Here is a 72089-nt window from a genome sequence, read left to right as displayed (position 1 = left end):
TCGCTCACACACACACACAAAGACACAGTCAAACACAGAAACACATACACTCTCTCACACACACGCACAGAAACACATACACTTTCACACACACACACACACACACACAGACACAGGACACACGCATACAGAAACACATACACTCACATACACACACACAGACACAAAGACACACGCATACAGAAACGCATACACTCACATACAAACACACAGACACAAAGACACACACACGCACAGAAACAAAGACACACACACTGACACACACACACAGACACATACACACTCTCTCACACACACAGACACTAAGACACACATGCATACAGAAACACATACACTCTCACACACACACACAGACACAGGACACACACACAGAAACACATACACTCACAGACACACACACACATACACAAAGACACACACACGCACAGAAACAAAGACACACATGCATACAGAAACACATACACTCTCACAGACACACAGACACAAAGACACACACACACAGAAATACATACACTCTCAAACACACACACACACACACACACACACACACAGGCACAAAGACACACACACACAGAAACACATACACTCACACACACACACAGACACAAAGACACACACACACAGAGAAACACATACACTCTCTCTCTCACACGCATGCACACACACACACACAAACACACAAAGACACACACACACACAGAAACACATACACTCTCTCACACACACGCACAGAAACACATACACTTTCACACACACACACACACACAGACACAGGACACACGCATACAGAAACACATACACTCACATACACACAGACAGACACAAAGACACACGCATACAGAAACACATACACTCACATACACACACACAGACACAAAGGCACACACACACACAGAAACAAATACACTCTCACACACACGCACAGAAACACATACACTTTCACACACACACAGACACAGACACAGGACACACGCATACAGAAACACATACACTCACATACACACACACAGACACAAAGACACACGCATACATAAACACAGACACTCACATACACACACACAGACACAAAGACACACACACACAGAGAAACAAAGACACACACACAGGCACACACACAGACACATACACACTCTCAAACACACACAGGCACAAATACACACACACACAGAAACACATACACTCTCACACACACACAGGCACAAAGACACACACACACAGAAACATATACACGCACACACACACACAGACACAAAGACACGCACACACAGAGAAACACATACACTCTCTCCCTCGCACACACACACAAACACACAAAGACACACACACACACACAGAAACATATACCCTCTCACACTCTCACACACACACACACACACACACACACACAAAGACACACACACACACAGAAACACATGCACTCTCCCACACACACGCAAAGAAACACATACACTTTCACACACACACACACACACAAAGACACAGGACACACACATACAGAAACACATACACTCACATACACACACACAGACACAAAGACACACACACACACAGAAACACATACACTCTCTCTCACACACACACACGCACACACATACACACACACAAAGACACGCACACACAGAAACACATACCCTCTCCCACACACACACAGGCACAAAGACACACATGCATACAGAAACACATACAGTCTCACAGACACGCACAGAAACACATACACTTTCACACACACACACACACACAGACACAGGACACACGCATACAGAAACACATACACTCACATACACACACACAGACACAAAGACACACATGCATACAGAAACACATACACTCACATACACACACAGACACAAAGACACACACACACACAGAAACAAAGACACACGCACTGACACACACACACAGACACATACACACTCTCTCACACAAACAGACACAAAGACACACATGCATACAGAAACACATACACTCTCACACACACACACACAGACACAAAGACACACACACACACAGAAACACATACACTCTCACACACACACACACACAGACACAAACACACACACACACACAGAAACGCATACACTCACAGACACAAACACACATACACAAAGACACACACACACAGAGAAACAAAGACACACATGCATACAGAAACACATACACTCTCACAGATACACAGACACAAAGACACACACACACAGAAACACATACACTCTCAAACACACACACACACACAGGCACAAAGACACACACACATAGAAATACATACACTCACACAGACATAAAAACACACACACACAGAGAAACACATACACTCTCTCTCTCTCACACACACACACACACAAACACACAAAGTTACACACACACACACACAAATATATACCCTCTCACACACACACACACACACACAAAGACACACACATACAGAGAAACACTTACACTCTCTCCCTCACACACACACACACACACACAGAAACATATAGCCTCTCACACACGCACACAGACACAAAGACACACACAGAAACACATACACTCTCACACACACACACACACACACACATACAAAGACACACACGCACACATAAACACATACAGTCTCTCACACACACACACAAAGACACACACACACACAGAAACACATACACTCTCTCACACACACGCACAGAAACACATACACTTTCACACACACACACACACACAGACACAGGACACACGCATACAGAAACACATACACTCACATACACACACACAGACACAAAGACACACGCATACAGAAACACATATACTCACATACACACACACAGACACAAAGACACACACACGCACAGAAACAAAGACACACACACTGACACACACACACAGACACATACACACTCTCTCACACACACATACACTAAGACACACATGCATACAGAAACACATACAGTTTCACACACACGCACAGAAACACATACACTTTCACACACACACACACACAGACACAGGACACACGCATACAGAAACACATACACTCACATACACACACACAGACACAAAGACACACATGCATACAGAAACACATACACTCACATACACACACAGACACAAAGACACACACACACACAGAAACAAAGACACACGCACTGACACACACACACAGACACATACACACTCTCTCACACAAACAGACACAAAGACACACATGCATACAGAAACACATACACTCTCACACACACACACAGACACAAAGACACACACACACAGAAACACATACACTCTCACACACACACACACAGACACAAATACACACACACACACAGAAACGCATACACTCACAGACACAAACACACATACACAAAGACACACACACACACAGAAACAAAGACACACATGCATACAGAAACACATACACTCTCACAGACACACAGACACAAAGACACACACACACAGAAACACATACACTCTCAAACACACACACACACACAGGCACAAAGACACGCACACATAGAAATACATACACTCACACAGACATAAAAACACACACACACAGAGAAACACATACACTCTCTCTCACACACACACACACACAAACACACAAAGTTACACACACACACACACACACAAAGACACACACAGACAGAGAAACACATACACTCTCTCCCTCACACACACACACACACAGAAACATATAGCCTCTCACACACGCACACAGACACAAAGACACATACACACAGAAACACATACACTCTCACACACACACACACACACACATACAAAGACACACACGCACACATAAACACATACAGTCTCTCTCACACACACACAAAGACACACACACACACAGAAACACATACACTCTCTCACACACACGCACAGAAACACATACACTTTCACACACACACACACAGACACAGGACACACGCATACAGAAACACATACACTCACATACACACACACAGACACAAAGACACACGCATACAGAAACACAAACACACACATACACACACACAGACACAAAGACACACACACGCACAGAAACAAAGACACACACACTGACACACACACACAGACACATACACACTCTCTCACACACACAGACACTAAGACACACATGCATACAGAAACACATACACTCTCACACACACACACAGACACAGGAGACACACACAGAAACACATACACTCACAGACACACACACACATACACAAAGACACACACACGCACAGAAACAAAAACACACATGCGTACAGAAACACATACACTCTCACAGACACACAGACACAAAGACACACACACACAGAAATACATACACTCTCAAACACACACACACACAGGCACAAAGACACACACACACAGAAACACATACACTCACACACACACACAGACACAAAGACACACACACAGAGAAACACATACACTCTCTCTCTCACACGTATGCACACACACACACACAAACACACAAAGATACACACACACACAGAAACACATGCACTCTCTCACACACGCACACACACAGGACTCAAGCACACAGAAACACATACACTCACATACACACACACAGACACAAAGACACACAAACACAGAAACACATACACTCTCATCAACACACACAGACACAAAGACACACACACAGAAACATATACCCTCTCTCAAACACACGCACAGACACAAAGACACACACACACAGAAACAAAGACACACACACAGACACACACACACAGACACAAAGACACACACACACACAGAAACACATACACTCACACACACACACACACACAGACACAGGAGACACGCACAGAAACACATACACTCACAGTCACACACACACATACAGAAACACACACACACACACACAGAACAAAGACACACATACATACAGAAACACATACACTCTCACACACACACACACACACAGGCACAAAGACACACACACAAAGAAACACATACACTCACATACACACACAGACACAAAGACACACACACACAGAGAAACACGTACACTCTCTCTCTCACACGCATGCACACACACACACACAAACACACAAAGACACACACACACACAGAAACACATACACTCTCTCACACACACGCACAGAAACACATACACTTTCACACACACACACACACACAGACACAGGACACACGCATACAGAAACACATACACTCACATACACACAGACAGACACAAAGACACACGCATACAGAAACACATACACTCACATACACACACACAGACACAAAGGCACACACACACACAGAAACAAATACACTCTCACACACACGCACAGAAACACATACACTTTCACACACACACAGACACAGACACAGGACACACGCATACAGAAACACATACACTCACATACACACACACAGACACAAAGACACACGCATACATAAACACAGACACTCACATACACACACACAGACACAAAGACACACACACACAGAGAAACAAAGACACACACACAGACACACACACAGACACATACACACTCTCAAACACACACAGGCACAAATACACACACACACAGAAACACATACACTCTCACACACACACAGGCACAAAGACACACACACACAGAAACATATACACGCACACACACACACAGACACAAAGACACGCACACACAGAGAAACACATACACTCTCTCCCTCGCACACACACACAAACACACAAAGACACACACACACACACAGAAACATATACCCTCTCACACTCTCACACACACACACACACACACACACACACAAAGACACACACACACACAGAAACACATGCACTCTCCCACACACACGCAAAGAAACACATACACTTTCACACACACACACACACACAAAGACACAGGACACACACATACAGAAACACATACACTCACATACACACACACAGACACAAAGACACACACACACACAGAAACACATACACTCTCTCTCACACACACACACGCACACACATACACACACACAAAGACACGCACACACAGAAACACATACCCTCTCCCACACACACACAGGCACAAAGACACACATGCATACAGAAACACATACAGTCTCACAGACACGCACAGAAACACATACACTTTCACACACACACACACACACAGACACAGGACACACGCATACAGAAACACATACACTCACATACACACACACAGACACAAAGACACACATGCATACAGAAACACATACACTCACATACACACACAGACACAAAGACACACACACACACAGAAACAAAGACACACGCACTGACACACACACACAGACACATACACACTCTCTCACACAAACAGACACAAAGACACACATGCATACAGAAACACATACACTCTCACACACACACACACAGACACAAAGACACACACACACACAGAAACACATACACTCTCACACACACACACACACAGACACAAACACACACACACACACAGAAACGCATACACTCACAGACACAAACACACATACACAAAGACACACACACACAGAGAAACAAAGACACACATGCATACAGAAACACATACACTCTCACAGATACACAGACACAAAGACACACACACACAGAAACACATACACTCTCAAACACACACACACACACAGGCACAAAGACACACACACATAGAAATACATACACTCACACAGACATAAAAACACACACACACAGAGAAACACATACACTCTCTCTCTCTCACACACACACACACACAAACACACAAAGTTACACACACACACACACAAATATATACCCTCTCACACACACACACACACACACAAAGACACACACATACAGAGAAACACTTACACTCTCTCCCTCACACACACACACACACACACACAGAAACATATAGCCTCTCACACACGCACACAGACACAAAGACACACACAGAAACACATACACTCTCACACACACACACACACACACACATACAAAGACACACACGCACACATAAACACATACAGTCTCTCACACACACACACAAAGACACACACACACACAGAAACACATACACTCTCTCACACACACGCACAGAAACACATACACTTTCACACACACACACACACACAGACACAGGACACACGCATACAGAAACACATACACTCACATACACACACACAGACACAAAGACACACGCATACAGAAACACATATACTCACATACACACACACAGACACAAAGACACACACACGCACAGAAACAAAGACACACACACTGACACACACACACAGACACATACACACTCTCTCACACACACATACACTAAGACACACATGCATACAGAAACACATACAGTTTCACACACACGCACAGAAACACATACACTTTCACACACACACACACACAGACACAGGACACACGCATACAGAAACACATACACTCACATACACACACACAGACACAAAGACACACATGCATACAGAAACACATACACTCACATACACACACAGACACAAAGACACACACACACACAGAAACAAAGACACACGCACTGACACACACACACAGACACATACACACTCTCTCACACAAACAGACACAAAGACACACATGCATACAGAAACACATACACTCTCACACACACACACAGACACAAAGACACACACACACAGAAACACATACACTCTCACACACACACACACAGACACAAATACACACACACACACAGAAACGCATACACTCACAGACACAAACACACATACACAAAGACACACACACACACAGAAACAAAGACACACATGCATACAGAAACACATACACTCTCACAGACACACAGACACAAAGACACACACACACAGAAACACATACACTCTCAAACACACACACACACACAGGCACAAAGACACGCACACATAGAAATACATACACTCACACAGACATAAAAACACACACACACAGAGAAACACATACACTCTCTCTCACACACACACACACACAAACACACAAAGTTACACACACACACACACACACAAAGACACACACAGACAGAGAAACACATACACTCTCTCCCTCACACACACACACACACAGAAACATATAGCCTCTCACACACGCACACAGACACAAAGACACATACACACAGAAACACATACACTCTCACACACACACACACACACACACATACAAAGACACACACGCACACATAAACACATACAGTCTCTCTCACACACACACAAAGACACACACACACACAGAAACACATACACTCTCTCACACACACGCACAGAAACACATACACTTTCACACACACACACACAGACACAGGACACACGCATACAGAAACACATACACTCACATACACACACACAGACACAAAGACACACGCATACAGAAACACAAACACACACATACACACACACAGACACAAAGACACACACACGCACAGAAACAAAGACACACACACTGACACACACACACAGACACATACACACTCTCTCACACACACAGACACTAAGACACACATGCATACAGAAACACATACACTCTCACACACACACACAGACACAGGAGACACACACAGAAACACATACACTCACAGACACACACACACATACACAAAGACACACACACGCACAGAAACAAAAACACACATGCGTACAGAAACACATACACTCTCACAGACACACAGACACAAAGACACACACACACAGAAATACATACACTCTCAAACACACACACACACAGGCACAAAGACACACACACACAGAAACACATACACTCACACACACACACAGACACAAAGACACACACACAGAGAAACACATACACTCTCTCTCTCACACGTATGCACACACACACACACAAACACACAAAGATACACACACACACAGAAACACATGCACTCTCTCACACACGCACACACACAGGACTCAAGCACACAGAAACACATACACTCACATACACACACACAGACACAAAGACACACAAACACAGAAACACATACACTCTCATCAACACACACAGACACAAAGACACACACACAGAAACATATACCCTCTCTCAAACACACGCACAGACACAAAGACACACACACACAGAAACAAAGACACACACACAGACACACACACACAGACACAAAGACACACACACACACAGAAACACATACACTCACACACACACACACACACAGACACAGGAGACACGCACAGAAACACATACACTCACAGTCACACACACACATACAGAAACACACACACACACACACAGAACAAAGACACACATACATACAGAAACACATACACTCTCACACACACACACACACAGGCACAAAGACACACACACAAAGAAACACATACACTCACATACACACACAGACACAAAGACACACACACACAGAGAAACACGTACACTCTCTCTCTCACACACATACACACACAAACACACAAAGATACACACACAGACACACAGAAACATACACTCTCTCTCACACACACAGACACAAAGACACACGCACTGACACACACACACAGACACATACACACTCTCTCACACAAACAGACACAAAGACACACATGCATACAGAAACACATACACTCTCACACACACACACAGACACAAAGACACGCACACACAGAAACACATACACACTCTCACACACACACAGACACAAAGTCACACATGCATACAGAAACACATACACTCTCACACACACACACAGACACAAAGACACACACACACACAGAAACACATACACTCACACACACACACACACAGACACAGGAGACACGCACAGAAACACATACACTCACAGTCACACACACACATACAGAAACACACACACACACACACAGAACAAAGACACACATACATACAGAAACACATACACTCTCACACACACACACACACAGGCACAAAGACACACACACAAAGAAACACATACACTCACATACACACACAGACACAAAGACACACACACACAGAGAAACACGTACACTCTCTCTCTCACACACATACACACACAAACACACAAAGATACACACACAGACACACAGAAACATACACTCTCTCTCACACACACAGACACAAAGACACACGCACTGACACACACACACAGACACATACACACTCTCTCACACAAACAGACACAAAGACACACATGCATACAGAAACACATACACTCTCACACACACACACAGACACAAAGACACGCACACACAGAAACACATACCCTCTCCCACACACACACAGGCACAAAGACACACATGCATACAGAAACACATACAGTCTCACACACAAGCACAGAAACACATACACTTTCACACACACACACACACAGACACAGGACACAAGCATACAGAAACACATACACTCACATACACACACACAGACACAAAGACACACACACGCACAGAAACAAAGACACACACACTGACACACACACACAGACACATACACACTCTCTCACACACACATACACAAAGACACACATGCATACAGAAACACATACAGTTTCACACACACGCACAGAAACACATACACTTTCACACACACACACACACAGACACAGGACACACGCATACAGAAACACATACACTCACATACACACACAAAGACACAAAGACACACATGCATACAGAAACACATACACTCACATACACACACAGACACAAAGACACACACACACACACACAAACAAAGACACACGCACTGACACACACACACAGACACATACACACTCACTCACACAAACAGACACAAAGACACACATGCATACAGAAACACATACACTCTCACACACACACAAAGACACACACACACAGAAACACATACACTCTCACACACACACACACAGACACAAAGACACACACACACACAGAAACGCATACACTCACAGACACAAACACACATACACAAAGACACACACACACACAGAAACAAAGGCACACATGCATACAGAAACACATACACTCTCACAGACACACAGACACAAAGACACACACACACAGAAACACATACACTCTCAAACACACACACACACACAGGCACAAAGACACGCACACATAGAAATACATACACTCACACAGACATAAAAACACACACACACAGAGAAACACATACACTCTCTCTCTCACACACACACACACACAAACACACAAAGTTACACACACACACACACAAATATATACCCTCTCACACACACACACACACACACACAAAGACACACACATACAGAGAAACACATACACTCGCTCCCTCACACACACACACACACACACAGAAACATATAGCCTCTCACACACGCACACAGACACAAAGACACATACACACAGAAACACATATACTCTCACACACACACACACACACACACACATACAAAGACACACACGCACACATAAACACATACAGTCTCTCTCACACACACACAAAGACACACACACACACAGAAACATATACACTCTCTCACACACACGCACAGAAACACATACACTTTCACACACACACACACACACAGACACAGGACACACGCATACAGAAACACATACACTCACATACACACACACAGACACAAAGACACACGCATACAGAAACACAAACACACACATACACACACACAGACACAAAGACACACACACGCACAGAAACAAAGACACACACACTGACACACACACACAGACACATACACACTCTCTCACACACACAAACACTAAGACACACATGCATACAGAAACACATACACTCTCACACACACACACAAACACAGGACACACACACAGAAACACATACACTCACAGACACACACACACATACACAAAGGCACACACACGCACAGAAACAAAAACACACATGCGTACAGAAACACATACACTCTCACAGACACACAGACACAAAGACACACACACACAGAAATACATACACTCTCAAACACACACACACACACACAGGCACAAAGACACACACACACAGAAACACATACACTCACACACACACACAGACACAAAGACACACACACACAGAGAAACACATACACTCTCTCTCTCACACGTATGCACACACACACACACAAACACACAAAGATACACACACACACAGAAACACATGCACTCTCTCACACACGCACACACACAGGACTCAAGCACACAGAAACACATACACTCACATACACACACACAGACACAAAGACACACAAACACAGAAACACATACACTCTCAGACACACACACAGACACAAAGACACACACACAGAAACATATACCCTCTCTCAAACACACGCACAGACACAAAGACACACACACACAGAAACAAAGACACACACACAGACACACACACACTCTCACACACACACAGACACAAAGTCACACATGCATACAGAAACACATACACTCTCACACACACACACAGACACAAAGACACACACACACACAGAAACACATACACTCACACACACACACACACAGACACAGGAGACACGCACAGAAACACATACACTCACAGTCACACACACACATACAAAAACACACACACACACACACAGAACAAAGACACACATACATACAGAAACACATACACTCTCACACACACACACACACAGGCACAAAGACACACACACACAGAAACACATACACTCACATACACACACAGACACAAAGACACACACACACAGAGAAACACGTACACTCTCTCTCTCACACACATACACACACAAACACACAAAGATACACACACAGACACACAGAAACATACACTCTCTCTCACACACACAGACACAAAGACACACACACACACAGAAACATATACCCTCTCTCAAACACACACACAGGCACAAAGACACACACACACGGAAGCTAATGCACTCTCTCTTACATGCACAGACTCAAACGAAGACACATACACACACAGAAACACATGCACTCTCTCACACACATGCACACACAGGACACAAGCACACAGAAACACATACATTCACATACACACACAGATACAAAGACACACACACACTGCAACACATACACTCTCTCTCACACACACGCACACACACAAAGACACACACACACACAGAACCATATACCCTTTCTCAAACACACACACACAGACACAAAGACACACACGAAAACAGAAACACATACACTCTCTCACACACACACACACACACATAGACACAAAGACACACACACACAGAAACATATAACCTCTCTCATACACACACATACAGACACAAAGGCACACATGCACACATAAACACATACACTCTCACACATACACACACACACAAAGGCTCTCACACACACAGAAACACATACACTCACACACACCCACACACAAAGACACACACACAGAAACACATGCACTCTCTCACACACACACACAAAGACACACACACACAGAAATATATACCCTCTCTCAAACACACACACACAGACACAAAGAAACACACGCACACAGAAACACATGCACGCTCTCTCACACACACAGACACACACACAGACACAGGACACAAGCACACAGAAACATATACACTCTCTCTCACACACACACACACACACACACACACAGAAACACATACACGCTCTCATACATACACACACAGACACAAAGACACACACACACAGAAACACATGCACTCTCTCTCTCACACAGAAACACACACACAGAAACACATACACTCTCTTATATACACACGCAGACACAAAGACTACTCACACACAGAAACACATACCCTCTCCCACACACACACAGGCACAAAGACACACATGCATACAGAAACAAATACACTCTCACACACACGCACAGAAACACATACACTTTCACACACACACAGACACAGACACAGGACACACGCATACAGAAACACATACACTCACATACACACACACAGACACAAAGACACACATGCATACAGAAACACATACACTCACATACACACACACAGACACAAAGACACACACACACAGAGAAACAAAGACACACACACAGACACACACACACAGACACATACACACTCTCAAACACACACAGACACAAATACACACACACACACAGAAACACATACACTCTCACACACACACACACAGGCACAAAGACACACAGACACAGAAACATATACACTCACACACACACACAGACACAAAGACACACACACACAGAGAAACACATACACTCTCTCCCTCACACACACATACACGCAAACACACAAAGATACACACACACACACAGAAACATATACCCTCTCACACTCACACACACACACACACACACACACACACACACACAAAGACACACAGACACACAGAAACACATGCACTCTCACACACACACACACACACACAAAGACACACACACACACACACAGAAACACATGCACTCTCTCACACACACGCACAGAAACACATACACTTTCACACACACACACACACACACACACACAGGACACACACATACAGAAACACATACACTCACATATACACACACAGACACAAAGACACACACACAGAAACACATACACTCTCTCTCACACACACACACACACATACACACACACAAAGACACGCACACACAGAAACACATACCCTCTCCCACACACACACAGGCACAAAGACACACATGCATACAGAAACACATACAGTCTCACACACAAGCACAGAAACACATACACTTTCACACACACACACACACAGACACAGGACACACGCATACAGAAACACATACACTCACATACACACACACAGACACAAAGACACACACACGCACAGAAACAAAGACACACACACTGACACACACACACAGACACATACACACTCTCTCACACACACAGACACTAAGACACACATGCATACAGAAACACATACACTGACACACACACACACAGACACAGGACACACACACAGAAACACATACACTCACAGACACACACACACATACACAAAGACACACACACGCACAGAAACAAAGACACACATGCATACAGTAACACATACACTCTCACAGACACACAGACACAAAGACACACACACACAGAAATACATACACTCTCAAACACACACACACACACACACACACACACAGGCACAAAGACACACACACACAGAAACACATACACTCACACACACACACAGACACAAAGACACACACACACAGAGAAACACATACACACTCTCTCTCACACGCATGCACACACACACACAAACACACAAAGATACACACACACACAGAAACACATGCACTCTCTCACACACGCACACACACAGGACTCAAGCACACAGAAACACATACACTCACATACACACACACAGACACAAAGACACACAAACACAGAAACACATACACTCTCTCAGACACACACACAGACACAAAGACACACACACAGAAACATATACCCTCTCTCAAACACACACACAGACACAAAGACACACACACACAGAGAAACAAAGACACACACACAGACACACACACACAGACACAAAGTCACACATGCATACAGAAACACATACACTCTCACACACACACACACACACAGACACAGGAGACACGCACAGAAACACATACACTCACAGTCACACACACACATACAGAAACACACACACACACACACAGAACAAAGACACACATACATACAGAAACACATACACTCTCACACACACACACACACAGGCACAAAGACACACACACACAGAAACACATACACTCACACACACACACAGACACAAAGACACACACACACAGAGAAACACGTACACTCTCTCTCTCACACACATACACACACAAACACACAAAGATACACACACAGACACACAGAAACATACACTCTCTCTCACACACACAGACACAAAGACACACACACACACAGAAACATATACCCTCTCTCAAACACACACACACAGGCACAAAGACACACACACACGGAAGCTAATGCACTCTCTCTTACATGCACAGACTCAAACGAAGACACATACACACACAGAAACACATGCACTCTCTCACACACATGCACACACAGGACACAAGCACGCAGAAACACATACATTCACATACACACACAGATACAAAGACGCACACACACAGCAACACATACAATCTCTCTCACACACACGCACACACACAAAGACACACACACAGAATCATATACCCTTTCTCAAACACACACACACAGACACAAAGACACACACGAAAACAGAAACACATACACTCTCTCTCACACACACACACACACATAGACACAAAGACACACACACACAGAAACATATAACCTCTCTCAAGCACACACATACAGACACAAAGGCACACATGCACACATAAACACATACACTCTCACACATACACACACACACAAAGGCTCTCACACACACAGAAACACATACACTCACACACACCCACACACAAAGACACACACACAGAAACACATGCACTCTCTCACACACACACACAAAGACACACACACACAGAAATATATACCCTCTCTCAAACACACACACACAGACACAAAGAAACACACGCACACAGAAACACATGCACGCTCTCTCAACACACAGACACACACACAGACACAGGACACAAGCACACAGAAAAATATACACTCTCTCACACACACACACACACACAGAAACACATACACGCTCTCATACACACACACACAGACACAAAGACACACACACACAGAAACACATACACTCTCTTATACACACACGCAGACACAAAGACACACACACACAGAAACACATATACTCTCACACACACACAGACACAAAGATACACACACACACACAGAAACACGTGCACTCTCTCTCACACACACACACACAGACAGAGACGCACACACACAGAAACACATACACTCTCTCACACACACACACAGACACAAAGACTACACACACAGAGAAACACATACACTCACACACACACACACACACAGACAGACTCAGGACACACGCACACAGAAACACATACACTCTCACACATACACACAGACACAAAGACACACGCACAGAAACACATACACTCTCTCTCCACACACACACACAGACACAATGTCACACACACACAGAAACACATACACTCTCTCGTACACACACACACACAGAAACGCATGCACTCTCTCATACACACACACTTTTCAAGTATTTATACAATTCCCCTTTTGAAAGTTACTATTTAATCTGCTCCCTTTCAGGCAGCGCGTTCGATATCACAACAACTTGCTGCATTAAAAAAATTCTCATCTACACTTTGGTACTTTTAACAATTATTTAAAATCTGTCTCCCCTAGTTACCATCCCTCCCGTCAGTGGAAACAGTTTCTCCCTAACTACTCTATCAAATCCATTCAACAATTTGAACACTGCTATTAAATCCTCCCTTAACCTTCCCTACTCTAAGGAGATCAACCCCAGTATCTCCAGCCTCTCCGCTGATCTGAAGTCCCTCATCCCTGGTATATTCTCGTAAATCTCTTCTGCACCCTCTCCAAGGCCTCGATATCCTTCCTACAGTGTAGTGCCCAGAGCTATACACAATGCAGGGAGAGTAATATTTGCATCAAATTATTGTAACTGCATCAATTCGTGACATCGGCAGGATATTTGCCAGCACCTTATCTCATCCCAAGGGTGTCCCAAAGTGTTTCACTGCCCAAGTAGGGTTATTCTGTGGGCAAACCTGGCCTTTATCAATTTTCTGCTTGTGGGATCTTGCTGTATGCAAATTGACTGATGCAGTTCCAAAAACTACAACAGTATCTACTCATTAAAAGTATTTCATTGGCGGTCAAATGCCTGGGGACGTCTTGAGGTTGTGAAAGGTGCTATATAAATGCAAGTCTTTCTGTCTTCTCTTCCCATCAGTGATTGTCATGGCCGAGGATCAAATTGTGAAATAGATAGAGATAAATAGTTGGAGATGTGGCTGCATTTCCTGCCCAACCCCATCTACCTTGAGAAAATGATGGCAAGACAGTGATTGGATTTTCATAATTGGATTTTTTAGTGGTTTGCTGGGCCGCTTCAGAGAGCATTGAGTGCTGCACTGTCGGAGGGGCAATACTGAGGGAGCGCTGCACTGTCGGAGGGGCAATACTGAGGGAGCACCGCACTGCCAGAGGGGCAATACTGAGGGAGCACCGCACTCTCGGAGGGGCAGTACTGAGGAAGCACCACACTGTCGGAGGGGCAGTACTGAGGGAGTGCTGCACTGTTGGAGGGGCAATACTGAGGGAGTGCTGCACTGTTGGAGGTGCTATCTTTCGGATGAGACTCTAAACTGAGGCCACTACTGCCCTCACAGGTGAGCGTGAAAGATCGCATGATAATATTCTGAAGAAGAGCAGGGCAGTTATCCCCGATGTCCTGGAGCTGATATTTATTGCTCAGCCAATGCCACTAAAAAAAGATAGCTGGTCATTATCACATTGCTGTTTGTGCGCAAATTGGCTGCCGCGTTTTCTACATTACAACAGTGACAGCACTTTAAAATAAACTTATTGGCATAAATACAAATCAGTCTTTTCTATTAACTGAATTGAGAATTGGACGGGATGTATAATGAGCATCCGGTTCGATATCACCCAACGTTACAAATCAGCCCCCGCCATTCTCTCCTCAGATTGTGGTGTGGAATTTAAATCTAAAATGTTGTTTATTCTCATAAATAAATCTGTTTAAAACCAAGCTGAGCCTGGGAGTAATTGTGTGACACCTGGCGATGGTGGGACCCAACCCGCGTGGAGAATTGGTCCTCTGATTTACCTTTGGTTGTTCACCCATCCTGATTTTCGCACGGGATGGAGGGGGTCTCAATTTAGTTGGCTGGAGATCCCACAGGAATTTGGATTATTAGAGCAAAGCAGATTAGTAGCTTTCTCAAAAGCTCTATCTTGACATGCACCCCAAAACCAGCTGGCACCTTTTCTTAGCAGCATGTGCAGTGGCTCTAATAAGGTGCTCAATCTCGGTAAGAAATTACAGAAGTAGTTAAGTAGACCAAGGAACGAACGCAGCTCCGTCATATTCTGAGGCTTAGGAGCATTTTTGGTGGCCTTGGTTTTCGGTCCGTAGGCCTGATACCGTCAGCAGCAATTTTCCTCCCCAGGAATTCGACTTCTGGTGCCATGAAGATGCACTTCGAGCGTTTCAGTCTGAGTCCCACTTTGTGCAGATGATGTAGTATCGCTTCCAGGTTTTTCAGTTGTTTGGCAGAGTCACGACCTGTGACTATAGAAACAGAGAAACATAGAAAAGAGGTGAAGGAATAGGCCATTCGGACCTTCGAGCCTGCACCACCATTCAATATGATCATAACTGATCATGCACTTCAGTACCCCATTCCTGCTTTCTCTCCATACCCCTTTATCCCTTTTGCCATAAGGGCCACATCTAACTCCCTTTTGAATATATCTAACGAACTGGCCTCAACAACTTTTTGTGGCAGAGAATTCCACATGCTCACAACTCTCTGAGTGAAGAAGTTTCTCCTCATCTCGGTCCTACATGGCTTATCTCTTATCCTTAGACTGTGACCCCTGGTTCTGGACTTCCCCAATATCGGGAACATTCTTCCTGCATCTAACCTGTCCAATCCCATCAGAATTTTATATGTTTCTATGCGATCCCCTCTCATTCTTCTAAATTCCATTAAATATAAGCCTAGTCGATCCAGTCTTTCTTCATATGTCAATTCTCTCATCCCGGGACCAATATGTCATCTTGGAACATGATGGTTCTGTGGACGGACTTCAGTAGACTCTCTATGTTCCTCTGCAAAATGCCTGCAGCCGAGCGAATTGCAAAAGGGCACCTGTTGTAGATAAACAGTCCTTTATGAGTGTTAATACACGTAAGTTTCTTCGATGTGTTGAAAAGCTCCTGTGTCATGTAGACCGACGTCAGATCCAGTTTTAAGAACGACTTCACCCGCAACCAGGTCATCAGCCTTCGGTAACGGGTATTGCTCCTGTTTCAAAACTCGATTGATCGTAACCTTGTAGTCTACACAAATCCTGACATAGAAACATAGAAAATAGGTGCAGGAGTAGGCCATTCGGCCCTTCTAGCCTGCACCGCCATTCAATGATTTCATGGCTGACAGTGACTTCTCTTTTCAAAACGGGAATAATGGGATGGCCCAGTCGTTAAATTTGACCGGTGATATGATCCCTTCATGCTGGAGCCTGTCCAGCTCGATTTCGACCTTCTCCCTCATCATGTACGGAATTGCCCGAGCTTTATGATGGAGATGGGTTTTGCATCCAAGTCCATGTGGATCTGTACCTTGGCTCCCATGAAATTGCCGACGCCTGGTTCAAACAGCGAGGGGAGTTTGCTCAGCACTTGAGCACATGGAGTATCCTCCTCCGACGACAACGCTTTGATCTGGTTCCAGTTCCATTTGATTTTTTCTAACCAGTTCCTGCCGAACAGCATTGTACCATTGCCTGGAACAATCCAGAACGGTACATCGAGAACCACACCATCAAACGACACCTTGATTACTACACTGCCAATCACTGTTATGAGTTCTTTAGTGTATGTACACAACTTGACATTGATTGGCATTGACTCAGCTTAGGCCTCACAGCCTTAGTATCTCACAGCCTGTCGAATGTCCTCTGGCTCATTATTGATTGACTTGCACCTGTGTCCAATTTCACTGATACCGGCATACCATTAAGTTTTACATTAATCATTATCGCTTGGCTCTTTGTTAGGAATGAATACAGTCCATACACTTACTCCTCTGATATCTCGGATTGCATATCTGTATCCACGCTAGACTGGTCGTCATCCTCCATGTGGTGTGTCGCAGCACACTTGCTCAGTTGAGGACACATGTGCTGGAGATGCCCCACTCTCGAACAGCCTTTATAAATGCACTGTTTAATCCGACACTGATGATACCGATGATTTCTCCCACAATGCCAACATGGTGATATCGGATGCATTCCTGTTGGCGGACTTTGAGCAGCTGCAGGTTTCACATATGCAATCAGGTAGGCCGTGACATATGGAGCTCTGCCAAACGACGATACTATCTTGTTTACAGTACTTGCCGAGTTCCGATTTTTCAATGATATCTGCTTTAAGCTTTTGTCTGTCATCATGCATGATTGGGCATTCGTGATGGTTTTGCTCAAATCCATTGTCTCTGCCACCAGTAGCTTACACAGGATCATCTCGTGGTTGATGCCGATTACAAAGAAGTCCCGCAGCATGTCTGCCAACGCAGTTTCAAACTTACATGGTTCAGCCAGACGTCATAGGTCGGCAACAAATCCCGATACATCCTGGCCTCCGAACGAAGGTGCGTGTAGAATCGATATCATGAGATGATTGTTTTGTATGAAAATTTATTCTGACTGGATACTGTGAGCTCAAAGTAAAGTGTGACCTTAGCCCTTTATTACAGGTCCCTAGATTGCCTCTCCAACCTGTGAGGCCTCCTTAAATAGCTTTGCTCTCAAGGGATTATGGGATCCCTTGGGATTCAGGGGATGAGCCCTCTGGTTGCTGTACAGAGTATATGCAAGTTTACATAAATAACAACACTCCCCGCCAAAGTCAACAGTGTAACTATTTACAAGGTGAGTCGATCTGGGACACTTCTTGCCCTGGTTGATCGGCTAGGGGCAAATGCTGGTATTGATGAGTCGTCTGTTGGTCCCTCGCTGGGCTGCTGTGCAGCTGGCCTTGCTGGGCAGCCTGTTGAGGTAAGTTCTGCTGGGTAGCTTTGGATGATGGGTTCTGCTTCTTGGCCAACCGCGGTGTCAGTTGCCACTGGTGTGTATGTTGGGGGGTCAAAGAAGGTAAGGTCCAAAGTGGGTTGCTCAGGATAGTCCGTGAATCTGAGTTTGATTTGGTCCAAGTGTTTCCGGTGAATAAGTCCATTTGACAGTTTGACCCGAAACACCCTGCTCCCCTCTTTGGCCACGACAGTGCCGGAAGCCATTTGGGACCTTGTCCATAATTCAATACAAATACAAGATCATTGATTTCAATCTCGCTGACATATTTGCGCTATCATGATACTGACTGTGTTGAGGCCACCTGCCCTCTACGTGTTCATGTAGATCGGGGTGAAATAACGAGTGCCTTGTCTTAAGTGCCCTTTTCATGAGCAGTTCAGCAGGTGGGATCCCGGTGAGCGAGAGGGGTCTCGTGCAGTACCTGAGCAGGACTCGGGATAGGCGAGTCTGCAGTGAGCCTTCCATTACCCTGTTCAAGCCCTGCTTGATGTTTTGCACTGCTATCTCTGCCTGGCCATTGGATGCTGGTATAAGTGGGGCAGATGTAACATGTTTGATCCCGTTGCGGGTCATAAATTCTTTGAACTCAGCACTGGTAAACATGGCCCGTTGTTGCTCACAAGGCCATCAGGCAGGCCGTGCGTAGCAAATATGACCCGCAGGCTTTCAGTGGTGGCAGCGGACGTGCTTGCCAACATTATCTCACATTCAATCCATTTGGAGTAAGCATCTACAACCATTAGGAACATTTTACCCAAGAACGGGCCTGCATAGTCGACATGGACCCTAGACCACGGTTTGGAGGGCCAAGACCATAAACTGAGTGGTGCCTCCCTGGGTACATTGCTTAGCTGCGAGCATGTGTTGCATCTGTGCTCGCAGGACTCTAAGTCCCCATCAATAACGGGCCACCACACATGCGATCTGGTTATCGCTTTCATCATTACGATGCCTGGGTGGGTACTGTGGAGATCATTGATTAAGGTCTCTCTGCCCTTCTTGGGAACCACAACCCGATTACCCCACAGAAGGAGGTCTGCCTGTATACACAATTCCTCTTTGCGCTGCTGGAACAGCTTTATCTCTTCCTGCATTTCCACTGCGACACTGGACCAGCTCCCGTGAAGGACACAGTTTTTAACTAGGGACAATAAGGGTCCTGGCTCGTCCAGGTTTTAATCTGTCGCGTGGTGACGGGTGATTGCTCACTCCCAAGTGCTTCCATAAACATGACTAAATCTGCAGGCTGAGCCATTTCCACCCCCGTGGTGGACAATGGTAGCCTGCTGAGAGCATCGGCACAGTTTTCTGTGCCTGGCCTGTGGTGGATGGCGTAGTTGTTTGCGGACAACGTGAGCGCCCATTTCTGGATGCGGGCCGATGCATTGGTATTTATCCCTTTGCTCTCCAAAAACAAGGATATGAGTGGCTTATGCTCAGTTTCCAATTCAAATCTTAGCCCAAACAGATATTGATGCATTTTCTTTACCCCATTGACATCCACTAACGCATCTTTTTCAACCATGCGGTAGGCTCTCTCAGCCTTAGACAGACTCCTGGATGCGTAAGCAACCGGTTGCAATGTCCCAAAATCATTAGCTTGTTGCAATACACAACCGACATCGTATGACGATGGATCACATGCTAGTCCCAAACGCTTACATGGATCATACAACACAAGCAATTTGTTTGAGCATAACAATTTTCGAGCTTTTACACAGGTATTGTCTTGGCTTTTACCCCATACCCATCCATCCCCTTCATGCGGTAAGGCATGCAGTGATTCTAACAATGTGCTGAGACTCGTTAAGAAGTCACCAAAATAGTTCAGGAGTCCTCGAAACGACCGCAGCTCCATCACATTCTGTGGCCTCGGTGTGTTCTCGATTGCCTCCGTCTTCAAATCGATGGGCCTGATGCCATCCGCCGCAATCCTCTTCCCCAGGAACTCCACTTCAGGTGCCAGGAAAACGCACTGAGCTTTTTAACCTGAGCCTCACGCAGTTGAGTCAACTAAGAACCTCCTCCATGTTCTGCAGATGCTCGACTGTGTCCTGACTTGTGATCAAGATGTTGTCCTGGTAAACCACCGTGCACGGGACCAAGTTCAGTGAGGTTTCCATATTTCTCTGGAATATCGCCGCCACTGATTTAATTCTAAACGGGCATCTGTTATAAATGAAGAGACCTTTGTGTGTGTTGATGCAGGTAAGGCTCTTCAACGATTCCTCCAGCTCCTGCGTCATGTCGTCTGAAGTCAAGTCTAGTTTCGTGAACGTCTTTCCTCCCGCCAGCTTTGCAAAGAGGTCGTCGGCCTTTGGTAGTGGGCATTGGTCCTGCAGGGAGAACGATTGATCGTGACTTTGTAATCGCCACAGATTCTAACGGTGCCCTCTCCCTTGAGGACTGGGATGATCGGGCTGGCCCACTCGTTGAATTCGGTCAGTGAAATGATGCCCTCTCTTTGCAGCCGGTCCAGCTCGATCTCTACTCATTCTGTCATTATGTGTGGCACTGCTCTCGTCTTGTGATGAATGGGTTGCACCGCTGGAATTAGATGGAGCTGCACTTTTGCTCCTTGGAGCTTCCCGATGCCTGGTTCGAACAGCAAGCGGAATTTGTTTAAGACCTGGGCACACAAAGTGTCGTCAGCGGGGGAGAGCGCTCGGACATCGTCCCAGTTCCAGCATATATTTCACAGCCAGCTCCTGCGGAGCAGCGTGGGACCATTCCCCGGGACCACCCAGAGTGCACCGTTCCATTGTAAGAGACCTTTACAGTGGCACTGCCGATTATGGGAATCAGTTAATTTGTATAAGTTCTTAGTTTTGTGCGAATTGGAGTTAAGACTGGCCTTGAAGCTTTGCTGCACCACAATTTCTTGAACGTCTTTTAGCTCACGATGGACTGGCTCACGCCCGTGTCCAGCTCCATTGAAACTGGGAGTCCATTTAGTTCAAAATTCAGCATTATCGGGGGATTCTTTGTGGTAAATGTGTGCACCCCATGTACCTCTGACTCTTGTGTCTGAGGCTCTGGTTCGTCGTGAGCCACTGTGGATCTGTCCTCCTCTGCAACATGGTGGTTTGCAAGATTAACAGGATTTTCAGCGCGCCTGCAAATACGTTGGAGGTGTCCCATTGCTTCACAGCCCTTCCATCGGGAATGAAAGACGAACAGGAAGAGCAGCGCAAGGAATGTAGTGCAGGGGTCCCCCACGGTCATCCCCCTGCAAAACAGATACACCGCTTTGACTACTGTTCAAGGGGATGACTCATCAGTGGGGAGCAGCAGCAACCACGTTCATGGCGCCATGGCTGGCTCTGCTGCACAGGAGGGCAGGAAAAAGAGTGGGAGAGTGATAGTGATAGGGGATTCAATTCTAAGGGGAAAAGATAGGCGTTTCTGCGGCCACAACCGAGACTCCATGAATGTATTTTGCCTGCCTGGTGCAAGGGTCAAGGATGTCTTGGAGCGGGTACAGGACATTCTGAAAAGGGAGGGTGAACAGCCAGTTGTTGTGGTGCACATTGGTACCAACGATATAGGTAAAAAAACGGGATGAGGTCCTACGAGACGAATTTAAGGAGCTAGGAGCTAAATTAAAAAGTAGGACCTCAAAAGTAGTAATCTCGGGATTGCTACCAGTGCCACGTACTAGTCAGAGTAGGAATTGCAGGATAGCTCAGATGAATATGTGGCTTGAGCAGTGGTGCAGCAGGGAGGGATTCAAATTCCTGGGGCATTGGAACCGGTTCAGGGGGAGGTGAGACCAGTACAAATCAGACGGTCTGCACCTCGGCAGGACCGAAACAAATGTCCCAGGAGGAGTGTTTGCTCGTGCTGTTGGGGAGGAGTTAAAATAATATGGCAGGGGGATTGGAACCAATGCAGAGAGACAGAGGGAAACAAAATGGAGACAGAAGCAAAAGACAGAAAGGAGATGAGTAAAAGTGAAGGGCAGAGAACCCCAAGGCATAAAACAAAAAGGGCCACTTTGCCGCAAAATTCTAAAGGGTCTAAGTCTGTTAAAAAGGCAAGCCTTTAGGCTCTGTGCCTCAATGAGAGGAGTATTCACAATAAGATGGACGAATTACATGTGCAGATAGCAGTTAACGGATACGATGTGGTTGACATCACGGAGACATGGCTCCAGGGTGACCAACGCTGGGAACTCAACATCCAAGGGTATTCAACATTTAGGAAGGATAGACAGAAAGGAAAAGGAGGCGGGCTGGCGTTGCTGGTTAAAGAGAAAAGTAATGCAACTAGAAGGAACGACATTAGCTTGGATGATGTGGAATCGGTATGGGTGGAGCTACAGAATACCAAGGGGCAGAAAACACTAGTGGGAGTTGTGTACAGACCTCCAAACAATAGTAGTGATGTCGGGGAGGGCGTCAAACAGGAAATTAGGGGTGCATGCAATAAAGGTGCAACAGTTATCATAGAAACATGGAAAATAGGTGCAGGAATAGGCCATTCGGCCCTTAGAGCCTGCACTGCCATTCAATGACTTAATGGCTAAACATGCAACTTCAGTACCCCATTCCTGCTTTCTCGCCATACCCCTTGATCCCCTTAGTACTAAGGACTGCATCCAACTCCTTTTTGAATATATTTGGTGAATTGGCCTCAGCAACTTTCCGTGGTAGAGAATTCCACACGTTCACCACTCTCTGGGTGAAGAGGTTTCTCCTCATCTCGGTCCTAAATGGCTTACCCATTATTCTTAGACTGTGACCCCTGGTTCTGGACTTCCCCAACATTGGGAACATTCTTCCTGCATCTAACCTGTCTAAAACCATCAGAATTTTAAACGTTTCTATGAGATCTCCTCTCATTCTTCTGAACTCCAGTGAATACAAGCCCAGTTGATCCAATCTTTCTTGATATGTCACTCCCGCCATCCCGGGAATCAGTCTGGTGAACCTTTGCTGTACTCCCTCAATAGCAAGAATGTCCTTCCTCAAGTTAGGAGAGCAAAACTGTACACAATACTTCAGGTGCGGCCTCACCAAGGCCCTTTACAACTGTAGTAACACCTCCCTGCCCCTGTACTCAAATCCCCTCGCTATGAAGGCCAACATGCCATGTTCTTTCTTCACCGCCTGCTGTACCTGCATGCCAACCTTCAAAGACGGATGTACCATGACACCCAGGTCTCGTTGCACCTCCCCTTTTCCTCATCTGTCACCATTCAGATAATAGCCTGTCTCTCTGTTTTTACCACCGAAGTGTATAACCTCACATTTATCCACATTATACTTCATCTGCCATGCATTTGCCCACTGACCTAACCTATCCAAGTAACTCTGCAGCCTCATAGCATCCTCCTCGTAGCTCACACTGCCACGCAACTTAGTGTCATCCGCAAATTTGGAGATGCTACATTTAATCCCCTCCTCTAAATCATTAATGTACAAAGTAAACAGCTGAGGCCCCAGCACAGAACCTTGTGGTACCCCATATGTCACTACCTGCCATTCTGAAAAGTACCCATTTACTCCTACTCTTTGCTTCCTGTCTGACAACCAGTTCTCAATCCACGTCAGCACACTACCCCCAATCCCATGTGCTTTAACTTTGCACCTTAATCTCTTGTGTGAAGACAAACGTACGTCCCCTGCAGTCAGAATCAGGGGAAGTCAGAACGGGGAACAAAGAAATGGCAGACAAATTGAACAAGTACTTTGGTTCGGTATTCACTAAGGAGGACACAAACAAACTTCCGGTTATAAAAGGGGTCAGAGGGTCGAGTAAGAAGGAGGAACCGAGGGAAATCCTTATTAGTCGGAAAATTGTGTTGGGGAAATTGATGGGATTGAAGGCCGATAAATCCCCAGGGCCTGATGGTCTGCAGCCCAGAGTACTGAAAGAGGTGGCATTGGAAATAACGGATGCATTGAGAGTCATTTTCCAACATCCATAGACTCTGGATCAGTTCCTATGGAGTGGAGGGTAGCCAATGTAACCCCACATTTTAAAAAGGAGGGAGAGAGAAAACAGGGAATTATAGACCGGTCAGCCTGACAACGATGGTGGGATAAATAATTGAATCAATTATTAAGGATTTCATAGCAGCGCTTTTGGAAAGGGGTGACATGATAGTTCCAAGTCAGCATTGGTTTGTGAAAGGGAAATCATGATGACAAATCTTCTGGAATTTTCTGAGGGTGTTTCCAGTAGATGGACAAGGAAGAACAAGGATGTGGTGTATTTGTACTTTCAGAAGGCTTTCGACAAGGTCCCACACAAGAGATTAATGTGCAAAGTTAAACCACATGGGATTGGGGGCAGTGTGCTGTCGTGGATTGAGAACTTGTTGTCAGACAGGAAACAAAGAGTAGGAGTGAGCACAGGGAGAGAGTGAGCACAGGAAGAGACAGAGCACAGGGAGAGTCTGAGCACAGCAAGAGTGTACACAGGGAGAGTCTCAGCACAGGGAGATAGAGTGGGCAAAGGGAGAGAGTGAGCACAGAGAGAGAGTGAGCACTGGGAGAGACTGAGCACAGGGAGGGACAGAGCACAGGGAGGGACAGAGCACAGGGAGGGACAGAGCACAGGGTGAGAGTGAGCACAGGGAGAGAGTGAGAGTGAGCACGGGGAGAGAGTGAGCACGGGGAGAGAGTGAGCACGGGGAGAGAGTGAGGACGTGGAGAGAGTGAGGACTGGGAGAGAGTGAGCACGGAGAGAGAGTTAGCACGGGGAGAGTGTGAGCACGGGGAGTGAGTGAGCACGGGGAGAGTGTGAGCACGGGGAGAATGTAAGCACTGGGAGAGAATGAGCACGGGGAGAGAGAGAGCACTGGGAGAGAGTGAGAACCGGGAGTGAGAGAGTACGGGGGGAGAGTGAGCACGGGGGGAGAGTGAGCACGGGACGAGTCTGAGCACGGGGGGAGTGTGAGCACGGGGAGAGAGTGAGGACGTGGAGAGAGTGAGGACTGGGAGAGAGTGAGCACGGAGAGAGAGTTAGCACGGGGAGAGTGTGAGCACGGGGAGTGAGTGAGCACGGGGAGAGTGTGAGCACGGGGAGAGTGTGAGCACGGGGAGTGAATGAGCACGGGGAGAATGTAAGCACTGGGAGAGAATGAGCACGGGGAGAGAGTGAGCACTGGGAGAGAGTGAGAACCGGGAGAGAGAGAGTACGGGGGGAGAGTGAGCACGGGGGGAGAGTGAGCACGGGTGGAGTGTGAGCACGGGGGGAGAGTGAGATCAGGGAGAGAGTGAGCACTGGGAGCGAATGTGGACAGGAGGAGAGTGAGCACAGGGACAGACTGAGCAGAGGGAGACTGAGCACAGGGAGAGATTTAGCACAGGGAGATATGAAGCACAGGGAGAGAGTGAGCACAGGGAGAGAGTGAGCACAGGAAGAAACAGAGCACAGGGAGAGTCTGAGCAAAGCAAGAGTGTACACAGGGAGAGTCTCATCACAGGGAGATAGAGACAGCACAGTGAGAGATTGAGCACAGGGAGAGACTGAGCAGAGGGGGAGAGTGAGCACAGGGAGAAGTGAGCACAGGAAGAGAGTGAGCACACTGCTAGAGTGAGAGTGAGCACAGGGAGAGAGTGAGGACGGGAGAGAGTGAGGACGGGGAGGTTGTGAGCAGGGGGAGAGAGTGAGCACGTGGAGAGATTGAATATAGGGAGAGAGTGTACACAAGGAGAGAGTAATCACAGAGAGAGAGTGAGCACAGGGAGAGAGTGAACACAGGGAGAGAGTGAGCACAGGGAGACTGAATACAGGGAGAGAGTGAGCACAGTGAGAGAGTGAGCTCAGTGAGAGAGCGAGCTCAGAGAGCGAGTGAGCACAGGGAGAGAGCGAGCACAGTGAGAGAGTGAGTACAGGGAGAGAGTGACCACAGGGAGAGGGTGAGCACAGGGAGAGAGTGAGCACAGGGAGAGAGTGAGCACAAGGAGAGATTCAGTACAGGGAGAGAGAGAGAGCACAGGTAGAGAGTGAGCACAGAGAGTGAGTGAGCACAGAGAGAGAGTGAGCACAGGGAGAGAGCGAGCACAGTGAGAGAGTGAGCACAGGCAGAGACTGAGCACAGGAAGAAACTGAACACAGGGAGAGAGTGACTCAGGGAGAGAATGAGCACAGGGTGAGTATGAGCAAAGGGAGAAAATGATCACAGGGAGAAACCGAGCACAGGCAGAGACCGAGCACAGGGAGAGTCTGAGCACAGGGAGAGAGTGAGCACAGGGAGAGAGTGAGCACAGGGAGAGTGATCACAGGGAGACTGAGCACAGGGAGCCTGAGCACCGGGAGACTGAGCACAGGGAGAGAGTGATAACAGGGAGAGAGTGCACAAAAGGAGAGAGTGTACAGAGGGAGAGTGTGAGCACAGGGACAGAGTGAGCACAGGGCGAGAATGAGCACAGGGAGAGAGTGAGCACAAAGAGAGAGTGAGCACAGAGAGAAAGAGTGAGCACAGGGAGAGTGTGAGCACAGGGAGAGAGTGAGCACGGGGAGTGAGTGAGCACAGCGATAGACTGAGCAGAGGGTGGGAGGGAGCACGGGGAGAGAGGGAGCACAGGGAGAGAGGGAGCACAGGGAGAGTCCGGGCACATGGAGAGAGCGAGCACAGGGAGAGAGTGAGCACAGGGAGAGAGTGAGCACAGGGAGTGACTGAGCACAGGGAGAGATTGAGGTCAGGGAGACATTGAGCACCGGGAGACATTGAGCACAGGGAGACACTGAGCACAGGGAGACACTGAGCACAGGGTGACACTGAGCACAGGGTGACACTGAGCACAGGGAGACACTGAGCACAGGGAGAAACTGAGCACAGGAAGACACTGAGCACAGGAAGAGACAGAGCACTGGAAGAGACAGAGCACTGGGAGACATTGAGTACAGGGAGAGACAGAGCACAGGGAGAGACTGAGCACATCGAGTGAGGGAGCACAATGAGAGAGTCAGCACAGGGAGAGAGTGAGCACAGGGAGAGAGTGAGCACAGGGAGAGAGTGGGCACAGGGAGAGACTGAGCGCCGGGAGCGTCTGAGCACAGGGAGCGTCTGAGCACAGGGAGAAAGCGAGCACAGGGCAAGAGTGACCAAAGGGACGCTGAGAACAGGGAGAGAGTGAGCACACGGAGAGAGTGAGCACAGGGAGAGACTGAGCACAGGGAGACTGAGCACAGGGAGACTAAGCACAGGGAGACTGAGCACAGGGAGACTGAACACACGGAGACTGAGCACAGGGATAGACTGAACACAGGGAGAGACAGAGCACACGGAGAGAGTGAGCACAGTTAGAGATGAGCAAAGGGAGACAGAGCAAAGGGAGACTGAGCAAAGGGAGACTGAGCACAGGGATAGACTGAGCACAGGGACATTGAGCACATGGAGACTGACCAGAGGCAGAGACTGATCACAGGTGAACATGGTGAGAGTGAGCACAGGGATAGAGTGAGCACAGTGAGCGAGTGAGCACAGGGAGAGAGTGAGCACAGGCTGAGCACATCCAGCCTGAGAACAGAGAGGCTGAGCACAGGGACAGACTGAGCACAGGGACAGACTGAGTACAGGGAAAGAGCGAGCACAGTGAGAGAGTGAGCACAGGAAGAGTGTGAGCACAGGGAGAGAGTGAGCACAGGGAGAGAGCGAGCACAAAGAGAGAGTGAGCACAGTGAGAAAGAGTGAGCACAGGGAGAGTGTGAGCACAGGGAGAGAGTGAGCACAGGGAGAGAGTGAGCACAGCGATAGACTGAGCACAGGGAGGGAGGGAGCACAGGGAGAGAGGGAGCACAGGGAGAGAGTGGGCACAGGGAGAGTCTGAGCACAGGGAGAGAGCGAGCACAGGGAGAGAGTGAGCACAGGGAGAGAGTGAGGACAGGGAGAGAGTGAGCACAGGGAGACACTGAGCACAGGGTGACACTGAGCACAGGGTGACACTGAGCACAGGGTGACACTGAGCACAGGGAGACACTGAGCACAGGAAGACACTGAGCACAGGAAGAGACAGAGCACAGGAAGCGACAGAGCACAGGGAGGGACAGAACACTCGGTGAGAGTGAACACTGGGAGAGACAGAGCACTGGGAGAGACAGAGCACTGCGAGAGACAGAGCACTGGGAGAGGCTGAGCACTGGGAGACATTGAGTACAGGGAGAGACAGAGCACAGGGAGAGAGCGAGCACAGTGAGAGAGTGAGCACAGGCAGAGACTGAGCACAGGAAGAAACTGAACACAGGGAGAGAATGACTCAGGGAGAGGATGAGCACAGGGTGAGTATGAGCAAAGGGAGAAAATGATCACAGGGAGAGACCGAGCACAGGCAGAAACCGAGCACAGGGAGAGTCTGAGCACAGGGAGAGAGTGAGCACAGGGAGAGAGTGAGCACAGGGAGAGAGTGAGCACTGGGAGACTGAGCACAGGGAGACTGAGCACAGGGAGCCTGAGCACCGGGAGACTGAGCACAGGGTGACTGAGCACAGGGTGACTGAGCACAGGGAGAGAGTGATAACAGGGAGAGAGTGCACAAAAGGAGAGAGTGTACAGAGGGAGAGTGTGAGCACAGGGACAGAGTGAGCACAGGGCGAGAATGAGCACAGGGAGAGAGTGAGCACAAAGAGAGAGTGAGCACAGAGAGAAAGAGTGAGCACAGGGAGAGTGTGAGCACAGGGAGAGAGTGAGCACGGGGAGAGAGTGAGCACAGCGATAGACTGAGCAGAGGGAGGGAGGGAGCACAGGGAGTGAGGGGGCACAGGGAGAGAGGGAGCACAGGGAGAGTCTGGGCACACAAAGAGAGCGAGCACAGGGAGAGAGTGAGCACAGGGAGAGAGTGAGCACAGGGAGAGAGTGAGCACAGGGAGTGAGTGAGCACAGGGAGAGTTTTAGCACAGGGAGACATTGAGTACAGGAAGACACTGAGCACAGGAAGAGACAGAGCACAGGGAGGGACAGAGCACTCGGTGAGAGTGAGCACTGGGAGAGACAGAGCACTGCGAGAGACAGAGCACTGCGCGAGACGGAGCACTGGGAGACATTGAGTACAGGGAGAGACAGAGCACAGGGAGAGACTGAGCACATCGAGTGAGGGAGCACAATGAGAGAGTGAGCACAGGGAGAGAGTGAGCACAGGGAGAGAGTGAGCACAGGGAGAGAGTGGGCACAGGGAGAGACTGAGCGCCGGGAGCGTCTGAGCACAGGGAGCGTCTGAGCACAGGGAGGAAGCGAGCACAGGGTAAGAGTGACCAAAGGGACCCTGAGAACAGGGAGAGAGTGAGCACACGGAGAGAGTGAGCACAGGGAGAGACTAAGCACAGGGAGACTGAGCACAGGCAGACTAAGCACAGGGAGACTGAACATAGGGAGACTGAACACAGGGAGACTGAGCACAGGGATAGACTGAGCACAGGGAGAGACAGAGCACACGGAGAGAGTGAGCACAGTTAGAGAGTGAGCAAAATGAGACAGAGCAAAGGGAGAGTGAGCAAAGGCAGACTGAGCACAGGGATAGACTGAGCACAGGGAGACTGAGCACATGGAGACTGACGAGAGGCAGAGACTGATCACAGGGAGAGAATGAACATGGTGAGAGTGAGCACAGGGATAGAGTGAGCACAGTAAGCGAGTGAGCACAGTGAGCGAGTGAGCACAGTGAGCGAGTGAGCACAGTGAGCGAGTGAGCACAGTGAGCGAGTGAGCACAGGGAGAGAGTGAGCACAGGGAGAGAGTGAGCAAAGGGAGAGAGTGAGAGTGAGCACGGGGAGAGAGTGAGCACGGGGAGAGAGTGAGGACGTGGAGAGATTGAGGACTGGGAGAGAGTGAGCACGGAGAGAGAGTTAGCACGGGGAGAGTGTGAGCACGGAAAGTGAATGAGCACGGGGAGAATGTGAGCACGGGGAGAGTGTGAGCACGGGGAGTGAATGAGCACAGGGAGAATGTAAGCACTGGGAGAGAATGAGCACGGGGAGAGAGTGAGCACTGGGAGAGAGTGAGAACCGGGAGAGAGAGAGTACGAGGGGAGAGTGAGCACGGGGGGAGAATGAGCACGGGGTTGGTGTGAGCACGGGGGGAGAGTGAGATCAGGGAGAGAGAGAGTACGGGGGGAGAGTGAGCACGGGGGGAGAGTGAGCACGGGTGGAGTGTGAGCACGGGGGGAGAGTGAGATCAGGGAGAGAGTGAGCACTGGGAGAGCGTGAGCACTGCGAACGAATGTGGACAGGGAGAGAGTGAGCACAGGACAGACTGAGCAGAGGGAGACTGAGCACAGGGAGAGATTTAGCACAGGGAGAGAGTAAGCACAGGGAGAGAGTGAGCACAGGGAGAGAGTGAGCACAGGAAGAAACAGAGCACAGGGACAGTCTGAGCAAAGCAAGAGTGTACACAGGGAGAGTCTCATCACAGGGAGATAGAGAGAGCACAGTGAGAGATTTAGCACAGGGAGAGAATGAGCACAGGGAGAGACTGAGCACAGGGAGAAGTGAGCACAGGGAGAGAGTGAGGACGGGAGAGAGTGAGCACGGGGAGATTGTGAGCAGGGGGAGAGAGTGAGCACGTGGAGAGATTGAGCACAGGGAGAGAGTGTACACAAGGAGAGAGTGATCACAGGGAGAGAGAGAGCACAGGGAGAGAGTGAGCTCAGTGAGTGAGCGAGTACAGAAAGAGAGTGAGCACAGGGAGAGAGCGAGCACAGTGAGAGAGTGAGCACAGGGATAGAGTGACCACAGGGAGAGGGTGAGCACAGGGAGAGAGTGAGCACAGGGAGAGAGTGAGCACAGGGAGAGATTCAGCACAGGGAGAGAGAGAGAGCACAGGGAGAGAGTGAGCACAGAGAGTGAGTGAGCACAGAGAGAGAGTAAGCACAGGGAGAGAGCGAGCACAGTGAGAGAGTGAGCACAGGCAGAGACTGAGCACAGGAAGAAACTGAACACAGGGAGAGAGTGACTCAGGGAGAGGATGAGCACAGGGTGAGTATGAGCAAAGGGAGAAAATGATCACAGGGAGAGACCGAGCACAGGCAGAGACCGAGCACAGGGAGAGTCTGAGCACAGGGAGAGAGTGAGCACAGGGAGAGAGTGAGCACTGGGAGACTGAGCACAGGGAGACTGAGCACAGGGAGCCTGAGCACCGGGAGACTGAGCACAGGGTGACTGAGCACAGGGTGACTGAGCACAGGGAGAGAGTGATGACAGGGAGAGAGTGCACAAAAGGAGAGAGTGTACAGAGGGAGAGTGTGAGCACAGGGACAGAGTGAGCACAGGGCGAGAATGAGCACAGGGAGAGAGTGAGCACAAAGAGAGAGTGAGCACAGAGAGAAAGAGTGAGCACAGGGAGAGTGTGAACACAGGGAGAGAGTGAGCACGGGGAGAGAGTGAGCACAAGGAGAGATTCAGCACAGGGAGAGAGAGAGAGCACAGGGAGAGAGTGAGCACAGAGAGTGAGTGAGCACAGAGAGAGAGTGAGCACAGGGAGAGAGCGAGCACAGTGAGAGAGTGAGCACAGGCAGAGACTGAGCACAGGAAGAAACTGAACACAGGAAGAAACTGAACACAGGGAGAGAGTGACTCAGGGAGAGGATGAGCACAGGGTGAGTATGAGCAAATGGAGAAAATGATCACAGGGAGAGACCGAGCACAGGCAGAGACCGAGCACAGGGAGAGTCTGAGCACAGGGAGAGAGTGAGCACAGGGAGAGAGTGAGCACTGGGAGACTGAGCACAGGGAGACTGAGCACAGGGAGCCTGAGCACCGGGAGACTGAGCACCGGGAGACTGAGCACAGGGTGACTGAGCACAGGGTGACTGAGCACAGGGAGAGAGTGATGACAGGGAGGGAGTGCACAAAAGGAGAGAGTGTGCAGAGGGAGAGTGTGAGCACAGGGACAGAGTGAGCACAGGGCGAGAATGAGCACAGGGAGAGAGTGAGCACAAAGAGAGAGTGAGCACAGAGAGAAAAAGTGAGCACAGGGAGATTGTGAGCACAGGGAGAGAGTGAGCACGGGGAGAGAGTGAGCACAGCGATAGACTGAGCAGAGGGAGGGAGGGAGCACAGTGAGTGAGGCAGCACAGGGAGAGAGGGAGCACAGGGAGAGTCTGGGCACAGGAAGAGAGCAAGCACAGGGAGAGAGTGAGCACAAGGAGAGATTCAGCACAGGGAGAGAGAGAGAGCACAGGGAGAGAGTGAGCACAGAGAGTGAGTGAGCACAGAGAGAGAGTGAGCACAGGGAGAGAGCGAGCACAGTGAGAGAGTGAGCACAGGCAGAGACTGAGCACAGGAAGAAACTGAACACAGGGAGAGAGTGACTCAGGGAGAGGATGAGCACAGGGTGAGTATGAGCAAAGGGAGAAAATGATCACAGGGAGAGACCGAGCACAGGCAGAGACCTAGCACAGGGAGAGTCTGAGCACAGGGAGAGAGTGAGCACAGGGAGAGAGTGAGCACTGGGAGACTGAGCACAGGGAGACTGAGCACAGGGAGCCTGAGCACCGGGAGACTGAGCACAGGGTGACTGAGCACAGGGTGACTGAGCACAGGGAGAGAGTGATGACAGGGAGAGAGTGCACAAAAGGAGAGAGTGTACAGAGGGAGAGTGTGAGCACAGGGACAGAGTGAGCACAGGGCGAGAATGAGCACAGGGAGAGAGTGAGCACAAAGAGAGAGTGAGCACAGAGAGAAAAAGTGAGCACAGGGAGATTGTGAGCACAGGGAGAGAGTGAGCACGGGGAGAGAGTGAGCACAGCGATAGACTGAGCAGAGGGAGGGAGGGAGCACAGTGAGTGAGGGAGCACAGGGAGAGAGGGAGCACAGGGAGAGTCTGGACACAGGAAGAGAGCAAGCACAGGGAGAGAGTGAGCACAGGGAGAGAGTGAGCACAGGGAGAGAGTGAGCATAGGGAGTGAGTGAGCACAGGGAGAGATTTAGCACAGGGAGACATTGAGCACAGGAAGACACTGAGCACAGGAAGAGACAGAGCACAGGGAGGGACAGAGCACTCGGTGAGAGTGAGCACTGGGAGAGACAAAGCACTGCGAGAGACAGAGCACTGCGGGAGACAGAGCACTGGGAGACATTGAGTACAGGGAGAGACAGAGCACAGGGAGAGACTGAGCACATCGAGTGAGGGAGCACAATGAGAAACTGAGCACAGGGAGAGAGTGAGCACAGGGAGAGAGTGAGCACAGGGAGAGAGTGGGCACAGGGAGAGACTGAGCGCCGGGAGCGTCTGAGCACAGGGAGCGTCTGAGCACAGGGAGAAAGCGAGCACAGGGCAAGAGTGACCAAAGGGACCCTGAGAACAGGGAGAGAGTGGGCACACGGAGAGAGTGAGCACAGGGAGAGACTAAGCACAGGGAGACTGAGCACAGGCAGACTAAGCACAGGGAGACTGAGCACAGGGAGACTGAACACAGGGAGACTGAGCACAGGGATAGACTGAGCACAGGGAGACTGAGCACAGGGAGCCTGAGCACCGGGAGACTGAGCACAGGGTGACTGAGCACAGGGTGACTGAGCACAGGGAGAGAGTGATGACAGGGAGAGAGTGCACAAAAGGAGAGAGTGTACAGAGAGAGAGTGTGAGCACAGGGACAGAGTGAGCACAGGGCGAGAATGAGCACAGGGAGAGAGTGAGCACAAAGAGAGAGTGAGCACAGAGAGAAAGAGTGAGCACAGGGAGAGTGTGAGCACAGGGAGAGAGTGAGCACGGGGAGAGAGTGAGCACAAGGAGAGATTCAGCACAGGGAGAGAGAGAGAGCACAGGGAGAGAGTGAGCACAGAGAGTGAGTGAGCACAGAGAGAGAGTGAGCACAGGGAGAGAGCGAGCACAGTGAGAGAGTGAGCACAGGTAGAGACTGAGCACAGGAAGAAACTGAACACAGGGAGAGAGTGACTCAGGGAGAGGATGAGCACAGGGTGAGTATGAGCAAAGGGAGAAAATTATCACAGGGAGAGACCGAGCACAGGCAGAGACCGAGCACAGGGAGAGTCTGAGCACAGGGAGAGAGTGAGCACAGAGAGAGAGTGAGCACTGGGAGACTGAGCACAGGGAGACTGAGCACAGGGTGACTGAGCACAGGGTGACTGAGCACAGGGAGAGAGTGATGACAGGGAGAGAGTGCACAAAAGGAGAGAGTGTACAGATTGAGAGTGTGAGCACAGGGACAGAGTGAGCACAGGGCGAGAATGAGCACAGGGAGAGAGTGAGCACAAAAAGAGAGTGAGCACAGAGAGAAAAAGTGAGCACAGGGAGATTGTGAGCACAGGGAGAGAGTGAGCACGGGGAGAGAGTGAGCACAGCGATAGACTGAGCAGAGGGAGGGAGGGAGCACAGTGAGTGAGGGAGCACAGGGAGAGAGGGAGCACAGGGAGAGTCTGGGCACAGGAAGAGAGCAAGCACAGGGAGAGAGTGAGCACAAGGAGAGATTCAGCACAGGGAGAGAGAGAGAGCACAGGGAGAGAGTGAGCACAGAGAGTGAGTGAGCACAGAGAGAGAGTGAGCACAGGTAGAGAGCGAGCACAGTGAGAGAGTGAGCACAGGCAGAGACTGAGCACAGGAAGAAACTGAACACAGGGAGAGAGTGACTCAGGGAGAGGATGAGCAGAGGGTGAGTATGAGCAAAGGGAGAAAATGATCACAGGGAGAGACCGAGCACAGGCAGAGACCGAGCACAGGGAGAGTCTGAGCACAGGGAGAGAGTGAGCACAGGGAGAGAGTGAGCACTGGGAGACTGAGCACAGGGAGACTGAGCACAGGGAGCCTGAGCACCGGGAGACTGAGCACAGGGTGACTGAGCACAGGGAGAGAGTGATGACAGGGAGAGAGTGCACAAAAGGAGAGAGTGTACAGAGGGAGAGTGTGAGCACAGGGACAGAGTGAGCACAGGGCTAGAATGAGCACAGGGAGAGAGTGAGCACAAAGAGAGAGTGAGCACAGAGAGAAAAAGTGAGCACAGGGAGATTGTGAGCACAGGGAGAGAGTGAGCACGGGGAGAGAGTGAGCACAGCGATAGACTGAGCAGAGGGAGGGAGGGAGCACAGTGAGTGAGGGAGCACAGGGAGAGACGGAGCACAGGGAGAGTCTGGGCACAGGAAGAGAGCAAGCACAGGGAGAGAGTGAGCACAGGGAGAGAGTGAGCACAGGGAGAGAGTGAGCATAGGGAGTGAGTGAGCACAGGGAGAGATTTAGCACAGGGAGACATTGAGCACAGGAAGACACTGAGCACAGGAAGAGACAGAGCACAGGGAGGGACAGAGCACTCGGTGAGAGTGAGCACTGGGAGAGACAAAGCACTGCGAGAGACAGAGCACTGCGAGAGACAGAGCACTGGGAGACATTGAGTACAGGGAGAGACAGAGCACAGGGAGAGACTGAGCACATCGAGTGAGGGAGCACAATGAGAAACTGAGCACAGGGAGAGAGTGAGCACAGGGAGAGAGTGAGCACAGGGAGAGAGTGGGCACAGGGAGAGACTGAGCGCCGGGAGCGTCTGAGCACAGGGAGCGTCTGAGCACAGGGAGAAAGCGAGCACAGGGCAAGAGTGACCAAAGGGACCCTGAGAACAGGGAGAGAGTGAGCACACGGAGAGAGTGAGCACAGGGAGAGACTAAGCACAGGGAGACTGAGCACAGGCAGACTAAGCACAGGGAGACTGAGCACAGGGAGACTGAACACAGGGAGACTGAGCACAGGGATAGACTGAGCACAGGGAGAGACAGAGCACACGGAGAGAGTCAGCTCAGTTAGAGAGTGAGCAAAGGGAGACAGAGCAAAGGGAGACTGAGCAAAGGGAGATTGAGCACAGGGATAGACTGAGCACAGGGAGACTGAGCACATGGAGACTGGCGAGAGGCAGAGACTGATCACAGGGAGAGAATGAACATGGTGAGAGTGAGCACAGGGCTAGAGTGAGCACAGTGAGCGAGTGAGCACAGTGAGCGAGTGAGCACAGGAAGAAACAGAGCACCGGGAGAGTCTGAGCAAAGCAAGAGTGTACACAGGGAGAGTCTCATCACAGGGAGATAGAGAGAGCACAGTGAGAGATTGAGCACAGGGAGAGACTGAGCACAGGGAGAGACTGAGCACAGGGAGAAATGAGCACAGGGAGAGAGTGAGGACGGGAGAGAGTGAGCACGGGGAGATTGTGAGCAGGGGCAGAGAGTGAGCACGTGGAGAGATTGAGCACAGGGAGAGAGTGTACACAAGGAGAGAGTGATCACAGGGAGAGAGAGAGAGCACAGGGAGAGAGCGAGCTCAGTGAGTGAGCGAGTACAGAGAGAGAGTGAGCATAGGGAGAGAGCGAGCACAGTGAGAGAGTGAGCACAGGGAGAGAGTGACCACAGGGAGAGAGTGAGCACAGGGAGAGAGTGAGCACAGGGAGAGAGTGAGCACAGGAAGAAACAGATCACCGGGAGAGTCTGAGCAAAGCAAGAGTGTACACCGGGAGAGTCTCATCACAGGGAGATAGAGCGAGCACAGTGAGAGATTGTGCACAGGGAGAGACTGAGCACAGGGAGAGACTGAACACAGGGAGAAGTGAGCACAGGGAGAGAGTGAGGACGGGAGAGAGTGAGCACGGGGAGATTGTGAGCAGGGGGAGAGAGTGAGCACGTGGAGAGATTGAGCACAGGGAGAGAGTGTACACAAGGAGAGAGTGATCACAGGGAGAGAGAGAGCACAGGGAGAGAGTGAGCTCAGTGAGTGAGCGAGTACAGAGAGAGAGTGAGCACAGGGAGAGAGCGAGCACAGTGAGAGAGTGAGCACAGGGAGAGAGTGACCACAGAGAGAGGATGAGCACAGGGAGAGAGTGAGCACAGGGAGAGAGTGAGCACAAGGAGAGATTCAGCACAGGGAGAGAGAGAGAGCACAGGGAGAGAGTGAGCACAGAGAGTGAGTGAGCACAGAGAGAGTGTGAGCACAGGGAGAGAGTGAGCACTGGGAGACTGAGCACAGGGAGACTGAGCAAAGGGAGCCTGAGCACCGGGAGACTGAGCACAGGGTGACTAAGCACAGGGTTACTGAGCACAGGGAGAGAGTGATAACAGGGAGAGAGTGCACAAAAGGAGAGAGTGTACAGAGGGAGAATGTGAGCACAGGGACAGAGTGAGCACAGGGCGAGAATGAGCACAGGGAGAGAGTGAGCACAAAGAGAGAGTGATCAGAGGGAGGGAGGGAGCACAGGGAGTGAGGGGGCACAGGGAGAGAGGGAGCACAGGGAGAGAGTGAGCACAGGGAGAGAGTGAGCACAGGGAGTGAGTGAGCACAGGGAGAGATTTAGAACAGGGAGACATTGAGCACAGGAAGACACTGAGCACAGGAAGAGACAGAGCACAGGGAGGGACAGAGCACTCGGTGAGAGTGAGCACTGGGAGAGACAGAGCACTGCGAGAGACAGAGCACTGCGCGAGACAGAGCACTGGGAGACATTGAGTACAGGGAGAGACAGAGCACAGGGAGAGACTGAACACATCGAGTGAGGGAGCACAATGAGAAAGTGAGCACAGGGAGAGAGTGAGCACAGGGAGAGAGTGAGCACAGGGAGAGAGTGGGCACAGGGAGAGACTGAGCGCCGGGAGCGTCTGAGCACAGGGAGCGTCTGAGCACAGGGAGAAAGCGAGCACAGGGCAAGAGTGACCAAAGGGACCCTGAGAACAGGGAGAGAGTGAGCACACGGAGAGAGTGAGCACAGGGAGAGACTAAGCACAGGGAGACTGAGCACAGGCAGACGAAGCACAGGGAGACTGAACACAGGGATAGACTGAGCACAGGGAGAGACAGAGCACACGGAGAGAGTGAGCACAGTTAGAGAGTGAGCAAAGGGAGACAGAGCAAAGGGAGACTGAGCAAAGGGAGACTGAGCACAGGGATAGACTGAGCACAGGGAGACTGAGCACATGGAGACTGACGAGAGGCAGAGACTGATCACAGGGAAAGAATGAACATGGTGAGAGTGAGCACAGGGATAGAGTGAGCACAGGGAGCGAGTGAGCACAGTGAGCGAGTGAGCAAAGGGAGAGAGTGAGAGTGAGCACGGGGAGAGAGTGAGCACGGGGAGAGAGTGAGGACGTGGAGAGTTTGAGGACTGGGAGAGAGTGAGCACGGAGAGAGAGTTAGCACGGGGAGAGTGTGAGCACGGAAAGTGAGTGAGCACGGGGAGAGTGTGAGCACGGGGAGAGTGTGAGCACGGGGAGTGAATGAGCACAGGGAGAATGTAAGCACTGGGAGAGAATGAGCACGGGGAGAGAGTGAGCACTGGGAGAGAGTGAGAACCGGGAGAGAGAGAGTACGAGGGGAGAGTGAGCACGGGGGAGAATGAGCACGGGGTTGGTGTGAGCACGGGGGGAGAGTGAGATCAGGGAGAGAAAGAGTACGGGGGGAGAGTGAGCACGGGGGGAGAGTGAGCACGGGTGGAGTGTGAGCACGGGGGGAGAGTGAGATCAGGGAGAGAGTGAGCACTGGGAGAGAGTGAGCACTGCGAACGAATGTGGACAGGGAGAGAGTGAGCACAGGACAGACTGAGCAGAGGGAGACTGAGCACAGGGAGAGATTTAGAACAGGGAGAGAGTAAGCACAGCGAGAGAGTGAGCACAGGGAGAGAGTGAGCACAGGGAGAAACAGAGCACAGGGACAGGCTGAGCAAAGCAAGAGTGTACACAGGGAGAGTCTCATCACAGGGAGATAGAGAGAGCACAGTGAGAGATTTAGCACAGGGAGAGAATGAGCACAGGGAGAGGGTGAGCACAGGGAGAGAGTGAGCACAGGGAGAGAGTGAGCACAAGGAGAGATTCAGCACAGGGAGAGAGAGAGAGCACAGGGAGAGAGTGAGCACAGAGTGTGAGTGAGCACAGAGAGAGAGTGAGCACAGGGAGAGAGCGAGCACAGTGAGAGAGTGAGCACAGGCAGAGACTGAGCACAGGAAGAAACTGAACACAGGGAGAGAGTGACTCAGGGAGAGGATGAGCACAGGGTGAGTATGAGCAAAGGGAGAAAATGATCACAGGGAGAGACCGAGCACAGGCAGAGACCGAGAACAGGGAGAGTCTGAGCACAGGGAGAGAGTGAGCACAGGGAGAGAGTGAGCACTGGGAGAGACTGAGCACAGGGAGACTGAGCACAGGGAGCCTGAGCACCGGGAGACTGAGCACAGGGTGACTGAGCACAGGGTGACTGAGCACAGGGAGAGAGTGATAACAGGGAGAGAGTGCACAAAAGGAGAGAGTGTACAGAGGGAGAGTGTGAGCACAGGGACAGAGTGAGCACAGGGCGAGAATGAGCACAGGGAGAGAGTGAGCACAAAGAGAGAGTGAGCACAGAGAGAAAGAGTGAGCACAGGGAGAGTGTGAGCACAGGGAGAGAGTGAGCACGGGGAGAGAGTGAGCACAGCGATAGACTGAGCAGAGGGAGGGAGGGAGCACAGTGAGTGAGGGAGCACAGGGAGAGAGGGAGCACAGGGAGAGTCTGGGCACAGGAAGAGAGCAAGCACAGGGAGAGAGTGAGCACAGGGAGAGAGTGAGCACAGGGAGAGAGTGAGCATAGGGAGTGAGTGAGCACAGGGAGAGATTTAGCACAGGGAGACATTGAGCACAGGAAGACACTGAGCACAGGAAGAGACAGAGCACAGGGAGGGACAGAGCACTCGGTGAGAGTGAGCACTGGGAGAGACAAAGCACTGCGAGAGACCGAGCACTGCGAGAGACAGAGCACTGGGAGACATTGAGAACATGGAGAGACAGAGCACAGGGAGAGACTGAGCACATCGAGTGAGGGAGCACAATAAGAAACTGAGCACAGGGAGAGAGTGAGCACAGGGAGAGAGTGAGCACAGGGAGGGAGTGGGCACAGGGAGAGACTGAGCGCCGGGAGCGTCTGAGCACAGGGAGCGTCTGAGCACAGGGAGAAAGCGAGCACAGGGCAAGAGTGACCAAATGGACCCTGAGAACAGGGAGACAGTGAGCACACGGAGAGAGTTAGCACAGGGAGAGACTAAGCACAGGGAGACTAAGCACAGGCAGACTAAGCACAGGGAGACTGAGCACAGGGAGACTGAACACAGGGAGACTGAGCACAGGGATAGACTGAGCACAGGGAGAGACAGAGCACAAGGAGAGAGTGAGCTCAGTTAGAGAGTGAGCAAAGGGAGACAGAGCAAAGGGAGACTGAGCAAAGGGAGACTGAGCACAGGGATAGACTGAGCACAGGGAGACTGAGCACATGGAGACTGACGAGAGGCAGAGACTGATCACAGGGAGAGAATGAACATGGTGAGAGTGAGCACAGGGATAGAGTAAGCACAGTGAGCGAGTGAGCACAGTGAGCGAGTGAGCACAGTGAGTGAGTGAGCACAGGGAGCGAGTGAGCACAGGGAGCGAGTGAGCACAGGGAGAGAGTGAGCCCAGGGAAAACGTGAGCACAGGGAGAGAGTCAGCACAGGCTGAGCACATCCAGCCTGAGAACAGAGAGGCTGAGCACAGGGACAAACTGAGCACAGGGTCAAACTGAGTACAGGGAGAGAGCGAGCACAGGGAGAGATTGAGCACAGGAAGAGAGTGAGCACAGGGAGAGAGTGAGCACAGGGAGAGAGTGAGCGCAAAGAGAGAGTGAGCACAGTGAGAAAGAGTGAGCACAGGGAGAGTTTGAGCACAGGGAGAGAGTGAGCACGGGTAGAGAATGAGCACAGCGATAGACTGAGCACAGGGAGGGAGGGAGCACAGGGAGAGAGGGAGCACAGGGAGAGAGGGAGCACAGGGAGAGAGGGAGCACAGGGAGAGTCTGAGCACAAGGAGAGAGCGAGCACAGGGAGAGAGTGAGCACAGGGAGACACTGAGCACAGGGTGACACTGAGCACAGGGAGACACTGAGCACAGGAAGACACTGAGCACAGGAAGAGACAGAGCACAGGGAGTGACAGAGCCCTCGGTGAGAGTGAGCACTGGGAGAGACAGAGCACTGGGAGAGACAGAGCACTGCGAGAGACAGAGCACTGGGAGAGACTGAGCACTGGGAGACATTGAGTACAGGGAGAGGCAGACCACAGGGAGAGACTGAGCACATCGAGTGAGGGAGCACAATGAGAGAGCGAGCACAGGGAGAGAGTGAGCACAGGGAGAGAGTGAGCACAGGGAGAGACTGAGCACAGTGAGAGAGTGAGCACAGGAAGAGAGTGAGCACAGGGAGAGAGTGAGCACAGGGAGAGAGTGAGCGCAAAGAGAGAGTGAGCACAGTGAGAAAGAGTGAGCACAGGGAGAGTGTGAGCACAGGGAGAGAGTGAGCACGGGGAGAGAGTGAGCACAGCGATAGACTGAGCACAGGGAGGGAGGGAGCACAAGGAGAGAGAGAGCACAGGGAGAGAGGGAGCACAGGGAGAGAGTGAGCACAGGGAGAGAGTGAGCACAGGGAGACACTGAGCACAGGGTGACACTGAGCACAGGGAGACACTGAGCACAGGAGGACACTGAGCACAGGAAGAGACAGAGCACAGGGAGTGACAGAGCCCTCGGTGAGAGTGAGCACTGGGAGAGACAGAGCACTGGGAGAGACAGAGCACTGCGAGAGACAGAGCACTGGGAGAGACTGAGCACTGGGAGACATTGAGTACAGGGAGAGGCAGAGCACAGGGAGAGACTGAGCACATCGAGTGAGGGAGCACAATGAGAGAGCGAGCGCAGGGAGAGAGTGAGCACAGGGAGAGAGTGGGCACAGGGAGAGACTGAGCGCCGGGAGCGACTGAGCACAGGGAGCGTCAGAGCACAGGGAGAAAGCGAGCACAGTGACACAGTGAGCAGAGGGAGAGACTGAGCACAGGGATACAGAGCACAGGGAGGCTGAGCACGCGGGGGTACTGAGCACCGGGACAGTGTGAGCACAGGGCAAGAGTGACCAAAGGGACCCTGAGAACAGGGAGAGAGTGCGCACAGGGAGAGAGTGAGCACAGGGAGAGAGTGAGCACAGGGAGTGAGTGAGCACAGGGAGAGATTTAGCACAGGGAGACATTGAGCACAGGAAGACACTGAGCACAGGAAGAGACAGAGCAGAGGGAGGGACAGAGCACTCGGTGAGAGTGAGCACTGGGAGAGACAGAGCACTGCGAGAGACAGAGCACTGGAAGAGACAGAGCACTGGAAGACATTGAGTACAGGGAGAGACAGAGCACAGGGAGAGACTGAGCACATCGAGTGAGGGAGCACAATGAGAGAGTGAGCACAGGGAGAGAATGAGCACAGGGAGAGAGTGAGCACAGGGAGAGAGTGGGCACAGGGAGAGACTGAGCGCCGGGAGCGTCTGAGCACAGGGAGCGTCTGAGCACAGGGAGAAAGCGAGCACAGGGCAAGAGTGACCAAAGGGACCCTGAGAACAGGGAGAGAGTGAGAACACGGAGAGAGTGTGCACAGGGAGAGACTAAGCACAGGGAGACTGAGCACAGGCAGAGTAAGCACAGGGAGACTGAACACAGGGAGACTGAGCACAGGGATAGACTGAGCACAGGGAGAGACAGAGCACACGGAGAGAGTGAGCACAGTTAGAGAGTGAGCAAAGGGAGACAGAGCAAAGGGAGACTGAGCAAAGGGAGACTGAGCACAGGGATAGACTGAGCACAGGGAGACTGAGCACATGGAGACTGACGAGAGGCAAAGACTGATCACAGGGAGAGAATGAACATGGTGAGAGTGAGCACAGGGATAGAGTGAGCACAGTGAGCGAGTGAGCACAGTGAGCGAGTGAGCACAGTGAGCGAGTGAGCACAGGGAGAGAGTGAGCACAGGGAGAGAGCGAGCCCAGGGAGAACGTGAGCACAGGGAGAGAGTCAGCACAGGCTGAGCACATCCAGCCTGAGAACAGAGAGGCTGAGCACAGGGACAGACTGAGCACAGGGTCAAACTGAGTACAGGGAGAGAGCGAGCACAGTGAGAGAGTGAGCACAGGAAGAGAGTGAGCACAGGGAGAGAGTGAGCACAGGGAGAGAGTGAGCGCAAAGAGAGAGTGAGAACAGTGAGAACGAGTGAGCACAGGGAGAGTGTGAGCACAGGGAGAGAGTGAGCACGGGGAGAGAGTAAGCACAGCGATAGACTGAGCACAGGGAGGGAGGGAGCACAGGGAGAGAGGGAGCACAGCGAGAGAAGGAGCACAGGGAGAGTCTGAGCACAGGGAGAGAGCGAGCACAGGGAGAGAGGGAGCACAGGGACAGAGTGAGCACAGGGAGAGAGTGAGCACAGGGAGACACTGAGCACAGGGAGACACTGAGCACAGGAAGAGACAGAGCACAGGGAGTGACAGTGTCCTCGGTGAGAGTGAACACTGGGAGAGACAGAGCACTGGGAGAGACAGAGCACTGCGAGAGACATGGCACAGGGAGAGAGTGAGCACGGGGAGAGAGTGAGCACGGGGAGAGAGTGAGGACGTGGAGAGATTGAGGACTGGGAGAGAGTAAGCACGGAGAGAGAGTTAGCACGGGGAGAGTGTGAGCACGGAAAGTGAGTGAGCACGGGGAGAGTGTGAGCACGGGGAGAGTGTGAGCACGGGGAGTGAATGAGCACAGGGAGAATGTAAGCACTGGGAGAGAATGAGCACGGGGAGAGAGTGAGCACTGGGAGAGAGTGAGAACCGGGAGAGAGAGAGTACGAGGGGAGAGTGAGCACGGGGGGAGGGTGAGCACGGGGGGTGTGTGAGCACGGGGGGAGAGTGAGATCAGGGAGAGAGAGAGTACGGGGGGAGAGTGAGCACAGGGGGAGAGTGAGCACGGGTATAGTGTGAGCACGGGGGGAGAGTGAGATCAGGGAGAGAGTGAGCACTGGGAGAGAGTGAGCACTGGGAGCGAATGTGGATAGGGAGAGATTGAGCACAGGGACAGACTGAGCAGAGGGAAACTGAGCACAGGGAGAGATTTAGCACAGGGAGAGAGTAAGCACAGGGAGAGAGTGAGCACAGGGAGAGAGTGAGCACAGGAAGAAACAGAGCACAGGGACAGTCTGAGCAAAGCAAGAGTGTACACAGGGAGAGTCTCATCACAGGGAGATAGAGAGAGCACAGTGAGAGATTGAGCTCAGGGAGAGACTGAGCACAGGGAGAGACTGAGCACAGGGAGAGAGTGAGCACGGGGAGAGAGTGAGCACAGCGATAGACTGAGCACAGGGAGGGAGGGAGCACAGGGAGAGAGGGAGCACAGGGAGAGAAGGAGCACAGGGAGAGTCTGAGCACAGGGAGAGAGCGAGCAAAGGGAGAGAGGGAGCACAGGGAGAGAGTGAGCACAGGGAGAGAGTGAGCACAGGGAGACATTGAGCACAGGGTGACACTGAGCACAGGGAGACACTGAGCACAGGAAGACACTGAGCACAGGAAGAGACAGAGCAAAGGGAGAGACAGAGCACTGCGAGAGACAGAGCACTGCGAGAGACAGAGCACTGGGAGAGACTGAGCACTGGGAGACATTGAGTACAGGGTGCCACTGAGCACAGGGTGACACTGAGCACAGGGTGACACTGAGCACAGGGAGACACTGAGCACAGGAAGACACTGAGCACAGGAAGAGACAGAGCACAGGAAGCGACAGAGCACAGGAAGCGACAGAGCACTGGGTGAGAGTGAACACTGGGAGAGACAGAGCACTGGGAGAGAGAGAGCACTGCGAGAGACAGAGCACTGGGAGAGACTGAGCACTGGGAGACATTGAGTACAGGGAGAGACAGAGCACAGGGAGGGACATGGCACAGGGAGAGAGTGAGCACGGGGAGAGAGTGAGCACGGGGAGAGAGTGAGGACGTGGAGAGATTGAGGACTGGGAGAGAGTGAGCACGGAGAGAGAGTTAGCACGGGGAGAGTGTGAGCACGGAAAGTGAGTGAGCACGGGGAGAGTGTGAGCACGGGGAGAGTGTGAGCACGGGGAGTGAATGAGCACAGGGAGAATGTAAGCACTGGGAGAGAATGAGCACGGGGAGAGAGTGAGCACTGGGAGAGAGTGAGAACCGGGAGAGAGAGAGTACGAGGGGAGAGTGAGCACGGGGGGAGAGTGAGCACGGGGGGTATGTGAGCACGGGGGGAGAGTGAGATCAGGGAGAGAGAGTGTACGGGGGGAGAGTGAGCACGGGGGGAGAGTGAGCACGGGTGGAGTGTGAGCGCGGGGGGAGAGTGAGATCAGGGAGAGAGTGAGCACTGGGAGACAGTGATCACTGGGAGCGAATGTGGATAGGGAGAGATTGAGCACAGGGACAGACTGAGCAGAGGGAGACTGAGCACAGGGAGAGATTTAGCACAGGGAGAGAGTAAGCACAGGGAGAGAGTGAGCACAGGGAGAGAGTGAGCACAGGAAGAAACAGAGCACAGGGACAGTCTGAGCAAAGCAAGAGTGTACACAGGGAGAGTCTCATCACAGGGAGAGACTGAGCACAGAAAGAGAATGAGCACAGGGAGAGACTGAACACAGGGAGAGAGTGAGTACATGAAAGGAGTGAGCACAGGGAGAGAGTGAGCACAGGGAGAGAGTGAGCACAGGGAGAGGGTGAGCATAGGGAGAGAGTGAGCACAGGGAGAGGGTGAGCACAGGGAGAGAGTGAGCACACGGAGAGAGTGAGCACAGGAAGAGACTGAACACAGGGAGAGAGTGACTCAGGGAGAGAATGAGCACAGGGTGAGTCTGAGCATCGGGAGAAATGATCACAGGGAGAGACCAAGCACAGGCAGATACCGAGCACAGGGAGAGACTGAGCACAGAGATAGAGTGAGCACAGGGAGAGAGTGAGCACAGGGAGACTGAGCACAGGGAGACTGAGCACAGGGTGACTGAGCACAGGGTGACTGAGCACAGGGAGAGAGTGATAACAGTGAGAGAGTGTACACAAGGATCGAGTGTACACAGGGAGAGTGTGAGTACAGGGACAGAGTGAGCACAGGGCGAGAGTGAGCACAGGGCGAGAGTGAGCATAGGGAGAGAGTGAGCGCAGGGAGAGAGTGAGCACAGGGAGAGAGTGAGCACAGGGAGAGAGTGATAACAGTGAGAGAGTGTACACAAGGATAGAGTGTACACAGGGAGAGTGTGAGTACAGGGACAGAGTGAGCACAGGGCGAGAGTGAGCACAGGGCGAGAGTGAGCATAGGGAGAGAGTGAGCACAGGGAGAGAGTGAGCACAGGGAGAGAGTGAGCACAGGGAGAGAGTGAGCACAAAGAGTGAGTGAGCACAGAGAGAGAGTGAGCACAGGGAAAGAGTGAGCACAGGGAGAGTGTGAGCACAGGGAATGTGTGAGCATGGAGAGAGAGTGAGCACAGCGATAGACTGAGCACAGGGAGAGACTGAGCACATCGAGTGAGGGAGCACAATGAGAGAGCGAGCACAGGGAGAGAGTGAGCACAGGGAGAGACTGAGCGCCGGGAGCGTCTGAGCACAGGGAGCGTCTGAGCACAGCGAGAAAGCGAGCACAGTGAGAGAGTGAGCACAGGGAGAGACTCAGCACAGGGAGACTGAGCACATGGAGACTGAGCAGAGGGAGACCGAACACAGGGAGACTGAGCACAGGGATAGACTGAGGCACAGGGAGAGATAGAGCACACGGAGAGAGTGAGCACAGTTAGAGAGTGAGCAAAGGGAGACTGAGCAAAGGGAGACTGAGCAAAGGGAGACTGAGCACAGGGATAGACTGAGCACATGGAGACTGAGCATATGGAGACCGACCAGAGGCAGAGACTGATCACAGGTAGAGAATGAACATGGTGAGACTGAGCACAGGGATGCAGTGAGCAAAGTGAGCGAGTGAGCACAGGGAGAGAGTGAGCACAGGGAGAGAGTGACCACAGGGACAGACTGAGTACAGGGAGAGAACGAGCACAGTGAGAGAGTGAGTACAGGAAGAGAGTGAGCACAGGGAAAGAGTGAGCACAGGGAGAGACTGAGCACAGGGAGACGGAACAAACGGAGACTGAGCAAAGGGAGACTGAGCAACGGGAGACTGAGCACAGGTAGAGACTTAGCACGGTGAAACGTAGCACAGGGAGACTGACCACAGCAAGAGAGTGAGCACAGGGAGAGAGTGAGCACAGAAAGAGAATGAGCACAGGGAGAGACTGAACACAGGGAGAGAGTGAGTACATGAAGAGAGTGAGCACAGGGAGAGAGTGAGCATAGGGAGAGAGTGAGCACAGGAAGAGAGATTGAGCACAGGAAGAGAGTGTACACAGGGAGAGATTGATCACAGGGAGAGAGTGATCACAGGGAGAGAGTGAGCACAGTGAGAGAGTGAGCACAGTGAGAGAGTGAGCACAGGGAGAGAGTGATCACAGGGGGCGAGCGAGCACAGTGAGAGAGCGAGCTCAGTGAGAGAGCGAGTACAGAGAGAGAGGGAGCACAGAAAGAGAGCGAGCACAGTGAGAGAGTGAGCAGAGGGAGAGAGTGAGCACAGGGAGCGAGTGAGCACAGGGATAGAGTGAGCACAGGGAGAGAGTGAGCACACGGAGAGAGTGAGCACAGGAAGAGACTGAACACAGGGATAGAGTGACTCAGGGAGAAAATGAGCACAGGGTGAGTCTGAGCATAGGGAGAAATGATCACAGGGAGAGACCAAGCACAGGCAGATACCGAGCAAAGGGGAGACTGAGCACAGGGAGACGGAACAAACGGAGACTGAGCAAAGGGAGACTGAGCAACGGGAGACTGAGCACAGGTAGAGATTTAGGACGGTGAAACGTAGCACAGGGAGACTGACCACAGCAAGAGAGTGAGCACAGGGAGAGAGTGAGCACAGAAAGAGAATGAGCAGAGGGAGAGACTGAACACAGGGAGAGAGTGAGTACATGAAGAGAGTGAGCACAGGGAGAGAGTGAGCACAGGGAGAGAGTGAGCACAGGGAGAGGGTGAGCATAGGGAGAGAGTGAGCACAGGAAGAGAGATTGAGCACAGGAAGAGAGTGTACACAGGGAGAGATTGATCACAGGGAGAGAGTGATCACAGGGAGAGAGTGAGCACAGTGAGAGTGAGCACAGTGAGAGAGTGAGCACAGGGAGAGAGTGAGCACAGGGAGAGAGTGATCACAGGGGGCGAGCGAGCACAGTGAGAGAGCGAGCTCAGTGAGAGAGCGAGTACAGAGAGAGAGCGATCACAGAAAGAGAGCGAGCACAGGGAGAGAGTGAGCACAGGGAGAGAGTGGGCACAGGGAGAGACTGAGCGCCGGGAGCGTCTGAGCACAGGGAGCGTCTGAGCAGAGCGAGAAAGCGAGCACAGTGAGAGAGTGAGCACAGGGAGAGACTGAGCACAGGGAGACTGAGCACATGGAGACTGACCAGAGGCAGAGACTGGTCACAGGGAGAGAATGAACATGGTGAGAGTGATCACAGTGATAGAGTGAGCACAGTGAGCGAGTGAGCACAGGGAGAGACTGAGCACAGGGAGACTGAACAAAGGGAGACTGAGCAAAGGGAGACTGAGCACAGGGAGAGAGTGAGAACAGGGAGAAAGTGAGCACAGGGAGAGAGTCAGCACAGGCTGAGCACATCCAGCCTGAGAACAGAGAGGCTGAGCACAGGGACAGACTGAGCACAGGGACAGACTGAGTACAGGGAGAGAGCGAGCACAGTGAGAGAGTGAGCACAGAGAGAGAGTGAGCACAGGGAGAGAATGAGCACAGGGAGAGACTGAGCACAGGGAGACTGAACAAAGGTAGACTGAGCAAAGGGAGACTGAGCACAGGTAGAGACTGAGCACAGTGAAACGTAGCACAGGGAGACTGACCACAGCAAGAGAGTGAGCACAGGGAGAGAGTGAGCACAGAAACAGAATGGGCACAGGGAGAGACTGAACACAGGGAGAGAGTGAGCACATGAAGAGAGTGAGCACATGAAGAGAGTGAGCACAGGGAGAGAGTGAGCACAGGGAGAGGGTGAGCATAGGGAGAGAGATTGAGCACAGGAAGAGAGTGTACACAGGGAGAGAGTGATCACAGGTAGAGAGTGAGCACAGGGAGAGGGTGAGCACAGGGAGCGAGCGAACACAATGAGAGAGAGAGCTCAGTGAGAGAGCGAGTACAGAGAGAGAGTGAGCACAGGGAGAGAGCGAGCACAGTGAGAGAGTGAGCAGAGGGTGAGAGTGAGCACAGGGAGGGAGTGAGCACAGGGAGAGAGTGATCACAGGGACAGAGTGAGCACAGGGAGAGGGTGAGCACAGGGAGAGAGTAAGCACACGGAGGCAGTGAGCACAGGAAGAGACTGAACACAGGGATAGAATGACTCAGGGAGAGAATGAGCACAGGGTGAGTCTGAGCATCGGGAGAAATGATCACAGGGAGAGACCGAGCACAGGCAGATACCGAGCACAGGGAGAGACTGAGCACAGAGATAGAGTGAGCACAGGGAGAGAGTGAGCACAGGGAGACTGAGCACAGGGAGACTGAGCACAGGGTGACTAAGCACAGGGTGACTGAGCACAGGGAGAGTGATAACAGGGAGAGAGTGTACACAAGGAGCGAGTGTACACAGGGAGAGTGTGAGTACAGGGACAGAGTGAACACAGGGTGAGAGTGAGCACAGGGCGAGAGTGAGCACATGGAGAGAGTGAGCACAGGGTGCGAGTGAGCACAGGGAGAGAGTGAGCAAAGGGAGAGAGTGAGAACAAAGAGAGAGTGAGTACAGAGAGAGAGAGTGAGCACAGGGAAAGAGTGAGCACAGGGAGAGTGTGAGCACAGGGAATGTGTGAGCATGGAGAGAGAGTGAGCACAGCGATAGACTGAGCACAGGGAGAGAGGGAGAACAGGGAGAGAGTGAGCACAGGGAGATAGTGATCACAGGGAGAGAGTGAGCACAGGCTGAGCACATCCAGCCTGAGAACAGAAAGGCTGATCACATGGACAGGCTGAGCACAGGGAGAGACTGACCACAGGGGGACACTGAGCACAGGGAAGACTGAGCACTGGGAGAGTCTGAGCACAGGGAGACACTGAGCACAGGGAGACACTGAGCACAGGAAGACACTGAGAACAGTAAGAGACAGAGCACACGGAGGGACAGAGCACTCGGTGAGAGAGAGCACTGGGAAAGACAGAGCACTGGGAGAGACAGAGCACTGCGAGAGACAGAGCACTGGGAGAGGCTGAGCACTGGGAGACGTTGAGTACAGGGAGAAACAGAGCACAAGGAGAGACTGAGCACAGCGAGTGAGGGAGCACAGGGAGAGAGTGAGCACAGGGAGAGAGTGAGCACAGGGAGAGAGTGAGCACAGGGAGAGAGTGAGCACAGGGAGAGAGTGGGCACAGGGAGAGATTGGGCACAGAGAGAGACTGAGCGCCGGGAGCGTCTGAGCACAGGGAGAGACAGAGCACAGGGAGAGTCTCAGCACAGGGAGAGAGAGAGAGCACAGGGAGAGAGTGAGCACAGAGAGAGAGTGAGCAGAGAGAGAGCGTGAGCACAGGGAGAGAGTGAGCACAGGGAGAGAGTGAGCACGGCGAGAGAGTGAGCACAGGGAGAGAGTGAGCACAGGGAGAGAGTGAGCACAGGGGGCCTGAGCACAGGGCGAGTCTGAGCAGCGGGAGAGACTGAGCACAGGGAGTGAGCGAGCACAGATAGAGACTGAGCAAAGGGAGAGACTGAGCACAGGGAGAGACTGAGCACAGGTATTAACTGAGCACAGTGAGAGAGAGAGTGAGCACAGGGAGAGAGTGAGCACAGGGAGAGAGTGAGCACAGGGAGAGAGTGAGCACAGGGAGAGAGAGGGAACCTAGGGAAAGAGTGAGCACAGGGAGAGTCTGAGCAAATGGAGAGAGTGAGCACAGCAAGAGCCTGAGCACAGGGAGAGAGTGAGCACAGGGAGAGAGTGAGCACAGGGAGAGAGTGACCACAGGGAGAGAGTGAGCACTGGGAGAGACTGAGCACAGTTAAACATAGCACAGGGAGACTGACCACAGCAAGAGAGTGAGCATAGGAAGAGAGTGAGAACAGGGAGAGAGTGAGCACAGGGAGAGAGTGAGCACAGGGAGAGGGTGAGCATAGGGAGAGAGTGAGCACAGGGTGAGACATTGAGCACAGGAAGAGAGTGTACACCGGGAGAGAGTGATCACAGGGACAGAGTGATCACAGGGAGAGAGTGAGACAGGGAGAGAGTGAGCACAGGGAAAGAGTGAGCACAGGGAGACTGAATACAGGGAGAGAGTGAGTACAGGGAGAGTGTGAGCACAGGGAGCGAGCGAGCACAGTGAGAGAGCGAGCTCAGTGAGACAGCGAGCACAGAGAGAGAGCGAGCACAGTGAGAGAGTGAGCAGAGGGAGAGAGTGAGCAGAGGGAGGGAGTGAGCACAGGGAGAGAGTGAGCACAGGGAGAGAGTGAGCACACGGAGAGAGTGAGCACAGGGAGAGAGTGAGCACAGGGAGAGAGTGAGCACAAGGAGAAATTGTGCACAGGGAGAGAGAAAGAGAGCACAGGGAGAGAGTGAGCACAGAGAGAGAGTGAGCACAAAGAGAGAGTGAGCACAGTGAGAGAGTGAGCACAGAGAGAGACTGAGCACAGGAAGAGACTGAACACCGGGAGAGAGTGATTCAGGGAGAGAATGAGCACAGGGTGAGTCTGAGCATAGGGAGAAATGTTCACAGGGAGAGACCGGGCACAGGCAGAGACCGAGCACAGGGAGAGACTGAGCACAGAGATAGAGTGAGCACAGGGAGAGAGTGAGCACAGGGAGACTGAGCATAGGGAGCTTGAGCACCGGGAGCCTGAGCACAGGGTGACTGAGCACAGGGTGACTGAGCACAGGGAGAGAGTGTACACAGGGAGAGAGTGTGCACAAGGAGAGAGTGTACACAGGGAGAGTGTGAGTACAGGGACATAGTGAGCACAGGGCGAGAGTGAGCACAGGGCGAGAGTGAGCAAAGGGAGAGAGTGAGCATAAAGAGAGAGTGAGCACAGAGAGAAAGAGTGAGCACAGGTAAAGAGTGAGCACAGGGAGAGTGTGAGCACAGGGAGACTGAGCACAGGGCGAGTCTGAGCAGCGGGAGAGACTGAGCACAGGGAGAGAGAGAGAGCACAACGAGACAGTGAACACAGGGCGAGAGTGAGCACAAGGAGAGAGTGAGCACAGGGAGAGAGTGAGCACAGAGAGAGAGTGAGCACAGGGAGAGAGTGAGCACAGGGGGAAAGTGAGCACAGGGGGAAAGTGAGCACGGGGAGAGAGTGTGAGTGAGCACAGGGAGAGAGTGAGCACGGAGAGAGAGTGAGCACGAGGAAAGAGTGTGCACGGGGAGAGTGTGAGCACATGGAGCGAGAGTGAGCACGGGGAGTGCGTGAGCACGTGGGGAGTGTGAGCACGTGGAGAGCGTGAGCATGGGGGGAGAGTAACACGGGGAGGGGTTGAGCACGGGGAGCGAGTGTGCACGGGGAGAGAGTGAGCACGAGGAGAGAGTGAGCACAGGGGTAGACCAAGCACTGGGAGAGACCGATTACTGGGAGAGACAGAGCACTGGGAGAGACAGAGCACAGGGAGAGACTGAGGACAGGAAGCCTGAGCACAGAAATGTTCAGCACTGAGTGGCTGAGCGCAGGGAGAGATTGGGAACAGGGAGAGACTGAGCACAGGGAGGGACAGATCACTGCGAGAAACAGAGCACTGGGAGAGACTGAGCACAGGGAGGGACAGAGCACAGGGAGAGAGTGAGCACTTGGAGAATGTGAGCACGGGGAGTGAGTGAGCATGGGTAGAGTGTGAGCACGGGGAGAGTGTGAGCATGGGGAGAGACTGAGCACGGGGAGAGTGTGAGCACTGGGAGTGAGTGAGCACGGCGAGAATGTGAGCACGGGGAGAGAGTGAGCACGGGGAGAGAGTGAGCACGGGGAGAGAGTGAGCACGGGGAGAGAGAGAGAGTACGGGGGAGAGTGAGCACGGGGGGAGAGTGAGCTTGGGGGGAGAGTGAGCACGGGGAGCGAATGTGCACAGGGAGAGATTGAGCACGGTGAGAGACTGACCACAGGGTGACTGATTTAGCACAGGTAGAGAGTGAGCATAGGGAGAGAATGAGCACAGGGAGAGAGTGAGCACAGGAAGAGACAGAGCACAGGGAGATTCTGAGCACAGCAAGAGTGTACACAGAGAGAGTCTCAGCACAGGGAGATTGAGAGAACACAGGGAGAGAGTAAGCACAGAAAGAGAGTGAGCACAGTGAGAGAGTGAGCACAGGGAGAGACTGAGCACAGGCAGAGAGTGAGCACAGGGAGAGAGTGAGCACAGTGAGAGAGATTGAGCACAGGGAGAGAGTGTATACAAGGAGAGAGTGATCACAGGGAGAGAGTGAGCACAGGGAGAGAGTGAGCACAAGGAGAGATTGTGCACAGGGAGAGAGAGAGAGCACAGGGAGAGAGTGAGCACAGAGAGAGAGTGAGCACAAAGAGAGAGTGTGCACAGGGAGAGAGCGAGCACAGTGAGAGAGTGAGAACAGAGAGAGACTGAGCACAGGAAGAGAGTGAACACAGGGAGAGAGTGACTCAGGGAGAGAATGAGCACAGGGTGAGTCTGAGCATAGCGAGAAATGATCACAGGGAGAGACCGGGCACAGGCAGAGACCGAGCACAGGGAGAGACTGAGCACAGAGAGAGAGTGAGCACAGGGAGACTGAGCACAGGGAGACTGAGCACAGGGTGCCTGAGCACCGGGAGACTGAGCACAGGGTGACTGAGCACAGGGTGACTGAGCACAGGGAGAGAGTGATAACAGGGAGAGAGTGTACACAAGGAGAGAGTGTACACAGGGAGAGTGTGAGAACAGGGACAGAGTGAGCGCAGGGCGAGAGTGAGCACAGGGCGAGAGTGAGCACAGGGAGAGAGTGAGCACAGGGAGAGAGTGAGCACAGGGAGAGAGTGAGCACAGGGAGAGTGTGAGCACAGGGAGAGTGTGAGCACGGAGAGAGAGTGAGCACAGCGATAGACTGAGCACAGGGAGAGAGGGAGCACATGGAGAGAGGGAGCACAGGGAGAGTCTGAGCACAGGGAGAGAGTGAGCACAGGGAGCAAGTGATAACAGGGAGAGAGTGTACACAAGGAGAGAGTGTACACAGGGAGAGTGTGAGTACAGGGACAGAGTGAGCACAGGGAGAGAGTGAGAACGGGGAGAGTGTGACCACGGGGGGAGAGTGAGATCGGGGAGAGACTGAGCGCAGGGAGAGATTTAGCACAGGGAGAGAGTGAGCACAGGAAGAGAGAGAGCAAAGTGAGAGACTGTGCGCACAGGGAGAGAAGAATCGCAGGAAGAGAACGATCACAGGGAGATATCGATCACGGCGTGAGTGCGAGCATTGGGAGACCGAGCACTGGGAGAGGCCGAGCACTGGGAGAGACCGAGCACAGGAAGACACTGAGCACCTGGAGAGACTGAGCACGGGAAGAGACTGAACACGGGTAGAGACTGAGCACGGGGAGAGAGTGATCACCGACAGACAGTGGGCACAGACAGAGAGTGAGCACAGACAGAATGTTAGCACAGGGCGCGAGTGAGCACAGTTCGAGACTTTTAAAAGGGAGCGCCTTTTAAAAGAGTGAGACTGAGAAAAGGGAGAGGCTGAGAAAAGTGAGACTAAACACAGGGAGAGTGTGAGCACAGGGAGAGAGTGAGCACAGGGAGAGAGTGAGCACAGGGAGAGACCGAGCACTGGGAGAGACTGTGCACAGGGAAAGACTGAACACAGGGAGGGACTGAGCACAGGGAGGGTCTGAGCGCACAGCGGGAGACCGAGCATGGGGAGAGACTGAGCACTGGGTGACTGAAGACAGGGGAGAGTGAGCACAGGGAGAGACCGAGCACTGGGTGAGAGTGAGCACAGGGAGACTGAGCACGGGGAGAGACTGAGCACTGGGAGGGACTTTAAATTGGAGAGACTGATAAAAGGGAGAGACTGAGAAAAGGGAGAGACTGAGCACAGGGAGAAAAAGAGTACAGCGGGACTAAACATAGGGAGAGACTTAACACGGGGAGAGATTGAACACGGGGAGAGATGGAGCGCAGGGAGAGACTGAGCGCCGCGAGAGAGTGAGCATCGGGAGAGAGTGAGAGAGTGAGCACAGGGAGAGACTGAGCACGGGGAGAGACGGAGCAAAAGGGAGAGACGGAGCACAGCAAGGGACTGAGCACAGGGGGAGAATGAGCACTGGAAGGGACTGAGCACAGGGATTCTGACCAATGTGTCTGCCTGTTATTTTCGATATTGTATATGTTGTTCTCAGCGATTTTCTTTCAGTGAATGATTCGTCGATACAGACATTGGTAGCCCATTAATTGATGACGATAGTTATACAATGGAAGATAAATGAGTGAAGGAGAGAGTTGCTTAATAGCAGATTGTTGAGAATTGGGGAATTATGGACAATGACAGTTCACTGCTGACAGAGAGAGTCGTACAATTGTTGTTCATTGTGGATGGAAAGAGTTATTCAATGGGAGTCCATTGAATGATGGTGAGGGAAGGAGGGGGTTTAATGATTGATAGCTCATTGAATGATGATGGCGGTGAGGTTGAACGATAGGAGCTCATTGAGTGATTGTTGTCAGTTGGATTTGGAGCTAATTGAATAATGGTAAAATATGGACAATTATAGCTTATTGAGTGAGTGGGAGAGAGTTGAAGAAAGGGAGCTCAATGTGAGACTGGTAGAGTGTGAGACAACAGACGTTAGTGGAGTGATTTCGAGAGTTGGACAAAGTATTTATGTTGAACCTTGTACAATGCGAGCTAATTGAGTAACTGGGAGAGAGCTGGAAAATGGGAGCTCCATGACTAATGTCACGAGTTTTTTACAGTGTGAGTCTATTGAGTGGTGGAGTGCTGGGGAAATGGAGATCATTGATTGCTGACGTTAGTCGCACAATGGGTGTTCATTGAGTGGTGCAGATTGCTGGACAATTGGAGAACATTGAGTGGCTGGTGGAGGATCGGATACTGGAGAAATTGGAGAAAGACTTGCATTTATATCGCAGCTTTCACGACCTCAGGACATGAGAAAGCGGTTGCAGCCAATAAAATATTTTTGAAAAGTAGTCGCCGTTGTAATGTATGAAACACGACAGCCAGTTTGGGCAAAGTGAGCTCCCACCAACAACAATACAATAAAGATCAGATAATGATGTTGATTGAGGGCTAACTATTGTCCAGGACACCATGGATAAATCCCTTGCTCTTCTTCGAAATAGTGCCATAGGATCGTTTCCGTCCACCTGAGAGAGCCGCCGGGGTCTCCATTTATAGTCTCATCTGAAGTACGGCACTTCTGGCAGTGTAGTACTCCCTCAGTACTGCACTGGAATGTCACTAAGTGATGTAGATAGTTGAACAAAAAGGAGTTCGTTGATTTATGAACAGTTGTACAATAGGAGTTCACTAAGTGATTGGGAGAGTGTTGGACAATGTGTACGCATTTAATGATGGAGCATGTTGGACAATTGGAGCCCATTGATTGATGAAGATAGTTACAATTGGGTTACGGATATAGGTGGATTTACAGAGCTCATTAATTGATGGTGGGAGTTGGAAAATTGGAGCTCATTGAATAAGGGAACATTCGGACAATGAGAGCTTATTGAATGATTGGGATAGAGTTGAACAATGCGAGATCATTGAGTAAATGTTAGAGAGTGAAACAATAAGAGTTAATTGATGTAGAAAGTTGGACAAAAGGGAGGTAATTGATTTATGGTGAAAGTTGCATAATGAGAGCTCGGTAAGTGATAGAAATACTTAGATAAATGGAGCTTGCAGATTGGTGAAATTGAGTTGACTAGGCCTATATTTTCTAGAGTTTAGAATAATAAGAGGCGATCTTATTGAAACATAAAACATTCGTAAAGGGTAGACGCAGGGAGGATATTTTCCCTGCCTGATGTGTCTTGTACCAGGGGTCACAGTCTCAGAATAAGGGGTCGGCCATTTAGGACTGAGATGAGGAGAAATTTCTTCAATCAGAGGGTGGTGAATCTTTGGAATTCTCCACACCAGAGATTTGTGGAGGCTCAGACGTTGAGTATATTCAAGACAGAGAATGATAGATTATTGATTCAGGGAATCAAGGGATATGTGGAGAATGCAGGAAAGTGGAGTTGACGTAGAAGATCAGCCATGATCTTATGGAATGGTGGAGCAGGCTCGAGCGGCCAAATGGTCTACTCCTGCTCCTATTTCTTGTGTGCTTATGTGGGAACTGCACAATTGGAACACATTGAGTGACTGACAGTGAGTCGGATATTGGAGTTCATTGAGTGATGTAGGGAGTCGGGCAAAAAAGAACTCATTCATTTATGAGAAGAGTTGTACAATGGTCGCTCATCGAGTGATGGAGTATATTAGACACCTGCAACTCATTGATTGATGGTGACAGTTGGACAATGTAAGCACATTGCATAATGCAGAGAATTGGTTACTGGCCGTTTTAGAATGGGAGCTCATTGAGTGATGGAAAGATAACGACCGTGGAGCACTTTGGGTGACTAGCAGAGCAATGGTTAATGGGATCTGAGCGAGTGATGGAGATCGTTGGACATCAAAAGCACATTGCATGACTAAGACAGTGTTCAGCACTGGGAGCTCATTCAATGAGACAGAGGGTTGGGTAATGGCAGCTCATTTGGTCGAACTTGGCTAATGGCTGTTTATCGAGTGAACTAGAGAGTTGGGCAAAGGGAACTCAATGAGTGTTGGAAAGAGACCGAAAATGGGAACTAAATGATTGATAGAGAGCGTTGAATAACTGGAGCTCATTGATTGATGATGAGAGTTCGACAATGGAAAATCTTTGAGTGGGGGATACTCGGACCATGGGCTGCCATTGATGGTGATAGCATCATAATAAATCATTGAGTGAGGGGAGAGTTAGAAAATGTAAGCACATTGAATGATGCATAGACTTGGACAATGAGAGCTCATTGAGTGATTGGTGGAGAGTAGTACAGTGGGAGCTCATTGTGTGAGGCAGAGATGGACAATGAGACCTCTTTTGAAGGGTCGTTGGGCCTGACTGTCTGCTTCCATTCCCCAGCTATGTTTGTGCCTGGGTGTCCCTGGAGATAGAGTATGTAGTGTGCACCGGCACACTCGAGGCCTTCCGTGATTGGTGGGCACCAGAGGAACTGGAGTGCATCATCACAAGCAGCAATTTTAATTTGGTTTATTAAGGTTTCCTTTAAACGTATTTTCATGAATTGAAGGTTCTAATTGCTGTGCCCCTTTAACAAGAGGGCACATGATTGAATTAATTTGGCAAATCGCTGGTATTTGAGTTGAGATATCTGTGGCTGATTGAGCGAGTTGGACAATTGGATCTTATTAAATGCTGGAGAGAGTTGGAAAAATGGAAACTTATTTATTGACAGGAAAAGGTGAACAATAGAGCCTGTTGATGCTGGAGAAGGTTGGACAATTGCAGCTCATTGTCTGATGGTCAGAATTGCTTAATGGGCTGTCATTGAGTGATGATGAAGCATGGACAGTGGGAGCTCATCGAGTGATACAAAGAGTTGGATAATGGCACCTCATTGAAAAAAAGTAAAAATTTGGTTTATGGGAGCTTATTGAGTGATGGGAAAATATGAACAATGGGACAATGTGAGCTCATTTAAGGATGGAGAGAGTGGGGAAATGGGAGGTTATTGAATGAGTGGTCAAGATTTACAATGGGAATTCATTGACATGAGTTTTGTCACGAGTTGGACAAAAGATGAATATTGATTGATGGAGAACGTTGCAAAGATTTAGCTCACTGGCTAGTGGACAGAGTCAGTTAAAGGGAGCTCATTGAGTGATGTAGAAAGAAATACAGTGGGAGCTCATTAATGGTGGTGACGTTGGACAATGTGAGCTTATTCGGTAACTGGTAGAGAATTGGACAACTGGAGGTCATTGAGTGAAGTAGAACGTTGGTTAATGGGAACTCATTGACCAATGGAGAAATATGGAGAATGTAGATCATTGCTGAAGGAAACAGTTGAACTATATCAACGCATTGAGTGATGAAGCGTGTTGGACAATGGAAGTTGATTGAGTGAGTGGGGGAGTTGGGAAAGGTGAGTTCCTTGCAATATGGAGAGGGAGTTGAACAATGCGAGCTTATTGATTAACTGGTAGAGATTTGGACAATATGAGCTGCTTATGTGTTATAGAAAGTTGGCCATTAAGAGCAAATTGAATGACGGAAAGACTTGAACAACGACAGCACTGAGTTAGAGAATAGTTCGGCAATGGGAGATTATTGTGTGATTTGGACAGTTGGACAGAAGGAATGTCATTGAATGGGCGATTTGAGCAACTGGAGCTCAGTGATTGGTGGTGAGAGAGATTTGAACAATAGGAGCTCATTGGGCGACCGGGGAGAGTTGGACAATGGGAGTTAATTGTGTGATGAAGAGAGTTGGACCATATGATCTCATTGAGTCAGGGACATTTGGTCAATGTGATGCCATTGAGGGATTGGGAGATATTGGACACAGCAATCTCGTTGATTGATGGTGAGAGTGAAAAATGGGGGCTCATAAATTGAAGGCGAGATTTGGACAATTGTAGCTTATTGACTGATGGACAGAGTTAGTTGTTAGAGCTCATTGAGTGATGTTGGAGGATGGACAGTGAGAGAACATTGATGAAGGAAGGGGTTCGATGATGGGATCTCTGAGTGGTCGAGAGAGTTGGTGAATGGGGACTCATTGGATGTTCAAAAGCATTGGTTAATGGAAGCTCATATAGGAATGGAGAAATATGGATACTTGGATTTTGTTGAAGGAGACAGTTGAACAAGGTGGGATTATTGAGTTTGTGAGAGTTGGACAAAGGAAACTCACAGAAGATCGAACGTTTTGAAAAATGGGAGGTCATTAAGTGTGTGAGCGAGTTGGGAAAGTTGAGTTTATTCTGTTATGGAGAGAGAGTTGTACAATATAATATTGAGTTGCTTATAAAGTTTGACAATAGAAGTTCATTGAGTGATGTGGAGCATTGGATGAAATGGGGAACATCGATTGATGGAGGAAGTTGGAAAATGGCAGCTCATTGGCTGCTGAACAGAGCTGGTTAATGGGAGCTCATTGATTGATATGGATAAATGAACAGTGGGATCGCATTGATGACAGTGAGTTGGACAATGTGAGCTGAACAATGTGAGCTTGCTGTGTGACTGGTAGCAAGTTGCACAAATGGAGATCATTGAATGAATTAGAAAATTGGTTAATGGGATCTCATTGAGTGATGGTGAGTGTTGGCATTGGGAGATCATTGAGTGAGTTAGAGAGTTTGAAGCATGAGTTCATTGATTTAAGCAGAGGAAGTTAATGAATCCAAACTCATTAATTGACTTGGATAGAGTTGGACAATGGGAACTCACTGAGTGATTGAAAGTTCTGGAAAATGGGAGGTAATTGAGTGAGTGAGAGAGTTGTGAAATTTGTGCTCATTGTGTTAAGGAGAGGAAGTTGATGAATGTGAAATCATTGAGTGACTGGGAGAGAGTTGGACAAGATGAGTTCATTGATGGTGAGTGTTGGGCAATCTGTTCATTCAGTGATGTAGAGTGTCGGTCTATGGTAGCCCATCAAATGATGGAGAGAGGTCAAAGGCTGGGTATTCTGCGGCATGTGTCTCACCTCCTGACTCCCCAAATCCTTTCCACATCTATAAGGCACAATTCAGGAGTGTGATGGAATGCTCTCCACTTGCCACATGAGTCGCACACCATCCTAACTTGAAAATATATCTGCCGTTCCTTCATTGTCGCTCGGTCAAAATCCTGGAACTCCCTCCCTCACAGCACTGTGGGAGTTCCTTCACCACAAGCACTGCAGTGGTTCAAGAAAATGGTTCACCACTACCTTCTCTAAGGAAACTAGGGATGGGAAACAAATGTTGCCCTTCCCAGCAGTGCCCACATCCCATGAAGGAATAAGAAATGTTAGAGAATGGGAGCTCATTGTGTGACTGGGAGAGTTGGACTCTAGTATCTCATGGAGTGATGGACAGCGTTGGTTAGTGGGAGCACATTGAGTGAGGGAGTTGGGAACGGTGAGATAGTTGAGTGACTGGAAGAACTGAACAATGGGAGCTTATTGGAAATCCAGAGAGTTAGACACTTGGAGCTCATTGGCAGAGAGTTGGATAATGGGAGCACATAAGAACATAAAAACATTAGAAATAGGAGCAGGAGTAGGCCATTTGGCCACTCGAGCCTGCTCCAACATTTAACAAGATAATGGCTGATCTGATCATGGAAACAACTCCACTTCCCTACCTGCACCCCATAACTCTTTTTTTCCTGATCGCTCGAAAGTGTACCCTGTCAATCCCCCTCAGAATCTTGTATGTTTCAGTGAGATCACCTCTCATTCCTCTAAACACCAGAGTGTACAGGCCTAATCTACTCAATCTTTCCTCATAGGACAACCCCCTCTTCCCAGGGATCAATCTAGGAAACCTTTGTTGCACCGCCTCTAAGGCAAGTATATCCTCCCCTGAATAACGAGACCAAAACTGTGTACAGTACTCCAGGTGTGGTCTCACCAAAGCCCTATATAATTGCAGCAAGACTAACTTACTCTTATACGCCAACCCCCTTGTAATAATGGCTAACATACATTTGCTTTCCTAATTGATTGCTGTATCTTCATGATAACTGTCTGTGATTCATTTACAAGGACACGCAAATCCCTCTGCATATTAACATTTAATAGTCACTCACCATTTAAAAAATATTATGCTTTATATTAATCCTAACAAAGTGGATAACTTTACACTTCTCCACATTGTATTCCATCTGCCATGTTCTTGCCCAATCAATAAACTGTCTATATCCCTTTGTAACCTGTTTAATCCAGTGCACAGCTTATCTTCCCATCTAGCATTGTAACGTCCGTAAGCCAAGGGGGCCATCAGCCGGTCCAGGCATCGGGCGGTCGAGGGGGTCGTTTACCCCGACTGCCTGCCTCTCTTCTGCGGTTACATCTGAGCCAGGGTGTCCCTGGAGATGGAGCACGTGGTGTCCACCGGTACGCTCGAGGCCTTCCACGAGAGGTGGGCGCTGGAGGGACTGGAGTGCATCATCACTGCCAGCAAACAAATTTTAATTTGATTTTATATGTTTTAAAGTTTAATTTGTTTTATTGCCAGGTTTTAGTGCCCACCCCCCTTTTAGCGAGGGGACACTTGTAAAATTTGTGTTTTAAAGTGCCATAAAAATAAACACCAACTCTCCCCCCTAAAAAAGGGCACTTGAAAAGTGTTTGGAGCTTCCCCCCCCCCCTCCCGCCCCGCCCCCGTTTAATCAGGGGGCACTTGAATTAATTGTTTAATTTGTTTCACAACAAAATAGTTGTGACGTCAGTAAATTGGATACATTAAACTCGGTCTCATCATCTAAGTCATTGGAGTAGATTGTACATAGCTGAGGCACAAGCACTTGATCCTTATATTTGCAACCTGGCAAACTGAAAATGGACAGGTCCATTGCTATTTTTTTTCCATCCATGAACCAATCCTGAATCCAAGCTAATATATTATCCCCCAATCCCTTGAGACCTAATCTTCTGTGACATGATGCCGCGAATGATGACTAGCCTTGGACAATGTGAGCTCATTGAGCGAGGGAAAGGGTTGGACAATGGCAGCTCGTTGACTGATGGAGAGAGTTGAATAAAGGAGCACATTGGGTGACTGGTAGAAGGTTGGACAAAAGGGAGCTGACTGATGAAGAATGCTGGAAAATGAAACATCGAAACATAGAAAATAGGTGCAGGAGTAGGCCATTCGGCCCTTCGAGCCTGCATCACCATTCATTAATATAATGGCTGATTATTCACCTCAGTGCCACTTTCCTGCTTTCCCTCCATACCCCTTGATCCCTTTCATCGTAAGGGCCATATCTAACTCCCTCTTGAATATATCCAATGAACTGGCATCAACAACTCTCTGCGGTAGGGAATTCCACGGGTTAACACCTCTCAGAGTGAAGACGTTTCTCCTCATCTCAATCCTAAATGGCTTACCCCTTATCCTTAGACTATATCCCCTGGTTCTGGACTTCCCCAACATGGGGAACATTCTTCCTGCATCTAACCTGTCCAGTCCAGTCAGAATTGTATATGTTTCTATGAGATCCCCTCTCATCCTTCTAAACTCCAGTGAATACAGCCCCAGTTGATCCAGTCTCTCCTCATAGGTCAGTCCTGCCATCCCGGGAATCAGTCTGGTGAACCTTCGCTGCATTCCCTCAATAGCAACAATGTCCTTCCTCAGATTAGGAGAACAAACCTGAACACAATATTACAGGTGAGGCATCACTAAGGCCCTGTCCAACTGCAGTAAGACCTCCCTGTCCCTATTTTCAAATCCACTCGCTATGAAGGCCAACATACCATTTGTCATCTTCACCGCCTGCTGCATCTGTCTGCCAACTTTCAATGACTGATGTACCATGACACCCAGGATTCGTTACAACTCCCCTTTTCCTAATCTGCCGCGATTCAGATAATATTGTGCCTTCATGTTTTTGCCACCAAAGTGGATAACCTCCCATTTATCCACATTATACTGCATCTGTCATGCGTTTGCTCACTCACCTAACCTGTCCAAGTCACCCTGCAGCCTCTTAGCATCCTCCTCACAGCTCACACCGCCACCCAGCTTAGTATCATCTGCAAACTTGGACATATTACACTCCATTCCATCACCTAAATCATGAATGTATATTGTAAATAGCTGGGGTCCCAGCACTGAGCCCTGCGGCACCCCAGTAGCCTTTCCAAAAAGGACCCATTTATACTGACTCTCTGCTTCCTATCTGCCAACCAGTTCTCTCTCCACGTCAGTACATTACCCCAAATACCATGTGCTTTAATTTTGCAAACCAATCTCTTATGTGGGACCTTGTCAAAAGCCTTTTGAAAATGCAAATACACCACATCCACTGGTTCTCCCTTGTCCACTCTACCAGTTCCATCCTCAAAAAATTCGAGAAGAGTTGTCAAGCATTATTTCACTTTCATAAATCCATGCTGACTTGGACCGATCCTGTCACTGCTTTCCAAATGCGCTGCTATTTCACCTTTAACAATTGATTCCAACATTTTCCCCATTACTGATGCCAGGCTAACCGGTCTATAATTACCTGCTTTCTCTCTCCCTTCTTTCTTAAAACGTGGTGTTACATTAGCCACCCTCCAATCCATAGGAACTGATGCAGTGCCGATAGACATGGAAAATGATCTCCAATGCATCCACTACTTCTAGGGCCACTTCATTAAGTATTCTGGGATGCAGCCTATCAGACCCCAGGGATTTATCGTCCTTAAATCCCATCAATTTCCCGAACACAATTTTCCGCCTAATAAGGATTTCCTTCAGTTTCTCCTTCTCACTAGTCCCTCGATCCCCTAGTATTTCCGGAAGCTTATTTGTGTCTTCCTTCATGAAGACAGAACCAAAGTATGTGTTGAACTGGTCCGCCATTTCTTTGTTCCCCATTATAATTTCACCTGAATCTGACTGCAAAGGACCTACGTTTGTCTTTACTAATCTTACTGAGCCCTCACCTGGAATATTGTGTTCAGTTTTGGTCTCCTAACCTGAGGAGGGACATTCTTGCTATTGAGGAAGTGCAGCGAAGGTTCACCAGATTGATTCCCGGGATGGCAGGTCTGACATGTGTGGATCGACTGAGCTTGTATTCACTGGAGTTTAGAAGGATGAGAAGGGATCTCATAGAAACATATAAAATTATGAGGGGACTGGACAGGTTAGATGCAGGAAGAATGTTCCCCATGTTGGGGAAGCCCAGAACCAGGAGACCAAGTCTAAGGATAAGGGGTAAGCCATTTAGGACTGAGATGAGGAGAAACATCTTCAATCTGAGAGATGTTAACCTGTGGAATTCCCTACCTCAGAGAGATGTTGATGTCAGTTCATTTGATATGTTGAAGAGGGAGTTAAATATGGCCCTCATGGCTAAAAGGTTCAAGGGGTATGGGGAGAAATCAGGCAAGGGGTACTGAGGTGAATGATCAGCCATGAACATATTGAATGGTGGTGCAGTCTCGAAAGGCTGAATGGCCTACTCCTGCACCTATTTTTTATGTTTCTATGTTTCTATGTTCTTCTCTTCACATATCTATAGAAGCTTTTGCAGTCAGTGTTTATGTTCCCAGCAAACTTCCTTTCATACTCGCTTTTCCCCCTCCTAATTAAACCCCTTGTCCTGTTTTGCTGAATTATAAAATCCCCCAATCCTCAGGTTTGCTGCATTTTCTGGTCAATTTATATGCCTCTTCCTTGGATTTAACACTATCCTTAATTGCCCTTGTTAGCCATGGTTGAGCCACCTTCCCCGTTTCATTTTTACTCCAGACATGGATGTACAATTGTTGAAGTTCATCCATGTGATCTTTAAATGTTTGCCATTGCCTATCCACTGTCAACCCTTTAAGTATCACTCGGCAGGCTATTCTCGCCAATTCACGTCTCATGCAATCCAAGTTACCTTTCCTTAAGTTCAGGACCCTAGTCTCTGAATTAACTGTGTCACTCTCCATCTTAATAAAGAATTCTACCATATTATGATCACTCTTCCCCAAGGATCCTCGCACAACAAGATTGCAAATTAGTCCTTTCTCATTACACATCATCAACTCTGGGATGACGAGCCCTCTAGTTGGTTCCTCGACATATTGGTCTAGAAAACCATCCCTAACACAATCCAAGAAATTCTTCTCCACCACATTGCTACCAGTTTGGTTACCCCAATCAATATGTAGATTAAAGTCGCCCATGATAACTGCTGTACCTTTATTGCACGCATCCCTAATTTCTTGTTTGATGCTATCCCCAACCTCACTACAACTGTTTGGCGGTGTCTACACAACTTCCACGAGCGTTTTCTGCCCCTTGGTATTCCGTAGCTCCACCCATACCGATTCCACATCATCCAACCTAAATTCCTTCCTTACCATTGCATTAATTTCCTCTTTAACCAACAACGCTACCCCACCTCCTTTTCCTTTCTGTCTATCTTCCTGAATGTTGAATACCACTGGATGTTGAGTTCCCAGCCTTGGTCGCCCTGGAGCCATGTCTCCATGATGCCTTTTACATCATATCCGTTAACAGCTATTTGTACATTGAGTGTTAGAGACTGTTGGGAAACTAGCGCTCATTGATTGAGAGTTGGACAATGGGAGTTCATTGATTGACAGAGAGTTTGGCATTGTCAGATAATTAAGTGACTGAGAAAGAATTGAAGAATGGGAGCTCATGAATTGATGAAGGTGGTAGAACAATGGGAGCTGATTGAGCGATGCAGAAAATTTGGTAATGGAAAGTCTTTGACGGATACAGACAGTCGGACAATGGGTGCTTATTGAGCGATGCAGAGTTGCGCACTGGGAGGTGATTGAGTGAAGAAGTGAGTTGGACAACTGGATCTCATTGAGTTCTGATGAGAATTGAACACCAGGAGCTCATTGGGTGATTGGATGACAGTTGGAAATTTGGACCGAAAAGTGAAATGGAATTGGTACAGTTTATACAAATATGTAAAAACCATGTATTGGTCTGAATGCCAATAATTCTATTCTCCAATCTTTGTCTGTATCCTAAATTAGAAATGTTCTCTCTTCCGACAACTTGCTACACTCCCTCTTCTTTGTATCAAGTCAGGAGTGTGTTGAAATCAAGACTCATTGCATGATCGACTCCAACTCATTCAATGTCAGGGGTACTCGACACCGCCGTCTGATATGGTCTTCATCCCACAATCAGAAGGCTCTCAATTCTGAACAGAGGCCTTTCCTCATCATCATCCATGCTTTACGTTGCCTTCTCTCCCAATGTTTCCAAGCTCGGTGTCATCCTATAACACATGTGTGGGTGTAATTACTAACCGTCACCTCTCTTTCCCTCTCTGGCAGCTAACTTAATGACCATCGTGATTCTCTCCCGCGGGAGCTGTGACCTCGCCAAATGCACCGGCCGTTACCTGGTCTCCATGGCAGCGGCGGACTTGCTGGTCATCATCTTCTGTGTTATGTTGAACTACTTGGGATCTCTCTACTTCCCCTTCTCGATCCTCACCTATTAGCACGTGTGCAGCCTGAAAGGCATCATGAATGCCGCGGTGGTTGACTGCTCGGTCTGGCTCACTGTGGCCTTCACCTTCGATCAATTTGTCGCCATTTGTTGCCAGAGGTGGAAAGTGAGATACTGCACAGAGGAGACGGCAGCGCGGGTAATAACCACCATATGCACGGTGAGCTACTTGCGCAATATCCCGCGCTACTTCATCTACGAACCGGTTATCATCCCCAGTTCATTTCCTGGCCGTAGACTTCGCAATGTGTGCACAAAGTCCCCCTGGGCTGTTTACATGTGGTCCGGCACAGTCTTAACCCCTCTCATTCCCTACGTGTGTATCTCGCTGCTCAACGCTCTCACCGTCAGGCACGTTCTCGTGGCCAGTCGGGTCCGCAGGGCATTCCGGGGTCAAGGTGGCGATGGGAAGCAAATTGACCCCGAGATGGAAAACCGGAGAAGATCCATCATCCTACTCTTCGCCATATCGGGCAGCTTCATCGTGCTGTGGATTACCAGAGTGGTGGACTTTGTGTTTCAGGAGATATTGCTGGACGTGAGCCACAATGTCATAGTCAGCCAAGTCGGCGACATGCTGATGTACCTGAACTCCTGCACCAACACCTGCATTTACGCTCTCACCCAGGCTAAGTTCAGGGAGGAGATGAGGCGAGCCATCACACAGCCCATTCATCGGTTCCTGAAACTCATCAAAAAATAAACATCAAAGCAGAGTTTGTTAACTCATCGACCCAACCAGCAACTGCCCGCAGGGGTGGAGTGGGGTCTGGACAACCGTAACGAGCCGAGATTCTGCCAATCATGTCCCATTTAGATGTTGTGTTATATGTTTAAAAAAACAGACAGTTGTGGAAAAGTGAGTCAGCGCATCAAGGGCAAAAAGTTGAGTTAACAGTGACAAGGAAGGAGAGAAGGTGAACCTGGGCTGTTCAGGGCCGATCATCGCTGGAGCAATTCCACTCCCCCTTCAGTCTCTCTAATGTCTTCTCACCATCTATGATCTGTCATCCAACACTTACACATTTTCACCATCTACAAGGCACAAGTCAGGAGTGTAATGGAATACTCTCCACTTGCCTGGATGAGTGCAGTTCCAACAACACACAAGAAGCTCGACACCATCCAGGACAAAGCAGCACGCTTGATCGGCATCCCATCCCCCACTTTAAACATTCACTCCCTCCACCACCGGTGCACTGTGGCTGCAGTGTGTACCATCTACAAGATGTTCTGCAGCAATTTGCCAAGGCTTCTTCGGCAGCACCTCCCAAACCCGCAAGCTCTACCACCTAGAAGGTCAAGGGCAGAAAACACATCGGAACACCACCACCTTCACGTTCCCCTTCAAGTCATACCCATCCTGACTTAAAAATATATCGCTGTTCCATCATAGTCGCTGAGTCAAAGTCCTGGAATTCCCTCCCTTACAGCACTTACGGAGGATCTTCACGACACATTGGGTT

The 72089-nt window shown here is 50.0% G+C and overlaps 1 pseudogene; it reads left to right on the top strand.

The window, feature by feature from the left end:
- Nucleotides 1-24710: 24710 nt before the first annotated feature.
- Nucleotides 24711-71326, top strand: LOC139240774 (probable G-protein coupled receptor 139; annotated as a pseudogene).
- The last annotated feature ends 763 nt before the right edge of the window (nt 71327-72089 follow it).

This window comes from Pristiophorus japonicus, chromosome X, assembly GCF_044704955.1.
Source record: "Pristiophorus japonicus isolate sPriJap1 chromosome X, sPriJap1.hap1, whole genome shotgun sequence".
NCBI lineage: Eukaryota > Metazoa > Chordata > Chondrichthyes > Pristiophoridae > Pristiophorus > Pristiophorus japonicus.
The sequence above is the reverse complement of the archived record's forward strand: the minus strand, read 5'-3'. Positions and strand labels throughout refer to the sequence as shown.